Source organism: Protopterus annectens, chromosome 3.part1 (genome assembly GCF_019279795.1).
Source record: "Protopterus annectens isolate FY-2018-M chromosome 3.part1, PAN1.0, whole genome shotgun sequence".
NCBI lineage: Eukaryota > Metazoa > Chordata > Ceratodontiformes > Protopteridae > Protopterus > Protopterus annectens.
Window position 1 is genome coordinate 1,568,576,476 of NC_056732.1, and position 72,089 is coordinate 1,568,648,564.

The following is a 72,089-nucleotide window of genomic DNA, read 5'->3' on the forward strand; positions in this document are numbered from 1 at the left end:
TGGTGCCCTGCAGAGTTCTACAGCAGCAGTGAGACAAAAGAGAGACTTTGGAGTAATTAAGTATCATTTTTCTGCAGTTTCTTGCTGCCTTTAGCTAATTCCGCCTAAAACGCTGATTTTCTAGAGTTTCTGTGATTTAAAAATAAACCGAAAAGGTGGTGCAATAGTGCTCAACTACAACAAATGAACCAAAAAGGAGCACTATTGTTGTGAGTCCTCAAAATACAATTTATTCCAGGTATAAAATTAAGCACTTTTGTCAATGCCAGTTGACTTCATCAGAATAACATAGTAGTCATAAAAATTGTGTTTAAATAATATAGGCTTGACAATGATTGGCTCTTTCACCCCCCAATTACAAGGCATATTCTAAAATGTTCATTGCAAAGTATTCAAAGCTTGTGCAAGAGAAACTGTTTTTAAAAAATACATTTTCATGTTTATATTAAACATTTTTACACCGAAATATTCAATAAAATTAATGTGCTAAAAACACAACAGTAAACATTTGAATGCATGTATATATGTATGTGTGTATTCTCATTCAGACCAATGTGAGGCATTTAAACCTGTCCTGCCTTTTCTTTCAATATAGGTAATATAGTTAAATAATCATTTAACCCCGGGGGAAGTTGCAGCTAGTCTTAATTGCCATAGCAGTTCTTTCTTGTTTAAGGCATTTTGCCAGTCTACCCCCGCAACTTCAATATACACCAAATCCAGTATGGCAAATTTAAAACCACTAAAATCCATACATTGGATATTATGCTTATACAAGGCATTGGTTTCCTTTTTATTTTTTATATCGTATAGGTGTTCATATATTCTGGTTTTAAATAGCCTTTCTGTCTTCCCAATGTAAAATGATGTACAGGTATTACACTTGGTGATGTATACCAACTGACTTGAGTAACAGTTCTCTCTTCTCAGATAGACTATACTCTTATTTTTATTGTCTAAAGAAATAGAATTGTCTTGTAGAATGTATGAACAGTAAGCACATCTACCACAAGGTCTACTACCATTTAAATTAGCATGTTCACCTTAATTTTTATTTTTGTTTTCCAAGATTGTTTTTAAATTGGGGCCAATTTTAGTTGAGAATACAGGCTTCTCGCCTAAAACTTGAAAATTTTCATTATTAGTTTTAAAAATACTCCAATTTTTGCAAAGTGTTTCCTTAACCTGCTGGTATAAGGGACTGTATTGGACAATGCATGCTTGTTGGAAATAAACTTTGTTCGCAGTCTGAGTGATTGTTCCTGTGTTGTTCATCTTATTCAAACCTCTACCTAATAATGGGGTGTATTTTTTACCCCAGTCACATAATACTCCACTAAGGATGGTGTCAATAAACTCACCAGGGTAGCCCCTCTCAAGGAACATGTCCTTCAGGCAAATAAATTCCTGAATGATGTCCTGTTTCAAAGATGTCATTCTGGCAACCCTGATGGCTTGTCCCTTGATAATACTTTTCTTTTGTGACATAGGGTGATGACTATCAAAATGTAAATAACTATTACAAAAAGTTTTTTTACGATAGATTTTAGAAATAAACTTTTCATGGTCCTTAATTATCGTAGTATCCAAATAATGGATTTCTTGTTTATGAAAACTGAATGTAAATTTTAAAAAATTGGTAGTTTGGTTTAGGTATTGGATGAATACTGGAATGGATTCAGGAGTTCCCTTCAATAAAATAAAAATATCATCCAAAAACCTACAATAAAATGCAACATTAGAAAAAAACTCACTTTTGAAAACATGTTCTCTTTCCCAACCTAGCAAGACCAAGTTAGCATATGTTGGGGCACATGCAGCTCCCATCTCTACATACTTGACTTGCTGAAAGTATTCACCCTCAAAACATATATAGTTGTTTTCCAAAATGAGTCCCATGAGTTCACATACTAAACTAATCTCATCAGGGTGCAATTTCGAACAAGTAAAAAGTATTTCTTCAAAGAAATTTAACCCTTCTTGTTTGGGAAAACAGGAAAACAAATCTTGTACATCAGTGGTCAGAAAGAAAGAATCAACACACCACAGGTCACTTTTTCGTTGTCCTAAAAAATCCCAGGAATCTTTAGGGAACTGTTCAACCACATATTTAACTTTTCTATCCACATAAACAGCTAAATTGTGTGTTTTTTGAACCAGCAGCTGCCACAATGGGCCTGAAGGGTGGTGTTTCAATATTTTTGTGTACTTTCGGTATGCCAAAGATAACAGGAATTTTAGGGTGTATATTCAAGAGGAAATCATTATCTACCTTGGAAATCCTCTGATCCATAACATACTAATATAAAAAGCTTGTTTCAGCTACATATTGTACTTATTTTACTGCCTGCACTTTAACAAAGTTGTTTTTGTGTTTAAATTACCTGTTTAACTGTTGTAGGCTACACACTCAAGTGTGATAGCCATTTCTGTGCATTTAAAGTGTTTTTTTGATTGTATCTGCTTTATTTTCTGAAAAAAAAAATACTTGTTTCCCACCTTTCTAAGTTAGTTTAGTCCAGTTTTCAGGTTAGTGCTGAATTCAGGGCTGTGTTGCAAGTTTCTGTGTTTGCCCATACCTTACTTGGATAGAAGGAAGTTTCTCTGTTCACTGTGAGAGAGGGAGCTTTGAGCAGCCTATCTGTCCCTAGAGAAGTGATTTCCGCCCAGTAATTAGTAGTTTATTGGCCATTTTGGGCTAATTTTTATCTCTTTCATTCCCCTGCTATAAAACCCACATTTGTGTGGTTTTGCACGCCGGGCAGTGCCGGTTAGCTAGGGTATAACTATTCCCACCTCCACAAAGTCTACTCTTTAATTTTTCCCTTGGAACTAGACAAACTTTCAACTTAAGAACTCAAATCATTCACTTCTCATCCCTGCACTTACCCAAAACTCATAGCAAGCACTAATACACCTTAGGAATAGACCCCCCCCTATACTGTAGAGAAGAATAAGGCTCTCTATTCGACCTTACCAGCCAATCAGTAAAAAAGTTCACTGTACCTATCCAGGCATGTCCAAAGGGCAGTTTCAGGTGTACTCTCCAGTCCAACTGGTGAATCTGGGCATTTTGAGGCAATGTTACAATTGCCTCATTTACGTAGACACTCTTCTCCTCCTTCCACCAAACACTAATACATGCGAGAGATGCAATTATACAGCCAAACTGGAGGCTAAGCTCTCTCAACCCAAGACTGGACCAGGCAGTCAAGAGGAGAAGGAAATTACTTGCATAACACCACCAGTCTCACATAGACCTATGAAACCAGCACTGGCAAAAAACACACATAAATACACAAAAACATACTCAGAGGCTCTAAATAAAAATCTGCAAAAGCAACAGAGACCTCCAAAGCAGATAACTAAGCAACCTCCACCCCCAACACAAACCATGAAACACATTCTTCACAAAACCAGTGTGTCACACAATCACAGCCCTTAAGGCAAAATAACATACCCAACAAACTAGTAATAGATGACTCTATAGTCGGGCACACTGACGTCCCACTCACTAGGCTGAACAAGGAGAACGTTACTGTTAGTTGCCTGTCAGGTGCCAGGATTTGCCACAAAGCACAAGCACTCAGGTCACTCCAGAACAAGTACAAATATGACTCTGTCATTGTCCATGTTGGTGTGAATGACCTGAGCTGTATCTCCCTGGACTACATGAAAAGAGACATGGAGGAGCTCTCTGATCATGTAGCCCAGGTTGGTATGACCCTGACCCTGAGTAGCATCCTGCCCTCACCAAGAATGATACCACAGTATAGAGAAATAATTATCAATTTCAACAATTGGCTAAGCTTCTGGTGTCATTCAAAGGGGATCCAGTGTCTGTCAGCCTGGGATCATCCACATGCAACTAACAATGGGCAAAACTGCTATTCAAATTATAGCTTGTTACAGATCACCCACCATGTCCCAGGACCCCCAATCCGCATTCCAGGAAACACTGGGAAACATAAAGGTCCTACCAAACACCCTGATATTGGGTGATTTCAATTATCCAAACATTAACTGGGAGAACTACTCAAGTACGAACTCCCTGGCCCAACATTTCCTAGAATTTATAAACTGAAATGCCCTGGATCAACTGGTTAACACCCCCACCAGAGGTGACAACATATTGGACCTGGTCATCACCAACATGGGTGACTGGTGTTCCACACCAGAGGTCAACCCCTCACTGGTTAGATCTGACCATAAACTAATCACTCTGGATATCCACATTCCGCCACCACCCCCGGTCAAAGAAACCACCATGAAAAACTTTTCAAAAGCAAACTTCACGTTACTTAAGATCGAGGTGGGAAGTTTCAAAGCCCCCATGCTAAAAGATAACGCTGTCCAAGCTGCAAACTCCTTTATTAATGCACTCTACGGGCACCTACAAGAATGCATGGATTGTGCTATCCCAAACAAAACCAAGACTCACTCCTCCAAGAAAAGGAAACCAGTCTGGAGGACCCCTGCCATAAACAAGCTATATAATAGAAGAAGGAAACTAGTACAGAAAAGAGTAAAATCCCAAGAAGGGAAGACATCCCTGATCAGTATCAGCAAGAAACTACGTTCCCTCATAAAATCATCCAAGGCTAGCTTCGAAAGAAAAATTGCCATGGACTCCAAAGATAACCACAAGGCATTCTTTAGCTATGTCAAGAATCTAAGTGGCAATTCTCAGATCTGCTTGGAGTTAGTGCAGAATGGTACAAAATACACTGAACCGACTGAAATAGCCAATATCCTGGCAGACAGGTTCAGTGCAAACTTCACCCCACTATTACCCCCAAAAGGGCCCATAACTATACCAGAAGAATGTAGTGCCCCTGAAATCACAGACACTCAGGTTAAAATAGCCCTTTCCAAAGCCAAAAACACAGCATCAGTGGGACCAGACGGTGTCCCAGGCTGCATCCTACATGAGCTCAAAGATGAACTAACAACTCACCTAAACACACTGTTTAAACTCAGCCTCTCCACAGGCTACATGCCCACAGAGTGGCGCACACCAATGGTTATTCCCCTCTACAAATGTGAAGCCACAATGGACCCTGGGAACTATCGTCCTATAAGCCTGACTAGCTTAGTCTGCAAAGCTATGGAGCGCATCATCATGGATCTCATTAATAGAGACATTGGAAACCTCCAAACACTGGACCCAACCCAGTTCTGCTTTGTTAAGGGCAGATCATGTCTCCTAAACCTGGTGGACTTCTTTGAGACAGTTACCAAGGCTATAGATGAGGGAAAGGTGGTCCACACAGCCTACCTAGACCTCGTAAAGGCCTTCAACACTATTCCCCACTCAGGTATTATAGACAAGCTCACCAGCCTGAACATAAACCCCTACGTCATGAGATGGGTTGCCAACTAGCTCATGGACAGAACCCACATGGTAAGAGTTGAAGGAGCTAGGTCTGACTCTAAACCTGTTACAAGTGGTGTTCCCCAGGGCTCAGTCCTAGGACCCCTCCTGTTTGGCATATACTTCTCAGAGGTACAGGCAAGCACAGGAGGACTATGGCTCACCAAGTTCACAGACAACTGCAAACTAAGGGCTATAACTGACTCTCCGGCTGACAAGGCCAATCCTCCAAAAGGGTCTCACTGAGACAGATACCTGGTGTCAAAACCATGGTCTCAAGCTAAATGCCAAAAAGTACATAGTCATCCCCTTTGGAAAAAAACAAAGTACCCACAAACTACCACATAGGTGGTAGCTCCCTAAATACAGAAGACGTAATAAGGGATCTGGGGACAAAAGTAGATAGTAACCTCTCCTTTGATAAATCACATTGCCAAAGTGGTTAGAAAATCCTTCTATGTGGCCCACATAATCACAAAAGGGTTTGCATCCAGATCAAAAGAGGTCATTGGGCCCCCTCTATGCATCACTCATCAGACCCATCACTGAGTACAATGCCCCATTTGGGAACTGGAAAGACCACAGAAGTTCCTCACCAAGAGGATCACTGGCCTCAAGCAGATGCCCTATGCAGCTCAACTGAAGAAACTCCTGCTGTACTCGGCTGCATACCACCTACTCAGAGGTGATCTCTGCCTGACATACAAGGCCATGTCCAACCTAGAATTGATGGACATGCTCCACCTAAAGAAAACCTTATCCCCTCGAGCCACACGCTCTAGGGATCTAAACCTCACCACAACAATAAATAGGATGTGCTGGAGGGATAGATTCCTGTCCCAAAGACTTCCCATGCTCTGGAACAAGATTCCAATCTACATTAGGCAGAGCTCCTCGCTAACCCTCTTCAAGAGAAACCTTGATGAGTGGATGGGAAACAGAAAGTTTACCCCAGGGATCACTTCAATGGCTCTGCTGGACAGAGGCACAGGGAACTAATCTAAGGGGGTGGCAAAGGCCAACACATTCCGGCTAGGCTTATAAATGCTTTCGGGCAGATAGCCTAGTACCTACCTATGAACCTATATATATATATATATATATATATATATATATATATATATATATATATATATATATATATATATATGTTATAGTAAATATGCACATGTATATAGCTAGGATATGATACAGCAGTTACGAGTAACATATGTTCACAGGCCATGCATATGGTGGTGGGAGGTCCAATAAATAAACGTGTAACACGTAGCATCACCCCCCCCCAGCTAGGCCGGTGAGTCATACAGACACACAATAAAGGTAAACACACCACTGCTTCCCAGACCACTGGCAGGATACTACCAGTGGTAGAGACCTGCAAGGTCTACACTTGAAACATAGACATCGATGTCCCTTGTGGGACACCAAAAAGTAATGATCGGAGCCAGTCTCAGTAATGATTTATCAAACCAGGCTGTAGAGGTACACGGACCAGTAGGTTGTGCAAGCCTGATAACACATGGGTCGACACAATGTACGACATGTGTCCTGACACGGAGAGAGTGGACAGTGTGTAGTGGTGTGTTCATACCCCACCTGCACCCACAGTAAGGATGAGTGCTGTAGAGGAGTGGCAGGTGGGGGAACTATGGGTATGCGATTATGGGCCTAGGCGTGCAGGTGTTGGCTGGCAGAGCTATATTAGGACCGCCCCGTGGATGTAAGTAATATTCCGATGTGGGCATAGCTGATGCCCATACCTCCCAACCCCCTAAGAGCACATCCACTGGATAGTCCGTAAACCATTGGGGGAACACATATGGACCATACCATTGAACTGTCCCCGATTACCAGGGACGTCCCTGATTATGACTCAGAATCTAACTTTGTCCCACCTAAACCCTCCTAGAACTAGTGATATTAGGAGTAAAGATGGTGGATTACACATAATAATAATCAGCAGAAGATCTAGTAGTAATTGGTCGTTTTGGACCATTTCTAGCTCTTTTGAAGTTCCCTGTATAAAAATCCACCTCTGAGCATTTTTTTTCGACTATACTACTCAGCAACAGCTCCTTGTGGTCCTGCAGAGTGGTGCTAGCAGCAGAGAACTGAAAAAGCGACTATTTTCCAGATTTAAGTATATTTTTTTGCTGTTTCTACCTGTGCGACCTTCTTTTCTTGCTGTAAATGAAGTTTAAACTGCTATTTTATCTGTATTGAGCATTTTTATTGCCTGCACTTAAGTTAAAGTTTTGTTTGTTTAATTTTACTGTTGAGGCTGCCCACTAAAGTGCGCTAGCCTGTGCATTTAATATACTGCTGTTTCCCTGCATTTTTCTGTAGTTTTCTTACAAAAATAACAAAAAAAAAACCAAAACAATATCCTTGTTTTCCCACCTTTCCTTGACTAGAATAGTCCAGTATAGAGGCTTTGCTGTATTCTGGCCTTTGGGATAGTTCCTGTGTTGTCCATTGTCTTACTTGGATAGAAGGAAGTTTCTTTGCTCACCAGTGGGAGTGGGGAGCCTTGAGCAGCCTATCTGTCCCTGAAGGAGTGACCTCAGCACAAGATCTAGTAGTAATTGGTCGTTTTGGACCATTTCTAGCTCTTTTGAAGTTCCCTGTATAAAAATCGGTGTTTGCGCGGCTTTGCGCAATAGTGCGCATAGCACAGCGCTGGTTAAACAAGTTTAAACTATTTCTGGCTCCGCCAAGTCTGCTCTTCAGTTTTTCCCTTAAAACTGCTCTACCTTTGATAAAATCAGTCTATTCTCTATCTAAAAAGCCCAGCACTTGATCCTAAAGCATTTTTACATAGGTAAAGCACTCTTGAACAAAAGAAAGCACTACATCCACCTACAATCCCATTGAGTACCTATTTCCCTTTAGGTCCTTTCTGACTCAGTACTCAGCAATCCCTTACACTATTCTAGCATGTCAAGAGGTCAATTACTGGCATCCTCTCCAGTTCAGCTGGTGAATCTGGGAATCTTGAGGCAGTGTTACAACTGCCTCATGTACACAGACAACCCTCTCCTCCTCCCAACAAATACAAATATATGTGAGAGATGCAACTATATAGGCAAACTGGAGGCTGATCTCTCTCGACTCAGTACTGGCAAGACCAGTCAGGAGGAGAAGGTAACCACACACACCACAAACCCAGTCTCACATAGACCAAACACAACTGCAAACCAAACACATAAACCCACAAGACATACTCGGAGGCTCTAATTAAAAATCTACCAAAACAACAGAGGCCTCCAAAGCAGACATCCAAGAAACCACTACCTTAAAACATAGCACATGCAACACATATTTCTCAAAGTCAGTGTGCCAAACAGTCACAGCCCTTAAGGCCAAACCACATGCCTGATACACTTGTAATAGGTGACTCTATAGTCAGACACACTGACGTCCCACTCACCAGACTGAACAAGGAAAAGGTTACAGTAAGCTGCCTGTCAGGTGCTAGAATCCACCACATAACACAAGCACTCAGGTCACTCCAAAGCAAGTACAAATATGACTCAGTCATGGTCCATGCTGGTGTGAATGACCTGAGACGTTCCTCCCTGGACTACATGAAAAGAGACATAGAGGAGCTCTCTGATTATGTAGCCCAGGCTGGTATGACCCTGACCCTGAGCAGCATCTTACCCTCACCAAGAATAATGCCACAGTACAAAGACAAAATGATCAGCTTTAATAATTGACTCAATTACTGGTGTCATTCTAGGGGGATCCAATGTCTGTCTGCTTGGGATGACATGCTTGACAAGCCACGCTGCTTTGCAAGGGACGGCTTGCACCTGTCACCCCTACACTTCTGGATATTGGCAAAGGCTCTTGCCACCACCATAGTGCCTTTTTTAGGCAAGGCTCAAAAGACAAACCCACCTCCCTAGAAAACATAAGTGGAAAAATACTAAGGGTAATGCTGCTCAATGCCAGAAGTCTAAACCTCAAGATGCAGGCTCTCGAAGTCCTCCTCAGTATGGAGAGCATCGATGTCTGTGCAGTGACTGAAACCTGGTTTAAGGCTCCTGAGAGCACCCCAGCACTACCAGGTTATACCTCATATCATGCTTTTCGGCCCCAAAACTTGGACCGAACCACAAAGGGAGGGGGAGTGTCCATATTCATCAAAGACACCCACACCTCCAGGATAGTGGCAATGCACGAAGCATCGGACACCATCCATGTGCAACTAACCATAGGCAAAACTGCCCTACAGTTTGTAGCATGCTACAGACCACCCTCTCAAACTCAGGAACCCCACTCAGCCTTCCTGAAGACACTGGAGAGTATGAATGTCTCTCCAAATACCATCATATTGAGAGACTTCAACTACCCAAACATAGACTGGGAGCATTACTCAAGCCCCAACACCCTAGCCCAAAGGTTCCTAGAATTCATAAACTCAGATGCGATGGAACAACTAGTCACCACTCCCACAAGAGGAGAAAATATACTAGATCTGATCATCACAAACATGGGGACACAATGCTCCACACTGGAAGTATACCCCTCACTGGTGAGATCAGACCATAAACTAATCTCACTGGAAATCCACATCCCGCCCCCACCCCCAGCACAAAAGACCACAGTGAGGAACTTCTCAAAAGCTGACTTCACACTTCTTAAGACTGAAGTGGTATCCTTCAAGGCCCCTGGGCCAGTGGAAACCACAGCCCACACTGCTGAATCCTTTATAAACACCTTCTACGGACACCTTCAAGAATGCATGGATCATGCAATCCCAAATAAAACCAAGACCCTTTCCCCCAAAGGCAGGTGTCCTGTCTGGTGGACCCCAGCCATAAACAGACTTTACAACAGGAGGAGGAAGCTACTACAGGACAGAGCAAAATCCAAAAAGGGAAAGCATCTCTGATCAGTACTAGCAAAAAACTACGATCAGTCATAAAATCATCCAAGGCCAACTTTGAGAGAAAAATCACAAAAGACACTAAAGATAATCACTAGTTATGTTAGAAACCTGGGTGGAAACTCCCAGATATGCTCAGAGTTAGTTCAAAATGACAAAAAATACACTGAACCCACAGATATTGCCAACATACTGGCAGACAGATTCAGTGCAAATCCCCCCCCTCCCCCCCAAAAGGAGAAATATCTATCCCAACTGAATGTAGCCTCCCTGACATCTCAGATGTCCAGGTGAGAGGCTCCCTCTCCACAGCTAAAAACACAGCATTAATGGGACCAGACGGTGTCCCGTGTTGCATGCTACATGAACTCCAAGATGAACTAAACTCGCACACAAGGCTGCTGTTTAATCTTAGCCTTACTACAGGATACATACCCAAAGAATGGCGTACAGCAACAGTGGTTCCACTCCACAAAGGAGGTGCTTCTACGGACCCTGGAAATTACCGCCCCATAAGCTTGACGAGCCTGGTCTGCAAAGCTATGGAGAGGATCATTATGGAACTCATAAACAAAGACATTGGGGACCTACAGACACTTGATCCTACCCAATTCGGGTTTGTTAAGGGCAGATCCTGCCTTTTAAACCTGGTCGACTTTTTTGAAACAGTCACTAAGGCCATTGATGAGAGTAAGGCAGTTCACACAGCCTACCTTGACCTTGCAAAAACCTTCGACACAATACCCCACTCGGGCATCATAGACAAGCTCACCAGCTTAAATGTAAACCCATATGTCATAAGATGGGTTGCAAACTGGCTAAAGGACAGAACCCACAAGGTCAGAATTGCTGGAGCCATGTCAGACTCTAAGCCAGTCACAAGTGGTGTCCCACAGGGCTCGGTCCTGGGACCCCTCTCGTTCGGCATTTATTTCTCAGAAGTACAAACAAACATAGGAGGATTGTGGCTGACAAAGTTCACAGATGACTGCAAGCTGGGCGCCATAGTCGATACTCCAGCAGACACTAGCATCCTTCAGAAAGGCCTCACAGAAACAGATAACTGGTGCCAGAGCCATGGCCTTAAACTGAACGCCAAAAAATGTATAGTTATACCCTTTTGGAAAAACAAAGTACCCACAAATTACCACATAGGTGGTAATCCATTAATTACGGAAGAAGTAATCAGGGACCTAGGGATCCAAGTTGACAGTGACCTCTCATTTGACACCCACATTGCCAAGGTGGTTAGGAAGACTTTCTATATTGCCCACCTTATCATGAAAGAATTCACATCTAGATCAAGAGAGGTCATTGTGCCCATATACTCTTCCCTTATCAGGCCCATGATTGAGTACAATGCCCCATTTGGTATGTACCTCATCCAGCACCTGCAGCAGTTAGAAAGACCCCAGAAGTACCTCACCAAGAGGATCAAGGGTCTCAAACATATGTCATATGCTGACAGATTGAAGATACTCCAGCTCTATTCAGTCGCATACCGCCTACTCAGAGGAGATCTATGCCTGACATACAAGGCCATGTCCAATCTGGAATTAATGGACATGCTCCACCTAAAAAAATCCAAATCCATCAGAGCCACAAGAGCAAGAGACTTGAACCTCAACACAGAAATAAATAGGACATGCTGGAGGGACAGATTCATAACCCAGAGGCTCCCTACACTCTGGAACAGAATCCCAGTCCATGTTAGGCAGAGCCCCTCACTGACTCTCTTCAAGAGAAATCTTGACGAGTGGATGGGAGATCGTAGGTTTACACCGGGGGTCATCTCTGTGTCACTTCTAGACAGAGGCACAGTAAACTAAACCCTAAATGGGCACAGTATTATCATTTCAGGGGGTGGCGGAAGCCACACACACTCTGGCTAGGCTTATAAATGCCCTAGGGCAAATAGCCTAGTATGAACCTATGAAACCTATGAATAACGACAACAATTAAGAGTCATAAACAGCATGTACCTCAGACAATGTGTATGAATACATATGCTCTGGGTCTGTCAATGTGTCAGGTTAATAGCACCAAAATTTTAGATGTATCCCTGATGTTGTTATGCAGTGTCCATGATTCAGTCTTCATTTTTCCCCATTCGTATGAGAGGTCTAATAGGGACAGAAAGCACATATTCCGCTGACTACCTTAGAAAGATGATAGAATAATAGGTATGCGGTAGCATGACTTGGCTGATGGATGTGGGACCCAAAACCCAATTACTTGTCTGTATTGAAGAGTCTCAATTCCCATGTATCAGCCAGACGGGTGCAGATTGTAAGAGGAACACACAAATAATATGAATAAAACACTGGACAGGCCGCCAATTCTGTACAGTCAAACGGCATGCCCTCGCCTATTGGGCAGCCATTCCCAATACTGTAGGCATGTAATCTGATGTAATAGGCATCACAAGGTAATATTGTGGTCCTCACTCCCAAACAGGGGTGTGAGTGTCAGATGCAAGCACGAATGTCGGTACATTTGCAAGTGCAGGAGCCAGCGAGTGTAAGCCTGTTTGGCTACCAGTAAGGGAGTATTACACTGGTAAAGCAATGTAGAGGCTAACTGAGTGTAAGAAGCTGTAACCAGAGGTTAGCATTGCTTAACACCATGCAAACCCATGCACACCCGCTCATAACTGCTTTAATGTGCCTTAATCCCTCCGTATCCAATGGCCTTGTTCTGCCCTATAACACACACAGCTAATGTGATTTACCAATATGAAATGACAGATATACAGACATTGCACATTACCACAAAGATATCATACAGCGCAGTCAACATATAATACAGCGCAGTCATTCAACAGTATAGGAATGTATCCCATCATGTAGATGTATGTGTGAGTGTTTATGTCCAGCATATAGGTACATACATATATAGAGATATATCAGGAACATACCATGTGGCAACAAAGCATTACAAATGAATGAAAAGGGAAACACCAGCGATGCCTGTATTATGTAGTGGTGCTGTCCTATGTAATATCAAGACTCCCTCAGACAGACATGTGTCATTCATACACGCAAACAGTTGTACATTGGCCATATACATCATTCTGTGCATGTAATGTACATTAACACAACAGTACCTGTCCAAACATTATGTGAGAACAGTACTCTTGCAAGGTGCTGTGTGCAACATCATCATCATGATAAAGGTAAATGGGGTAACCATAGATGGACCTGTAGTGTTGTGTGTACAATGGGGTCATTCACATCACGTGTACCTGGACCATTTAGGAGTGATGTGCATACCAGGATCATGCACCTGAGAGACAGGGGTGAGGATAACAGGACTATGTTGTGATGCATATTACAAGGGTTACATGTGTCCAGTGGGCACATGTGTGAAATGGACAGCTATGTATAGGGCAGATGTCCTAGGAACTGGTTGGCCTTATTTTTCTGTAGGGTGAGAGTGGGATGTGGGGGAAGGAGAGTAGGTATGCCTGTGGAGGATAGGTAGGGTAGGATCACAGACAAGACAGCATACAGGGTCGGTATATGACACATTTGGGGGGATACACCTCGGACAGGGATGGATGTTTGGCATTCACAAGCCCATGGGAACAGTGGGACGGAAGTCCCCAGCCATGGACAGCTGCCACTGCACCAAAACAGCTGCAAAGGAGGCAGTGCTGGGGGCTGTCCAAGAGGGGCCACCTCACACTGTAAATGTTACACTCTGCCCTTGAGCTTGCGTATCTGGCTTCAGAACCCCTTAGTGAGCCTCCAAAGCACCATGTCTGGGACCGCATGACAGCAGACATGTTCCTGTTCGGTCCTGCTCCGAGGGGTGACATGCCCCATCCTCAGTGGTGGTACTGCCAGAAGGTGGTGCAGAGCCAGCAGAGGTTGAGGTCCAAGGCTGGGCCCCAGATGTGCTGGTGCCCAGTGCTATGGTCAGCTGAAGTGGGACAGGAGGTTCTGCCGGGACCTCCCAACCCATACAGCCTATGGTGTTGCAGTTTAAACTCAGATATGGCTTAGTAATAGACAACAGCATTCAGGATTACCTACAACAGTATGCATAGATATCACCATCAACCCAACATAACAGATGGTATACATTTGCAGAGGGAGCACAACGAATGCATATATACTGCATGGCATTTGTACAATGTGTAGCAGACGTGTGACTGCAGCTATGAACAGTTGCCCATTATTGGCTTGTCACTGGGAACCCCAGACAGTGTCTGTCATACCACTGTTTCATGTGACATATGTCCAGTCAGGGATGCGATGGCAGTAACACATCCCTATCACCATGTACTGTCTGCAATCCTCACACTATGCTCCTGATGTGCACATATGTATGTTCAGTGTGTAATACAGGAAAAAACTGGTTCCACACACTGACCAGTTCACAGATGGCCCTACAGATGGGGGTCCCTCATGAACAGAGCACTGTCATGTCTGTTTTAAAAACATGCAGAATAGCCATTACCACATGATGTTCCTAGATAATGTACTGTGTTTATCATGCGAATGGCTATGGGAACACCATCACAGCTGTTCCACATGCAATCAGCTAGAGGAGGACTGCAATAGGTGCAGAGGCCATCACCTGATCATGTCCATCACTTACAATACACATGCTGCTGCTGAGCAGGTGTACACCTCCACATCCACCAGAGAGTGTGTGGGAGGGACATACAAAGTACACCAGAGAAGGGCTTGAAAACTAAACCCTAAGCATCGTCTGCCACATGCCTACCAGTACAGGGGTCAAACCCCTGACTGACTAGTCATTACTATTACATGTGCATGAAGTTACTACATGTGCCATAAAGCCATGTTGCTGTGCTGTAAGAACATATATGTGTGTAGGTGAGAGACATCTGCAACAGAGATATAGTAGACATATATTAGGTGTAGCACACATGGCTGTCCATGTGAACGGATGCCATTGTCACCACAAGCGCACTCTCTAATGGACTCGCATTGACACTCTTTGCCAGGGCCACAAATACACACCCTAACTACTTAGTTTGCCACACTGCAATAATGCACAGGACTACATGCATGACAGGGGATATCTGGAGGTTCTATGGGCTAGGGCATGTGAAAGTTTTTGACATCTGTTGGTATGCCAGTGAGGGTTATACTGGGAGTGACTGTGGTTGGGAGCATCATAACCCACACGCAGACACAAGGTTGCCAGTACTGACATGCATGTATGCATTGCTTCATGGGTGTGTAGTGGTTGGCTGTGCAAGATGGCTGTACAAGGCTGGGTGAGGAGTAATCCTTGGCGTCGCGCCACCCAACAATGGTGTGCAGTGCGGTACAGGGGTGTAGTGTCTGCAATGTCCCACACAGATGGGTACTGCATGATCTGCTCTGACATCCTGGTTACCATTGTGTATGGCCATAGCTTTGCAATGCATGCCATGTCTATGTTTGATAGTCCTTCGCATGGACATTGCCTGGGATGTGCATGTCCCACAATACTGTACAGTGACATGTACAGGTGTACCTGGTTTAGTAGGCACATGTTGTGTACACAGACTGTTATCCCCCGATATGCCAATACTGGCCTGGTGTGGCAAAACCTGTTTATAGTCAGCAGGTTGACCCTGCACCTGCATTAATAGCATGATACAGGTATTCCCTGGTGTCAGTGGCATTGGTCCATACAGGGCACATGTGTATGGCATTGCATGGCTTCTGTGGATCACATTTGATGGCACCACATATGTTGCAGGCATCCAGTGGGAACATAGTGAAGGCACATTGTCTGCAATTATGTGCCTATTGTACCACTGTACAGGGTGCCATGTCCTCTGCAGCTCACTGCAATCACACCATGCCTACTATCTGTCATCAATGTGCATGGTACTAGCAACATAGCGGGATATCCTAGGCAAGTGTGTTTGTGTATGACACATGGGTGCAGGACATATACTGGGTACTAGTAGGGTTGCATACTTTGTTCACCAGGCCTTTTGCCAGATGTAGGGGTATGACTTGTCAACACAGTCCCGTGGCTGACTGACATCTGTACTCCTCATGAGGTGGCCAATGTGTCATAAGACGGAAACCATATAGGAAAACTACAAAATCCACTCCCCAACATGTCCAGTGGTTAGACACTCACAGCCACCTCCACACAGGCTCTGACAGCCAAACACACACACTTGCCATGTCCTGTATTCGTACCCCTACCTACCATATCACACTGCAGCAATACGCATTTAGGGCACACGCTACAGCGAATACTGGGTTACAGCACTCCTAGAGGTGTATTCCTAGGTGGGTGACAACAGCAGGATTGACAAAGGTGGTCATGTGAGTTGTGCAGAGAGTGCATACTCTACAAAGCATTGTACTTGTCTCACACAGACACACACACACACACAGTTGGCAAGTCTGGGATTAGAACACCGACCTAACTACATTATCACACTACAGCGTTACGCAGTTACAGAATGCGCTACCGAGATTATTGGGTCACAGCACTCTGAGAGGTGCATTTCTAGGTGGGTGACATCATCAGCCTTGTCAAAGTTGGGTATAGGAATTGTATGGAGTGTGAGCAGTCTAAAAGCATTATTCTGTCCTCAGGCAGACGGAGACACACACGCACACACACACACACACTCACACACACACACACACACACACACACACACACACACACACACACACACACACACACACACACACACACATGCCAATGGTGGGATTAGAACACCTGCCTATCTACAGATAACTATTACAATACTACATAGTTACGAGTCACGCCACAGAGACTACACATTTCAAGGCTGTCGTTATGACCTTCTAGGAATGCAGACATCAACAGGGATGCTGGCAGTTAAGCTGTACATACCTGTAAACCTATGTGTTTAAAGTAGGAATCCATCCTGAACTGGAGTATGCCCATCTGTGGAATGGACGACTACTATCACTATACAGGGTACAATGGCCATGCCCATACACATAGAGGCACATAACTGACACAAGGTGTCACTGGACATGCTCATACAATTAGTAGCACAGGGCTATTTGGAATGTACTATGTCTCCAACTACACAAGGTTATACTGGGCATGCTCATACACTTAATAGCACAGGGTTGTTTGGGATGCACTCTGATTCTAAACACGGAAGGCCACAGTGGCCATGCTATTACAGTTAGATGTAAAGAACACATTGTAATGGACTCCAGTGTTAGTAGTTGTCATTTTTAGCAGGAATGCTGCACTACATATATCTTGCACCGGTCATCTACACATCTGCTGCTGTCTGTCACCTTAGATGTACCATTCTATACCAAGCACAATACTACCACTCGCAGTGATGTCTTGCTAGTAGTGTAACTGCTTGACCAACACAATGAGCCAATGTCCTGCTGTAATTATGAGGTTGTCCAGTTTTTGTCATTCTGGGATGACATGACTGAAAGTAGACAGGCCTTTGTCACATATCACGTGCATCCATGATTCAAGGGAGTGGTGATAATACCTAGGTTGCATTCACCCATATAGTGCCATTCTGAGGCAAATGTCCTAAACACAGGATAACACCCTGACACCTAGAGGACAACTGCATTGTATGCTTATGCTAACCAGTGCTAGATGTGTAGCATTCGTAATCACAGCTGCTCACTGTAGATCCAACAATGGGGAATACTGACATCTGTGCAGCGAGGAACACCTGGATGAAGGCTCTGTAGTGCACAATAGCACTACCACCATATACCTCAGAACCAGACGTGGGCCATAGCACAGGTACAGACCACTCCAGGTGGTGGTGTCCCCACATACATAAAGGCCACTCACATGTACTGACCAGTACTCCCACAAAAGGCATCACAGATGAGTCAGGTGCAGGTCACAGTGTCAAAAACTGCATTCTAGGATGTGCCCTCAGACGTCATCATGCCCTTGGACCACCAACACACATCCATACATGTGGTAGGACATATAATAGTACAACACCATGTGACCTTTGACCAGTGGACTATACCTAGCTCTACATCAACTGTGCAGAGTACCCATGTACTGACACAGTTGCATCTTGTGTTATGCAATGCAATGATACCACTGTTTGTAACCAGGTCAGCTGTACAAATACCAGGGTCCCTCAGTTATTTACAGCATTAACAGATGACTGTTGCTGTACACCAGTAAACACCCTCATGTTTAGATATGACATACATGTACCTGCCCTGGATATGTACATGCCACACACAAACAATATATATGTAAATAGCATAGCTGTTGTTGTCCTTTGTGCAGACAGGTGGCTACAGCCATTACACACATGCACATGGAAGGTAGGTCCATGGCTGCTGAATGCTAACAATACATAAGGTGTGATATCAATGTTGACAGAGGTAACATTCCCTCTGTACTGGTCACCCATGACACCTATCATATCATACAACAGTCCATGTATCGTGTATGTCATTACACATGTCCACCAAATGCAATGCCTACAAACATGCCCAAATTTCAGGAATGTAGAACCTACACACAAGTACATGTAGTGGTGTGCATTCAGATACCTTGTGTGTGCAGTTGCTGATGTTTGCAGGTGACGTGTGTCTTAGTACATTATGCAATTGCAGTGCAGCCTCAACATTGCCAACTGTATATGGTGATATGCTGAAAGTACGGTAAGATGTACTTCAGGTATGGACAGATGTGTGGACATAACTAAGTGGTGGGGCATCTTTGCAGATAGATGTTTGCTGAGGACAGCTCACAGGTGTGTCACAAGCAGTCCTACAATAACCTGTGTAACCACTAAGCTATGGTTTTGTTAATTGAAGGGGAACACATACAACTTAGACAGCGGTCAGGGTGACACCGAAGGTAAATCACTTGACGTGTAACAGTTAAGACCTCCCGTGTGCATATATCAGCACAGTTGTCAAAGGAAGCATCAGTACACTTTGTAATGTGTGCAATACTGCTGTAAGTCTGTCATACATATCATGAGATAGGCACATGTTTGATTCACAGTACTGGCATGTGTGGTTGCGTGTGTGTCCATATATGTAACGTATGGTGGGGAATGCATCTCAATTGTTACTCACTCTCCTGTACACTGTTGTAGACATCTGTACAGACTGCAATGTAGAAGGCAGGACATAGGCAGGGGTGTATCTCACACATGTGAGGTATCTTATGTGTGTACAATAGGTGTATTCAATAGTGAATGCCACAGTGTGTGTGTGTGTGTGTGTGTGTGTGTGTGTGTGTGTGTGTGTGTGTGTGTGTGTGTGTGTGTGTGTGTGTGTGTGTGTGTGTGTGTGTGTGTGTGTGTGTGTGTGTGTGTGTGTATGTATGTATGTATGGCTGTCTGGTCCCTGGAGTAAGGATGTATGTTACCATAGTGAACTGATAAGACCCTTCCCCCCATCCAGGCAATGCAATCTACTATCCCTGTTGATGTCCTCGATCTTAGGCCATATTGACTACCTGTACATGTGTAATCTCTGTGGTGCATCATGTAAGTGCACAGTACTCTAATGATGATTTGCACATAGGCAGGGGTCCTCAACTCAACACCAGCAACTGTGTGTGTGTGTGTGTGTGTGTGTGTGTGTGTGTGTGTGTGTGTGTGTGTGTGTGTGTGTGTGTATGTGTGTGTTATTGTGTCGGTGAATCCGTGAGTGTGTGGGTGTGTTACTGTTCTCTGAATACATGTGTGTGAATACCTGAGTGTGTGGGTGTATTTATGTGTTCACATCCTGCCATGGGAACATGTATTACTGCTTCCCAATGAGGCATCACGCTTTCCACTGACCTCTACCCTTGTCATCAGCTAGACCACTCTCTTACCTCCCCACTCCATGTAACTATACCTGTGATGTCACCCAGTATGGATGTCATGTCTCTAGCCACAGTAGCTTAATACACAGCTATCATGCTCTTGGATCAGTAGATCAGTAGACATGTTTGGAACGTGGGACTTTATAACTGTGATATGGAAGCTACAAAGTGCATGCTGGTATTTACATACATACCTGTGAGTAGTCCACATTTACATATGGGACACTAACTGCAAACACCGACATCCACTGTCACATACAATTAGACCTGAAGGAGGAAGGAGAACATCAAGACCAACATGCAGTTACTGTTGTTACACATGACACATACTGTTAACAGTACACAATGCATTCTAAACCAATACTACATGGTATGTCTGCTGCCTGTCAACAGTACACAACAATTGTAATATACACTTATCTTCCTAATCTGTTCACCCTGTGCATCAGACCATACGAGCATGTCCCTGCACTGATGGTGTGGATGACAGGGATATGGCACAGGCATCATCATATGCACAGGGTGATAATGTTTGCCAGAGGCCTATGCTGCACCATTGGATGACATCATGTGTGTGGGTTAGGGCCTTTGATCTCATCGGGCTTGTGTGGATGCTGTGCATGTGTGTTTTACGGTGCCGTGTATGTATGCACACAGTTCTGGCATGTGTCTGGCCTATACAGGGGTATTATTGATGGATGCGGACTGTACAGGCCAGGTTTTACAGTTTATGGTGTCCGGCCACAGCCATGTGATCTGTGCCTGCCAGGGGTTGCATGGGCACTACCAGGCAGAGGTGCAGATTGGGTACTGTCTGATGACACATGTCCACTGGAATGGTGTCCCTGTTGGAACCATCCAGGACAATGTGCATGTGGCCTGCTGTGTCCTGGTGTGGACAGCACAGCACCAGCTGTACTGCTACAGCTACCGCCACTATGGGACCGGGCATGTGAGGTAGCTCGTTGACGTAGACCTGCAACAGGTGATGTAGCTGGCCTACTTCCACGTGCCCCAATGCCTCACTCCTACCAGATGTTGCAGCACAGACATCTCACACTTGCAGATTGTCATGCCACGGTCAAGGACTCCAACCATGTCACCCAATCGTCTATCCAAAACTTTAGCAAGCTGCTGTTGAGCATTTGCCATTGCCTGGATGTTGTTGTTTAAAGAACAGACAGCAGCCCTCTGAAGCCTCTGACCTTCTCTGTTGTGCCATTCAGCACGTGCCTGTGCCTCCATTACAGCCTGAAACTTGCGACTGGTGACACCAGCTGCTGCACTCTGTCTTGCAGGGGCATGTTGGCCAGAGGTCCTCCTACGAGCAGCACTGGCCACATGCCTGTGGGGGCATCCCTAGTCAGTTGGCTGACACAATGGTGTGCAGGCATACCTTCCATAGCCTCCATACTTTCCTGTTCCAAGCTACCACATGCCAACTGTCCTTCCTCTATGGCCACTGGTGATGGGGTATGTGTTGGCATGAGAACTGTGTTCAGGGATGAGGGGGATATAGGTGGAATGGCAACCAGTGGCACAGATTCAGCCCCTGACAACCCTGCCTGTGCCTCAGTCATACGTTCATCATCACTGCGAGAGTCTGTGGGGACACTAACATCAGATGGACCGCAGGAAGGGAACGCACATACATCAACACCTGTGAGGGGCAGACAAGAACTGTACATTACAATCTATACAATAGACACACACACACACACACACACACACACACACACACACACACACACACACACACAGACACACACACAGACACACACACAGACACACATACACAGACACACGCTATGGCATCCAACATGCATGTGATATGACAGAAGGCATGCAGCATGCATGTGATACATTCAGATGGCATGCAGTTCAGAAAATAATATTGGTAGTTATCATACATCCCTGGGTTGCACACAACAGCTTGCATGTGTCATAGCGGAAGGCATGCACATTACACAATCATAGTAGTAGTTAGCATACATCCCTGTGTTACACCATGTAGACCAGCACAGGTTAACAGTACACCTGCCTGATGTGTGGCATATGACCTTGACAATCACAGTAGTATGACATGTGATCTGCTGATGTGTGCAATGACATGCATACATGTTTAACACAATGGTGTCCTGTCAAATATACAGTGAAGTAATGGTGTCCCAATGCAGGGATGTGTTATATTAACATGGACCTTCCACTGACGCAGTGTTGTCTGTCCGCCCTACAGATATACTGCACATTTAGCTGATATGCATGGCCATTGCAGGGAATCTTGTGGCATCTCCATTGCTATACAGTGTGAGTTACAGACACAGTTCATAGCCATGACTGTGTTCAGATACAATACATATATACTGTGGAATGTGACCCACGTCACTGAGGTGTATACACACTAAACCATGATGTGGAATGTGTGACACAGGTCACTGAAGGGTATACGGATGACACTCCTGCACATCTGCAACTATATTGCTGCTGCCTGGCAACTATGGCCAGACATGGCAAACTCGTTGGTACACCATGTCCCACATGACATCTGTGTGCCACACACACACACACACACACACACACACACACACACACACACACACACACACACACACACACATGAGGAGCAAGAATGATGGTGATGTCTGACACCAGCAAGGGGAATGTACTGTATCTGTGGGCTGATGTGGTTGTCTGTGTATGTATGTGGATACTGTACAGGTGACTGCTGTCATGTCGTGACACACTCAAGATGTTCAACACATTTTATGTGGTGGACTGATGTCAAGCCTACACAAGATGTGCACAGGCCTGTTGGGTGTCTAGTGTTCCACATCTGCAATATAACCATTACACAAAGGCCATAGTTGGACCATGAGGAGCCAGTGTACAACAGGGTGTACACAGGAGCACATCACATCTATTGTGTGTGTTGCTTCATGTCTCTGGCCATCCTCCATGGCCATGTGTGAACATGTGTTGGCCAAATGGTTGTGACGGACATCTATTTCACATGTCTGTGTTGTCCCATATGACATACACCCATATATGTCATATACTCCACTGATGACAGGGTTACGCAGACAAAGGGTGGTATATTTGGTATGTGGGATATGTTTTTCAGGATAGTTAGGCAGCATTGCAGCCAGCCCACTAGATGCCATGGATATGTCAGATAGCACATAACATTGTGTGACATTCATAGCAGGGGTATAATCCACACCGGTGAATCCTGTGGGCTGGCCATACTCCAGCTCACTGTGTAGTACTGTTTGCATTCCCCACATGTGTAGTTCTGATCTGTAGTACATGTCCCTACAGTGAACAACACCTCCACCATTGTATGCACAGCTGTCCACACATCTGCCAATGACAGTTTGTGAGGTTTCATGTCAGTGTTTCCCACAGTTTGCAAGTATTGCACATGGGTATCCATTGTGATGCATTGCAGGTCCAACCTGTATATTGTGATAGGACCATACATTATGTGTACATGTGGTAAATGGCCACATGGCAGATAGATCTGTGCATTAACATGCCTGATAAATAATAACAGTCTCACCTGCAATGGGCTGCTGTCGCATCGGAACGCCAGAGGTACCTAAATAGGAGTGACACAGCAGTATGATCATTATCCATGCCTGTATGATAGCTACAGGGTGCAATGTGCATGTTAACACATACGCCAGTACAATAGACTATACTATGGAGTATGCACATATGTGCATATACAGAGTAGCATATTATAGTATGTGGCATGTGTGTATACATGCCTTGCATATGATGTTACATTACATATTGTACAGTGACACATGTAACTATATGGGATATAGTTGTTATATGTGCAGTAGTGACTTACCAGGCAACTCAAGGCTCGGTGGTTGAGAGACACCACTTCCACGATATCAGCTAAGGCTTGTGGATGTTGTTCTGCAGGTGTCCCCAGGTTGGCCAGTAGCTCCTCGGTACGTGTGAGTGGGGGCAGGGTTGGTGGCCCACCACCTGTTGCACCTTGTTCCCTGGTGATTGCATTTTCATGCTGTTTTGCCCATCTAATTATGTCTGTAAATTGTCTGCGCACCTACTGGTATGTGCGGTTGTGGCCACCCACATCATTAATCCTCCTGCAAAGTTCCTGCCACAGGGCATCCCGCTACTGTGCATCCTGCGGCACATGGCTGAACAGTACATGATGATTGTCAAGTAGTTATGGGATGAAGGCCTCATTCTCCAAGCAGGTATAAGGTGGCAGCCTTGCACGTGGCATACCTGGAAGACATAATGATGGAGACAGGTCACAGTAACTCACAGAGACATACAGAGCTACAGCTGAACATACATGTGTATCACATTTATTATGATTAAATAGTTGTATTTGAAAATCTACATGACGCTCACACCACTGACACGTTTGTGTCACACACATTTGACACTGAGTGGTGATTGGATATTATCACCATATATGTGTGTGTCACCTGATTACATTGCTCATACTCCATGTGGATGCTGTCTTAATGTGGGCATGTCTGTTTGCCTGTACTGGTGTTCTTACCTATCAGCACATGCCTGGATGTGTCCACATTAATACAGTCGACCTTGATGCTGTGTATATGTCACATATAAAGATTTACACTGCCTTAACGGACATGACCTGTGACCCTGCAGACTTGCTCACGGAAGGTTTTGCATGTATGTGTTTTGCCATATACATCTAGATGGCACTGTACAGCAGTTCAACATCCTGCCATGTATCACCTGTGTTGCACATGTGATGCACATGGGACACTGGCTAGCCTTATGGTATTTGCAGGGTTGGATATCAACTATAGCATGTACGGTCAAAGTCAACTAATAGGCTATATGTCCTGGGTCATGTATGAGCCTAGGATGAAAGGTTACCTAGCTGTAGCTGACAGGCGGGTGTCTGGGGCCAGGTCAAGTAATGCCACATAACTGATCCATAGGATTAAAGATATATTTACCATGCGGTCATCACACCATGTCTGAAAGAGGGGCAATGTGCAGCTTTGCTGGACAGGGATGCATAGTATGGCAGGAGTATGTAAAGTGTATGGGACAAGGATCTGTTCAGCATGTGGTGATCCTTGTACTAGGAAGGTGGATGTCTATGAAGTATATGTTTGAGATCAGGATGTGTACGTGTATCATGTCCAACTTCACTGGGTTGGACATGGCTTTATTCAGGGTAGGCATCATGCTACATAGTGGAGATGGGGTTTGGGAAGGCTGGTGTAGGCCATCTGAACATGGCCAATACCCCTTAAAGGGAATATGTGATCTGATATGGGTCACTTGAGTGTTGAGTATGGCTGAACAATCATTTCTACATTCATGGATGGCATCCTGTCATGATTAGTGTTGCCACTTACGACTACCTGACAGGTGTGGTGATGTAACTATCACAGGAAAGACAACTGCCCAGCTGCATCCCTTACACATGGTGTCCATTATGTTGACCACCTCCTAGGTGGTAGCTCATGGGTACAGGGTTATTAACATAGGGGTGGCAATGCAATATGTAGCTGTCAGATTGTGGCCATATGTCACACACCTCACCCACAAAGCCCCTTCTGTATGTTGTCTGCAACACTCATTGAGTCAGCTATTGCTCCTAGGTCATAGTCACTCGCATACTTCAATAGGCAGATGCCTTCTGTTAGTCTGTGTGATATAGACTACAATGAGGGGGAGTACAATGAATTAACCATGTCTAATTGTAGCTGGCACTGGTGTGATGTGCATGTATTATTCAGACATCTTCTTTAATGTTGGTTCTGCCAGCAGTCCAATTGCAAAACACTTCTGTGACACAGAAGTGTGCATCTAGTATACTGAGTGTAGGTGGAACACAGTATGGGTGATGATGTCCTATGACCTGGCAAGGTTATGATATGCTGTCAAAAATCAACCTTACTGTCATTTACATCTGTACTGCTGACATCAAATAAGTTGATCAAGGTTCATGGCCTTTCAGACCAGACTCAGCAGGGTAGTGGTGCAGTACTTCCCATTATCAGTGGTGTCTCCCCCTTTGTGGGTTGTGATAACTGTTGGTGTGCACCATTCAGTGTGTACACAGCCTGACATGAAGCTATGTTTTACATGATGTGTATGTGGAGAGCAAATTGTTTTGTCATATGTGTATGATACAATCTGGGGTGTGGACAGGTCCCATGCAGCCTGAGTGCAGCTTGTACCTGCATACTTGTAGATACAGGGGCTCTGTAGTGTACATGGATATATGATTGTGTACCTGTTGGGGGGGGACAGTGTGTTTATGTTATCCAAGACCCTATCTGGAGTGCTTATTCATGCACAGCAATTGTTCAGAACTTGTAAGCACCAAATAAGCTACTAATTACTATAGCACTCAATCTTCCTCATTACCTAGAGGTAAACAGTTTTTGTACATATTTTTCTCACTTGCTTAGAGAAAAACAGCTGTTGTACTCACTTTCCTCACTTATCTAGAGGAAAATAGTTTTTTATTCAGGTATGTCCAAGGGTCAGCTCCCAGTGTTCTCTCCCGTCTATCTGATGAATCTGGGCATCTTGAGGCAATGTTGAAATTGCCTCAGGTACACAGACAACCCTCTCCTCCTACCACCCAACACTACAACCTGTGAGAGATGCACTTATCTAGCCAAACTGGAGGTAAAGTTCTCTCCAACCAAGACTGAACTTGACAGTCATGTGGAGAAGGTAAACATTTGCACTACACCACACTCATCACATAGTCTCACTAAATCTACACCACCAAAATCCACATAGTAACACAAAAACATTCATGGAGGCTCTCAATAATAATCTGTCTAAGCAACAGAGACCTACAAAGCAGAAACGCAAGCAGCCTCCATCCCCCAACACAACCCAAAAGACACATAGCCCACAGACTCAGTGTGCCACTCAACCACAGCCAATAAGGCAAAACAACGTACCCAACACATTAGTCATAGGTGACTCTATATTCAGGCACACTGATGTCCTACTCACCAGGCTAAACAAGGAGAAGGTTACTGTCAGCTGCCTGTCAGGTGCCAGGATCCGCCACATAACCCACGCACTCAGGTCAGTCCACAAGTACAAATATGACTCTGTCATTGTCCATGTTGGTGTGAATGACCTGAGACGTACCTCCCTGGACTACATGAAAAGAGACATGGAAGAGCTCTCCGATCTTGTAGCCCAGGCAGGTATGATCCTAGCCCTGAGTAGCATTCTGCCATTGCCCAGAATGATACCTCAGTACAAGGACAAAATGAGTGACTTTAACAATTGGCTAAGCTTCTGGTGTCTATCTAAGGGGATCCAGTATCTGTCTGCTTGGGGTGACATGGTTGACAGACCATGATGCTTTGCCACAGATGACTGCACCTGTCACTCCTGGGATTCTGGATACTGGCTAAGGGTCTTGCTGCCCCTATAGTGCCTTTTTTAGGCAAGGTTCAAATAACAAATTCACCACCATAACAGGAACAGGCAAGCAAAAACTGAGGGTAATGCTACTCAATGCTGGAAGTCTAAATCTCAAAATGCACTCACTCGAGGCACTCCTTAAAATGGAGAACATTGATATCTGTGCAGTGACTGAGACCTGGTTCAAGGCTCCAGAGAGCAACCCTGCACTATGGGCTATAACTCATACCACACTTTTTGGCCATGTAACCTCGACTGAAACACCAAATGCGGAGGTGTGTCCATATTCATTAAGGATATCCACACCTCCAGGCTAGTTGCTCAGCACAATGCATTCGAGGTTATCCAAGTGCAACTAACTCTGGGCAAAACTGCAATCCAAATTGTAGCTTGCTACAGATCCCCCACCATGGCCCTGGATTTCCACTCCTTTTTTCTTGATGTACTGGAAAATATTAGGGTTCAACCAAACACCCTAATAATGGGTGACTTCAACAACCCCACCATTAACTGGGAAAACTACTCGTGTACCAACTCCTTCACTCAACGCTTTCTGGAATTTATAAACTCCAATGGCCTGGATCAACTTATCCACACCCCCACCAGGAGCAACAATATCCTAGAACTAGTCATTACCAACAGGAGTGACCGGTGTTCCACACCTGATGTCAACTCCTCCTTGGTCCGATCCAACCATAAGCTAATCACCCTTGATATCCACATCCCGCCCCCACCCCCATTAAGGAAACCACAGTAAAATATTTCTCCAAAGCCAACTTCATGCTTCTTAAGACAGAAACGGTGAACTTCATGACACCCATGCAGATGGATAATACAGTTACAACTGCTGAGTCCTACACAAATGCACTCTATAAACACTTACATGAGTGCATGGATCATGCTATCCCAAACAGAACTAAGATGCTATCCTCCAAAGTAAGGAAGCTAATGTGGTGGTCCCTTGCCATAAACAAACTGTACAACAGAAGGTAGAAACTGTTGCAAAAGAGAGTACAATCCCATGAGTGGAGGAGCTCCCTGGTCAGCCTCAGTAAGAAGCTGAGATCCCTTATAAGATCCTCCAAAGCTATCTACAAAAACAAAATTGCCACTAATTCGAAGGACAACCACAAAGCATTCTATAGCTATGTTAAAAATCTCGATGGCAGCACCCAGATCTGCTCTGAGTTACAGCACAAAGGCACGAAAATTACAGAACCAACTGATATTGCCAACATCCTGGCAGATAGGTTCAGTGCTAACTTTACCCCCCCCCCCTCTCACCCCCTAAAGAGCCCATATCTCTACAGGAAGAATGCAGAGTCCCTATAATCACAACTACGCAGGTAAAAGCTGCACTCTCTAAAGCCAAAAGCACAGAATCCGTGGGACCGGACATCATCCCAGGCTGCGTTTTACACTAACTTCAGAACGAACTGGCTCACCACTTAAGCACTATGTTCAATAATAGCCTCACATCAGGCTTTGTGCCCACTGAATGGTGCACAGCAACAGTTATCCCACTCCACAAAGGTGGCGCCACAATGGACCATGGGAACTATTGCCCTATAAGCCTGACTAGAATGGTCTGCAAGGCTATAGAGCACATCATCATGGATCTCATTCACAGAAACATTGGGTACCTCCAAACCTTTGATCCCACCCAGTTTGGCTTTGTTAAGGGCAGACCATGCCTCCTAAACCTGGTGGACATCTTTGTGACAGTTACCAAGGCATTATATGAGAGTAAGGAGGTCCACACAGCCTACCTTGACCTCTCAAAGGCTTTCAACACCATTCCCCATTCTGGTATTATCGACATACCCATCCACCTGAACATTAACCCCTATGTCACAAGATGGTTTGCAAAGTGGCTCACGGACAGAACCCACACAGTGAGAGTTGCAGACCCTAGGTCCGACTGTAAACCAGTTACAAGTGGCGTCCCCCAGGGCTCAGTCCTAGGACCCCTCATGTTCAGTATATACTTCTCTGAGGTACAGGCAAGCACAGGAGGACTTTGGCTGAAAAGGTTTGCAGACGATTGCAAACTAGGGTCCATAATTGATTCCTCAGCTGATACAGACACCCTCCAGAAGGGTCTCACTGAGACGGATACCTGGTGTCAATATCATGGCCTCAAGCTGAATGCCAAAAAGTGCATAGTCATCCCCTTTGGATAAAACTAATTACCCACGGACTACCACATAGGTGGTAGTCCCCTACATACAGAAAAGGTAATAAGGGATCTGGGAACTCAAGTAGATAGCAATTTCTCCTTTGATAACCATATTGCCAAGGTGGTTAGAATATCCTTCTACGTGGCCCCCTAATCTCAAATGGGTTCACATCCAGAACAAAGGAGGCCATTGTGCCTCTCTACTCATGACTTATTAGACCATTAAATAATACAACACCCCATTTGAGATGTACCTTACAAGACAACTGCAACAGCTTGAAAGACCACAAAAGTACCCACACCTCAAACAGATGACCTATGCAGCCCAACTAAAGAAACTCCAGCTGTACTTGGTTGCATACCGCATACTCACAGGTGATCTCTGCTTAACATACAAGGCCCATGTCCAACCCAGTATTGATGGATATGCTCCACCTAAACAAAAGCCCCTGAGAGCCACATGCTCTAGGGATATAAACCTACCCACAATGATAACTAGGATGTGCTGGAGGGATAGATTCCTGACCCGGAAACTTCCCATGCTTTGGAACATGATTCCAATGTACATCAGGCAGGGCCCCTCACTAGCACTCTTCAAAAGAAACCTTGATGGGTGGATGGGAGACAGACATGTACCCCTGGGATCACTGCAGTGGCTCTGCTGGACAGAGGCACAGGGAACTAATGGCTCTGCTGTTCAGAGGCACAGGGAACTAACCTAAAGGGGTGGTGGAAGCCAACACACTCTAGCTAGGCTTATAAATGCCCTTGGGCAGACAGCCTAGTACCTACCTATGAACTGATGAACCTATGAACCTAATACATGTCTTATCTGCATGGATAGTTAACTAGCTCTTCCATTTTACTTTGCTATCATGCTGATAAACTGTCGGGTGACTACAAGTCATATGTATCCTGTTATTGTGCATTGTAAATGCCAATAGACATAACTAATGTTTGCCTAACATAACAGTAATGCTATGTAAAATGTAATACATATCTGCCTACAATACTGTACATTACACAGTTATTGGCACAATATCCCACAATGCAAATCATAATTGCACAGTAGGCCCACCTTTGACATGTTATTCTCAGTAATACACCAATACATATGCCTACTGTTACAATATATCAACATATACTATCCCCTGTTATAGCACATACTTGTTGGACCAACCCTGCCACTGACAGCGGCTGGAGAGGAATTGTTGGGTTCAAAGCCCTTATATAGCATCCATTGTGGTGTATGAGGTGTTTGCCTTGTGACCTACAGCAGTACACACATAAATACTATAAGCATTACTATGCTCAACAATACATCACTACAAGATAACTATTTCCACTATATGCATTGCGTACACTTTAATTATTACAGAACAGGTAGTACATACACAGTCATACTGAGTGTTCTACATACCTTATTAGTAACCCGAGGTGTCATTGACTGTTATTTCAATCTTTTTTAGTTTGTGTTTCAATCTTCTTTGTAATGTTCTGCTGGTATATACAGATGGTTTGAATGTGTGACAAGCCATCCTTTTATAGTTAAATATCAGTAACATGTGCTATCCTGACCACCAATTGGTGTTTCAAAGTAGTTAATTACATGCACATCATCTGTGCAGCTACTCCATTAACCAATAGCATGGCAACAGTGGTGTATAACTGAGTACTCCACATGGGCATTGTCCCTTTGCCTTACTTTTGAGGAAGACAGCCTGGATGTGTTGTTTGTGATGTACTGCAACAGCTATATGGAGACACACAGAGATATATTAGCTTCATGATTCCTGTGGATTGTGTGTAATGCCTAGAAGATGTTCTACATGTTAGTACAGCTGTTATATTTCAGAACATTGCTACTTATGCAGGGTTTGTTTGTACCTGATACTTCTGCAGATGTTTCAGTCTGGCAAGGATGTTTGAGCAGCTCAAGGCTATATGGCTATGCATATAATGTTAGGTGGTTTACAGTGTGCTCACCAGACATCTTGGTTTGGTGTAAATGTGTATCATACTGTGCTGTTAATCAGTAATTGGTAACACTTTCTGGTGTACACACAACCCGCTGAAATGGGAATAGTGCAAACAAACCCTGTAACATCAGCAGCTGTTCCATTGTATAACGGCAACTATTTCACACAGGGCCATGTTAGTGGGTCTCTGCCAAGGTATGTTAAGGCTTCTGCAGATGTCGTACAGTGAGTGAATGATTTGTAATGTTATTACAGTATGTATTGTAATTAGTTTGGGTGTGGGGGGAGATGTTGGTGGGTGTACATAGTAGATGCAGGTGTGTAGGAACTGCTTTTATACATATTCGATATGTGTGTGAGGGTTCCTTCTCTATTTGAACACCTGTCCTTTAGTGGACTAATAGGTTCATAGGTTCATAGGTTCATAGGTTCATACTAGGCTATCTGCCCGAGGGCATTTATAAGCCTAGCCCATTGTTTTGTGGCTTACGCCACCCCTTTAGTATGGGGAACTATACCCATTATTTTGCTGTGCCTCTGTCGAGCAGTGACACTGAGGTAATTCCTGGGGTATATCTGCGATCTCCCATCCATTGGTCAAGATTTCTCTTGAACAAGGCCAGCGAGGTGCTCTGCCTCACATGTACCGGGATTTTGTTCCACAGCATAGGGAGTCTTTGGGTGATGAATCTATCCCTCCAGCACGTCCTATTAATAGCCGTGTCGAGGTTTAAGTCTCCCGCCCTTGTGGCTCTGATGGATCTAGATTTTTTGAGGTGAAGCATATTCATCAAATCTGGGTTTGACATGGCCTTGTATGTTAGGCAAAGGTCACCTCTGAGCAGCGGTAAGCGACTGAATAGAGCTGGAGTTCTTTCAGTCGGGCAGCATAGGACAGATTTTGAGACCCTTTATCCTTTTGGTGAGGAACTTTTGTGGCCTCTCCAGCTGCTGCAAGTGTCGGGTCAGATACATTCGAATGGGGCATTGTACTCAATCATTGGTCTGATGAGTGATGAGTAAAGGGAGACTATGACCTCCCTTGATCTAGATGAGAATCCCTTCATGATAAGGTGGGCAATGTAGAAGGACTTCCTAACTACTTTAGCTACATGGGTGTCGAATGACAGACTACTATCAACCTGGGTCCCCAGGTCCCTGATAACTTCTTCTGTGCTCAGTGGATTGCCACCTATTTGGTAGCTAGGGGTAACCTTGTTTTCCGAAGGGTATGACTATGCATTTTTGGCATTTAACTTTAGGCCGTGGCTCTGGCACCAGTTATCCGTTTCTGTGAGACCCTTCTGATGGATATCTGTGTCAGATGTGTTTTCTACTATGGCCAGTTTGCAGTCATCTGCAAACGTTGTCAGCCATAACCCTCCTGTGTTTGCTTGTACTGAAAAGTAGATGCCAAACAAGAGTGGGCCCAGGACTGAGCCCTGTGGGACACCACTTGTGACAGGCTTTGAGTCTGACATGGCGCCAGCAACTCTGACCCTGTGGGTTCTGTCACTCAGCCAGTTTGCAACCCATCTTGTGATGTATGGGTTAACATTTAAGCTGATGAGTTTTTCAATGATACCCGAGTGGGGTATTGTATCGAAGGCCTTAGCCAGATCGAGGTAGGCTGTATGGACTGCCTTTCCTCATCAATGGCTTTGGTGACTGTTTCAAAAAGTCAACCAAGTTTAAAAGGCATGATCTGCCTTTGACAAAGCCAAACTGGGTTGGATCCAAAGTCTGCAAATTCCTATGTCTTTATTTATGAGGTCCATTATGATCCTCTCCATGGCTTTGCAGATAAGGCTTGTCAAGCTAATGGGCGGTAATTTCCAGGGTCTGTGGAGGCACCGCCTTTGTGAAGTGGGACCACAGTTGCAGTGCGCCACTCCTGGGTACGTATCCAGAGGTAAGACTTTGATTAAACAGCTGTCCTAGCTGTGGGTTTAATTCCTCATTGAGTTCGTGGAGCACACAGCCGGGGACACCATCGGGTCCCATGGATGCTGTGTTTTTGCTTTGGAGAGCAGTTCTCACTTGGGCGCTGGAGATGTTTGGGGGCTGCACTCATTTGGTATAGATATCTCTCCTTTGGGGAGGGGAGAAGTTTGCACTGAACCTGTCAGCCAGTATGTTGGCAATGTCTGTAGGATCAGTAATCTTCACATCATTTTGAACTAGTTCTGAGCATATCTGGGAGTTTCCTCCTAGGTTTCTAACATAGCTAAAGAAGGCCTTATGATTGTCTTTTGAGTCTTTAGCTATTTTTCTCTCGAAATTTGCTTTGGATGATTTTATGAGAGCTCTTAGTTTTTACTTATAGTGATCAAGGGTGTCTTACCTTTTAAGGATTTTGCTCTATCTTGTAGTAGCTTCCTCCTTTTGTTGTAGAGTTTGTTTATGGCTGGGGTCCACCAGACTGGACGCTTGCCTTTGGTACAAAGAGTCTTTGTTTTGCTTGGGATTGCCTTATCCATGCAGTCCTGCAGGTGCTGGTAGAAGGCGTTTGTAAGTGATTCAGCAGCTTGAGTATTGTTTTCCGCCTCGGGGCCTGAAAGGAGACCACACTAGTCTTTAGAAGTGTGAAGTCGGCTTTGAGAAGTTCTTTACTGTGGTCTTTTTTATTTCAGGGGGGGGTGGGATGAGGACCTCCAGCGAGATTAGTTTGTGATCTGATCTCACCAGTGAGGGGTATACTTCGGTGTTGAACATTGTGCTCCCATGTTCGTGATGATGAGATCAAGTATGTTATCTCCTCTTGTGGGGATGGTGACTAGTTGTTCCATGGCATTTGAGTTTATGAATTCCAGGAACTTTTGGGCTAGGGTGTTTGGGCTTGAGTAGTGTTCCCAGTCTATATTAGGGTAATTGAAGTCACCTAGTATGATGGTGTTTGGTGATACATTTATCCCTCTAGTGTTTTCAGGAAGGCCATGTGAGTTTCCTGAGTTTGTGAGGGTGGCCTGTAACATGCTACAATTTGCAGAGCAGTCTTGCCTATGGTTAATTGCACCTGGATGGTCTCCGATGCATTGTGCGTTGCCACCAGTCTTGAGGTGTGGGTGTCCTTGATGAATATGGATACCCCCTCCTTTCTTGGTATTGTCCGGATTTTGGGGCGGAACGCATGATATGAGGTAAAACCTGATAGCGCTGGGGTGCTCTCAGGAGCCTTGAACCAGGTTTCTGTCACAGCACAGACATCGATGTTCTCCATACTGAGAAGGGCCTCGAAAAGTGCATTTTGAGATTTAGACTTCTGGCATTGAGCAGCATTACCCTTAGTTTTTTCCTTTTTGTGTTCTAGGGTGGTAGGTTTAGAATTTGAGCCTTGCCTAAAAAGGCACTATGGGGTGGCAAGAGCCTTTGCCAATATCCGGAATCCCAGGGGTGACAGGTGCAAGCCCCTTGAGAAGCAGCGTGGCTTGTCCAGCATGTCATCCCAGGCAGACAGATACTGGATCCCCTTTGAATGACACCAGTGTTTAAGCCAATTGTTAAAGCTGATCATCTTATCTCTGTATTGTGGCATCATTCTTGGTGAAGGTAGGATACTGCTCAAGGTCAGGGTCATACCTGCCTGGGCTACATAATCAGAGAGCTCCTCAATGTCTCTTTTCATGTAGTCCAAGGAGTGCGTCTCAGGTCGTTTACACCAGCGTGGACAATGACTGAGTCATATTTGTACCTGCTGTTGAGAGACCTGAGTGCTTGCGTTATGTGGCGGATTCTAGCGCCCGACAGGCAGCTTACTGTGACCTTCTCCTTACTCAGTCTGGTGAGCGGGACATCAGTGTGTCTGACTATGGAGTCACCAATGACTAGTGTGTCTGGCATTGTGTTTGGCCTTAAGGGCTGTGACTGTTTGACACTCTGACTGTGAGGTCTATGTGTTGCGGGTGTTGTGTTCTGAGGTGGTGGTTGTTTGGGTGTCTGCTTTGGTGGCCTCTGCTGTTTTGGTAGATTTTTGATCAGAGCCTCCAGTATGTCTTTGTGTGTTTATGTGTATGATTTGAGGTTGTAATGGTACTATGTGAGACTGGGTCTATAGTGTGTGTGGTAACCTTCTCCTCCTGACTGGTCTTGCCAGTCCTATGTTGAGAGAGCTCAGCCTCCAGTTTGGCCGTATAGTTGCATCTCTCGCATGTATTTGTGTTTTGTGGGAGGAGGAAAGGGTTGTCTGTTCAGGTACATGAGGCAATTGAAACATTGCCTCAATATTCCCAGGTTCACCAGCTGAGCAGGAGAGGACACTAGCAACTGATCCCTCGACATGCTAGAAGGGTAGACGAAAAACTTTAAAAAAGATTCGGGGACGTGGGTGACCGAGAAATGGGGGTTGCCTTTTGGGTTACTATCTATGACAAGAGTGCCGTATCAAGGTAATAAGTACTGTAGGAGCAAGTGCTAGGTTTAATAGATAGAGAATAGTCTACTTGGAGTCAAGTAGAGTTGATCTTTTAGTTATAGGATACGCTGATTTGATCAGTAGTATAGTTCGAGGAAGGTAGTTTTAAGGGAAAATTTGAAGAGTGGACTTTAGGTAGCCGAATAGTTTAAACCTGCTTAACCGGCACTGCCCTAGTGTGCAACAGTGGCAGCTCCGCTAAATCGTTCTAAATCGCTAGCGCGTTTAGCTGTTTTATACCAGGGGCTGGAAAAGCTAGAAACTGGCCCAAAACGACCAATAAACTACTAGTTACTGGCTGAAACCTCACAAAACTGGACAAAAGCTCAATGCTTCCCACTCCCACTGGTAAGCAAGGTAACTTCCTTCCCCAAATAAGGCAAGGAAACAGTACACAGGAACTACAACCAAAGCCCAGGAATCAGCAACTCTGAAACTGGACTAAACTAGTAAAGCAGGAAAAACAAGAGATATTTTTTCTTTTTTTCTTTTTTTTTCACAAAACAGGCAGAAACAGGTACAGCAAACACTTATAAATGCTATGAATCAGCTACTACAGCTTACACAGAAGAATTTGCTACAAATACAGTCAAATAGTAACAAACAAGGATTCCAAGTGCAATATTAAGTTAAATGCAGTAAAACAGCTTCAATGTAACAGAAAGGCAGGCGAAATACAGTTGCTAGGTATTCAGATGTGGAAAGCAACAAAAAATATACTTAGTATCAAGAAAAGTCGCTTATTCAGCTCTCTGCAGCCTGGATTACTCTGCTGGCCCACGTGGAGTCTGTGCTGAGTAGGTACAAGCTGAAAGTTTTATCCCAGGGGGCTGGAAAAAGCTAGAAACTGGCCCAAAACGACCAATAAACTACTAGTTACTGGCTGAAACCTCACAAAACTGGACAAAAGGCAGCTCAATGCAAGGAATGCAGGAATCAGCAACTCTGAAACTGGACTAAACTAGTAAAGCAGGAAAAACAATCAATTTTTATCAATACATCGGAGTGTAATAAAGTGTTGCTACATGAAAACTGTCTGTGTATTTCTGTCATAGGAGATGGTAATTGCAGGCTGATTCATTAAGGCACTGTTAAATGGTTCCTGTATAGCATGCAGGTGATGTTAGTCCTTGAATCCTTTTATCAATACATCGGAGTGTAATAAAGTGTTGCTACATGAAAACTGTCTGTGTATTTCTGTCATAGGTATTTGTAGTCATTGGAGTTGTGTTGGTGACTGACCCCCTTTGGCTAGGGTTGCCACCTTTTCAAATGGCCATAGTGGGACATTTTAGGGACACACATCATATTTTACAGGCCAACACATACCCACGGTCAGTACAAAGGATAGAACTTTACTTTTTTGCCTAAATAAAAGTTTATTCTTGTAGCAGTTTAGTTGCTTATTCTGTTTCTTGTAACATATAGGTATTTTAGATACAGAAATAACTATTTTATGCAACTATTACATAAAATATGGGACATAATTATGTCTACAATCTCAGGACATTTGCCATTTTTAATATTTTTGGTCAGGACACAACCGCCCAAAGAGGGACTGTCCCTCGCAAAGTGGGACAGGTGGTAACCCTATCTTTGGCTCATGTCCATAGCACATATTTGTAATAGTGTATAGGCATATACTCTCCATATCCTTTGTTCATATAGTTTGGTCATGGCGGAATGTGTGATTACTATAGTCCATGTTAAAGTCATATATGAACACTTCAACCACTGTATACGGGATACCTACGGAATCCCAAATGCACACAATTCCAACTCCCACAGTACCGGGCCCAGACTCTCAAACCCCACATTACCGAACACTCAAACTCGCGACAGTCAAACTCGCGAAAGTAGCACAAGCACAAAACACACACATGCACACACAGACACACTGCTACCCACCACATCCAAACAAGCCATCCTACACTACGTATGAGCAGGTGGCCAAGCCCCCCTACACCCTTCATGTGGGTGGCTGCACCCCCCACACCCCACCTACTTTAATATTCTACCTTCAAGATCGCACAAACAGACACACAAAGCAAACCCACACCCACACATTACAGTCCCCCAGAAACACACAACACACTCAGAACACACACTTACACACTCTAAAGCCCTCAGAAACACACTTACACACAGTAACCTACCTGAACCGCAACACCAGAAGCACTAACTAAAAGTCCCTTAACATCAGGATTTTAAAACTCTCACTTCTGGTGTTTCGATACTGTGGTCTTTTGGTCTTTAAGCCTCGTGATTACGCGCGTCGGTATGTCAAGCATTTGGTATTTGGTAGGTATCCCGTTTATATGTACCTCCATGGTTGTGTAGATTTTTAACCTATCTATAGGTATCTATATATGTATATCCCTATATATCGACATATATCTCTCTCTATATATATATATGTTGATTTTTATATATATATATATATATATATATATATATATATATATATATATATATATATATGTATATATATATATATATAGTTTCATAGTTTCATAGTTTCATAATTTAGTACTAGGCTATCTGCCCTGGGGCATTTGTAAGCCTAGCCATAGTGATGTGGCTTTTGCCTCCCCATGAAATGGTACAAAAATGTACAGAATAAATTTAGAATAATGTGCCTCTGTCTAGTAGTGACACAATGAAGGTCCCCTTATGTAATACAGTTAGTTTACTGTGCCCCTGTCTAGCAGTGACACAGATGTGACCCCTGGGGTAAACTTACGATCTCCCATCCACTCATCAAGATTTCTCTTGAAGAGAGTCAGTGAGGGGCTCTGCCTAATACAAACTGGGATCCTGTTCCAAAGCATGGGAAGCCTCTGGGTTATGAATCTATCCCTCCAGCATGTCCTATTCATACTTGTGCTGAGGTTTAAGTCTTTACTCTCGTGGTACTGATGGATTTGGATTTTTTGAGGTGGAGCATGTCCATCAGATCCTGATTTGACATGGCCTTGTACGTCAGGCAGAGATCACCTCTGAGTAGGCAGTATGCTACTGAATAGAGCTGAAGTTTCTTTAATCTGGCAGAATAAGACATATGTTGGAGACCCTTGATCCTCTTGGTGAGGTACTTTTGTGGTCTCTTCAGCTGTTGAGGTACATACCAAATGGGGCATTGTACTCAATCATGGGTCTGATGAGGGAGGAGTATAGGGGTACAATGACATCCTTGGATCTGGATGTGAATCCCTTCATGATGAGGTGTGCAAGGTAGAATGTTTTTCTAACCACTTTGGCAATGTGGGTGTCAAATGAGAGGTCGCTGTTGACTTGGGTCCCTAGGTCTCTGATTACTTTTTCCGTACTCAGTGGGTTGCTGTCTATGTGATAATTTGTGGGTACTTTGTTTTTTCCAAAGGGGATGACTATACATTTTTTGGCATTTAGTTTAAGGCCGTGACTCCGGCACCAGTTGTCCGTTTCTGTGAGGCCTTTATGTAGGATGTATGTGTCCGCTGGTGTATTGACTATGGCACCTAGTTTGCAGTCATCTGCGAACTTTGTCAGCCACAACCCTCCCATGTTCGCTTTAACATCTGAGAAACAAATGCCGAACAAGAGGTGTCCCAGGACAGATCCCTGTGGGACTCCACTTGTGACTGGCTTTGAGTCTGACATTGCTCCAGCGATTTTAACTTTATGGGTTCTGTCCTTTAGCCAGTTTGCAAAAAAATCTAGTGACATAAGGGTTTACGCTTAAGCTGTTGAGCTTATCTATGTTGCCTAAGTGGGGTATTGTGTCGAAGGCCTTAGCCAAGTCCAGGTAGGCTGTATGGACTGCTTTGCCCTCATCAATGGCTCTAGTGACTGTTTTGAAAAAGTCAACCAGGTTCAAAAGGCAGGATCTGCCCTTTACAAAGCCGAACTGGGTGGGGTCAAGTGTCTGTAGGGCCCCTATGTCTCTGTTTATGAGTTCCATAATGATTCTTTCCATAGCTTTGCAGACCAGGCTGGTTAAGCTTATGGGGCAGTAGTTCCCAGGGTCTGTAGAGGTACCCCCTTTGTGGAGTGGGACCACTGTTGCTGTACGCCAGTGTTCAGGTACATATCCTGAAGTAAGGCTAAGGTTAAATAGCATTTTTATGTGTGGGTTTAGCTCCTCTTGGAGTTCACGTAGCACGCAACCAGGGATACCGTCAGGTCCCAATTGATGCTGTGTTTTTAGCTTTGTTTAGGGCGGTTCTCACTTGGACATCTGAGATGACAGGGAGATTACATTCAGCTGGGATAAGTATTTCTTCTTTGGGGTGAGGGAGGGAGAAATTTGCACTGAACCTGTCAGCCAGAATGTTGGCAATATCTGTGGGTTCAGTGTATTTTTTGTTGTTGTGAACTAACTCTGAGCATATCTGAGGGTTTCCGCCCATGTATATATATATATATATATATATATATATATATATATATATATATATATATATATATATATATATATATATATATATATACACACACATATATATATAGCATACACCTTTCATTGGGTACATGGCGGTTTGTCCTATTTCCACACAATCCTCCCTTTTGTGTTTTAACCTGTCAGAATACACAACTGCTGTTGGTACATCTCAGGTAGCTTAGTGGTAGGTTATTGTAAAGATTGTGTACATGGTTGCGTGTTCAAATCCTGGCAGTGCTCATTTTACCTCTCACAGCAGGCACTGGTAGTGCAAGGATGATTAACACACATTTCAGTGTTTGTGAGTGGCTTTGCCCGTGATCTGCACGATGTTCAGCAAAGGTTAAACCTGTGTGGTGCGTAGCCATGTAGTCATGTTTAAGCACCGCTTACTGGCACTTACCGGTGAAATAACCTGCTAACATCTGCTTAAAAGTGCTTTAATCACCCTGCATCCAACATCCCTTATTTGGGACTTCAAAATGATGTAACATTCCTTGCAGGTCTTGAAACTGGGACCATGAACACCACAATCACTGGCTTTACCACTGAGGCATCTGAGATATGTACAACTTTTATGGTGTATAGTATGTACAGTGTACTACAGCCGTTCCTTACTACTGCAAACAAATGTGTAAGTCAGTTGGTGTACATATGTATGATACCTGTTAATGTTCATATGTTTGTTGAAGTTAGTGTTGCAATGTGACCTGACAGGGTGTATTATGGATGAGAATGGTTCTTGTTTTGTGTCCTTTTTACATTGCGCCCATACTCCATGTGTACCTCTCCAGTTCACGTAATGAACATCCGACACAGGCCCTCCTTGATGCATATACCATTAGCCAGCGGTCCTCCCCCACACCATTCTCCACATACACAGCAACCATTGCTTCTATGGGGAATTAGGTTAATATTAATAGTTATAATACCAGAGCTGCATGTGTTTTGCGTACACTTCTATCCATTTGGAATGCTTCTGTGTTACAAAGTGTGTTCATAGATGTTTATATATATATATATATATATATATATATATATATATATATAAATATATATAATTTATATATGTATATAGCTATAGATGTTACTGTATATATATATATATATATATATATATATATATATATATATATATACACACACATATTTCTATGTGCACACATCAGTGACATATATATATATATATATATATATATATATATATATATATGTGTATATATATATATATATATATATATATATATATATATATATATATATATATATTTTAGTATTAATTTGTAACACTTATACATATGTAGACTTGTGTATGTTGATTCACACATTACAGTACATTACAATGTACTGTACATATGTACACAAAGTGACTGTCCCATTTGTGGTCTGTACTGTGAAATGCCTATAGTATAAGGTGTAGTCTAATGACCACTTACCACGTATACAGATTAGATGGCTTAGTGGTAGATCCCATGACTATGGTGTGCATGGTCCAGGGTTCAACACCTGCGATGTATTAGATATGCTTTACTACAGAATAAGGCTAATTTAAGCAGTTGTAAGCAGGTTTAAAGGTATTTGTGCGACATTATACCAGCGGTTGTACACAGTTAAACAAACTTTACATCCTACAACCAGTGCATGCAAATATGGCCACTTCTGCTAACTACTCAGGATATATATATTTCAGTGACGTAACATCTCACTATGTGCTTATATAACATTACATTGTCTGTTAACTGTATTCTCCAGCAGACATGGGTTTATGCATGTTCCGAATGTTTATTTTTCTGTGGAATACTACCTATATATGCAAGCTGTGGTTAAGGTATACTATGTAACATGTAAAACATCTCTGACTTTATTGGGATTTGAACCACGACTGCACAGATATTATGCAAATGCTGTAGCCATTACACTATTGACATTAACATTCCTTCTGCCTATTTCCTATGTCCATGAATCCTATGTGTAAGCTTGGCTACACAACAGGTGGAGCCACTCACACCCAGTGAGCTTCTCGAAATACTGACATAACACATGAATTGAGAGACTATACATTAACATCCTAACTACATTTGGCATAGCCCCTCACTGACGCTTCAGGGGAAACCTTGATATGTGACTGGGCAACAGTATATACACCCCTGGGATCATGTGTCCCAAAAACATACAGCCAGGGTGTGGGGGAGCCACTCCAGTTTTATAGCTGCAAGACCTGTTGGGGAAATTGAATGCTGTTGGGTTGTCATGTTAACATGCCTTTTTGAGATCACTATGTGCCCCTATCACCCTACAGCACCCCAGTCTTCAACAGCTTCCAGCAACTCTGCCTGGAATCACTTCATTGGCTATGCTTGACAGAGGCTCAATTACTTCATCAATGGTGCAGATAAAGCCACCACACTGTAGCTATGCTTCTAAATGCCCTTGGGCAGATAGCTCACTACCTATCTGTGAACCTATACAGTGCAGGCCATCTCCAACATTATATGTGATTATACAGAGTTTTCTGATCACAATATACAGTGTAAAATCACCATGTAGTCAGACAACAGTTAAGTACAGCAAGAGCTTACAGAACACTGACACTTAGTCACTCCAAAAGCCTATCTTGGAAGCTAGTGGACTTGTATAGGTTTTAGGCTTTGTATTGCTTACCAGTAGGTTACTTACAGGAAAGACGGGACATAAGCACAGATGGGAAACATGCCTGCAACAATACCATACCAACTTGCATGTGTCAGCCTAAGGCTTTGGAATGCTGGGCAAGGCTACTGGCACCCCCATGGTGCTGTTTTTAGGCAGGTCTCAGAGGTGAATCTCACCTCCATGAACTGCACAATAGTGGAATCAATGAGGGTTAGGCTACTCAACACCAGGGGTAGTACTCACAACATGCATGCACTCACAGCAACCCTCAGTATGGATAACATCTACATCTGTTCTGTGACTGGGACCTGTATAAGGCTCCTGTGAGCACACCGGCACTACCAGACTACAACCCATAACACACATTTCAGCCACTGAACATGGACTGGCACAGACATGGAGGGGGTGTATCCATATTCATAGGGGATACCTACACCTCCATGTTAGTGGGGCAGCATGATACCTCTGTGATCATCCATGTGCAGCTAACATCAGCCACGACTGCAATGCAAACTGTGAGCTGCTACAGATAACCCTCCATGACCCAGGAGCACCACTACAACTACCTGGAGACAGTGGTAAACATGACAGTCCTACCAGACACCCTGTTATTGGTCAATGTTGGCTACCCTACACTTAACTGGATAACCTACCTGAGTATTCACTTCCAGGACCAGCACTTCCTGGGATTTATCACCTCATATCAGTTGATAGATGGACTAATGAGAGGTGAAAACATACTAGAAGTGGTAATCACTGACGTACAACAGGTGCACCACAGCAGAGGTAAACCGGTCACTGTTTAGATCTGACCATGAACTATTCACTGATGATTTCCACTCCCAACCATCTCCCCCACCCAAGGAACACACAGTGAATACCTTTCCTACAGCTAAATTCACAATACTAATGACAGAGGTGGGAGGGTTTACAGCCCCCACGTTCAGGGATGACACTGCTCAAGCTACAGACAGAATTACAAATGCACTCTATAAGCACCTACATAGATGAATGGGTTGTGCCATCAATGGTAAACCAGGACTCGCTACTCCTACACAAGGACAGCAGTCTGCTGAACCCCTGCAATATACAGGCTATACAACAGAAGTAGGACAGTAGTCCAGAACAACAGCAAATCCCAAGACATGCAGACATCCATGACCAGTATTAGCAAGACACTTATGTTACTCATGTAATCATCCAAGGCTGATATCCACAAGTAAATAGGCATGGATTCAAAAGATGACCACAAAGGCTTCTTTGACTATATCAAGGATCTAAGCAGTAACACACAGATTTGCATTGTGCTGGTGCAATATTGCACTGAATATACTGACCCTACTGATATCACCAACACACTTGATGATACATTCTGTGCAAGCTTCACCCCCCTACAGGGTCCACAACAATACCCAAAATGTACAGTATCCCAGACATCTGAGACATACAGGTGGTAATGGCCTTTTCAAATGGCATGACAGAGCATCAGTGGAGGCAGATGGTGTCCCAGACTGCATCCTGCAGACACTACAAGACAAAGTGACACCCCGCCTAATATACCAATTCACCATCAGCCTCTACACAGGCTACATGCACATTCAATGGCCCAAGGCAACAGCTATTCCACTCCACCAAGGTGGTGACACAACTGACCATGGTAACTACCACCCCATAAGCCTGAGTAGCCTGATCTGCACGGCTATGTAGCCCATCCTCGTGGCACTCATTAACATAGACAATGGTAACCTCCAGACACTTGACCCAACCCGGGTCAGCTTGACTGAGTGCAGATCATGCCTGACTGAACCTGTTTGACATCTTACAGTCACCACACTTTAGGTGTGGGGTGTGGTAGTTCACACATACTACCTGGACCTCACCAGGGGTTTTGACACCATTCACCACTCAGGTATTATTTATACACTCACCAGCCAGTACATACACCCATATATCACAGGTTGGTTTGCCAACAGGCTTACACACAGAACCCACATGGTAAGCATAGCAGCCTCCAGGTCCAACTCTTGACCAGTCACAACTGGTGTCCCACAGGACTCTGTCCTGGGACCCCTACTGTTTGCCATATACTTCTCAGAGGTATGGGCTAACACAGGTGGACTACAGCAGACCATGTTTGGCGATTGCTGAAAACTGGGAGCCATAACTTACAGTCCAACTGTCACAGATGTCCTTCAAGGTGCCTCACATAGACCAACACAGGGTGTCAGAGTCATGGCCTCCAGCTAAAGGCCACATACTGCATGGTCATTCCATTTTGGGAAACTACACACACACATATTAACACACGAGTGGCAGACACTATAATTCAGACGACATAATGGGTATGTGGGGACTACATTAGATAGTGATTTCTCCTTTGACAATCATATCTGTGAAGTAGTTATGACATCCATCTATGTAGGCCATCTTATTACTTAAAGGTTTGCATCTAAACAGGCTGAGGTTATTGTGCCCCTTTACTCATCACTCATCAATCCCATCATCGAGTATGATAACCCATTTTGGATGTACCTCAGAAGACACATCCAACAGTTGGAAGGGCCATGAACGTACCTCGCCAAGAGGAATAATGCCCTCAGACATGTGTCCTATGCTGCCAGACTGCATAAACTCTTGCATTACTCAGTGGCATCTCGTTTACTCAGAGATGATATTTGCTGGCCAACAAAGCCATGTCCAAGTCAGGCTTAATGGATATGTTCCACCTATGGGAATGCATGCCACAGTGAGCCACACATTGTAATGAGCTACACCTTGCCACAACCATAACTGGAAGAGGCTGGAGTGACAGATTTATGTCATGGGTACTCCCCATGCTTTGGAACTACATCCCTGATTACATTATACGGAGCCCCTCCAGGGAATCTTTGCAGAGTGGGTGGGGAACAGTGGATACACCTCAGGGATCCCACAATTGGCTCTGCTTCACAGAGGGACAGTTAGTTAATCAATGGGGTGGCAACAGCAGACACATTTTGGCTTGGCTTATGAATGGCCTTGGGCAGTTAGGCAAATACCTACCCATGTACCTATGAACCTATACATACAGTATTGACACATGCTGATAGCTTAATTTACTGTTCAGGTATTGACTTACCTTGTGCCAATGGCAGTTGTGTGTACAATAGTTGAGGGCTGCCTATGTAGGATGCACACAGTAGACCACCTATACATGACAATTTACAGGTGGTCATGTCTGTGTGCCATACATGTTTACTGTGTGTGCAGGTAGAGAAGGGTGTTAGTCCGTAGGTGCCTACACTGTCAGTGTGTGTGCTATAAGTTCCCTCTTTGCCATGGCATGGGCATACTGGGCATGCCTCCATCTGCCTACTGGGGCTGGCACAGGGTGTTCATGGTCTGTGTCCCTCTGTGCCTGTGGGGCCCTTGGCAATGGTGGTGGGCTGTGAAGGCCTTCACCATTCTGTCCCTGCTGCAGCTGTTTCCGCAGGTTCATATTGTGTAGCATGGCACATACTATGAAGATGTGGGCACACATGCCTGGAGAGTACTGCAAGGCTCCACCAGATATGTCCAAGCAATGGAACCGTGATTTCAGCATCCCAAACACACACTCTATGATGATTCTGGTTTGTGCGTGTACCTCATTATGGTGTTCTTGCATGGGTGTGTGTGCATTTCTGATGGGAGTCATCATCCATGGTTCCAGTGCATAGCCAGCATCCCCCACCAGGTGGCCATATGGGATATCCCCCCTGGCAAATACTTGATACTGCTGTGAGGCATGCCAGATGTGGGAGTTGTGATAGCTTTCAGGGCTGCCAGCACAAACATCCATGATAATGCCCTGGGAATTGCACATGACCTGGCAGTTGACAGAGGGGTATCCCTTGCGGTTTATGTAGTGCCTACCCTGCTTACCGGGTGGTGACTTGATGTGTATGTGCGTGCAGTCTATTGCACCCAGTACCTCTGGGTAGTCTGCCACATGGTGGAAGAGATGCATATTGCTGGCCAACTCCTGCTGCATTCGGGGGAAGTATATGTGCTCATTGGCATGTGGTAACATGGCATCCAGGAACTGGTGGAGTACCCTGGATGCTGATGCCTGTGAGATCCCCATGATATCCCTAGTTAGCCTTTGAAATGTACCTGTGGCTAGTGTTCTCAAGCTTACACATACCTTCATGTCCACTGGGATGGGATGGGTTCTCCTCTGTTATTCCTGGCTCTGAGGTGTGGCCAGCACAGGTCAACAAGTTGCTGTATGGTGTCCCTGTCCACCCTGTAATGCTCTATCTCCAGATCATGTAGCCCCTGGCAGGTTGCCTTGGGTCTGAACACTCTTCTCCTCCTCCGGTGCCTGAGATGGTTGTCAGCATCATCCTCCACACCACCTTCAGTCTCCAACACATGCTGGTGAATCAAATCTATGGCAGCCCCTAACATGTACATATTAAAAGTTCCTCATCTGTATACACAAATGGTGCAGAGTGTCTGGGAATGCACAAGTGTGTGTGAGGTACTTTCACACTTTATACTTTTGTGCTATGGATGCAGCTCATGTAATTGGGTGTGTATGTGCAATTCCAGCTGCAGGGTATCTTAATTATGGGTTTTACAGCAGGTACTGCTATTGTGGGACCTTTGGTGTTGACTTACACCTGGCTGCCGTGATTCATGTATTGCCCTTTACTTCACTTTTTACCCCAATTCCCCTCCCATTGTCAGGCATGCATCCAGCTGCCGGCTTTCTTGTTTTGTACTTTCCCAACCCAGGATTGTGTTGCAAAATGTGTTATGTAGCTGATCTACTGCAAGTTTGCTTTGTTCTGCTGTGACAGTTCTCTTTTCTTTGCAGTACGGCACCTCCCCTTTCCTGTTCTGCAGGTAGCTGCTAGCAGCCTTCTTAGCTGTTGCCAATGGCCCACTGTGGGTTCCTAGGTGTTAATTACTCATTTGTACTTCAATTACCATGCTGCAGCATCTCCTTATTTTCTTCCCATATCCTTCCTGTTTCAGCTCTGGTGTGAGCCGCGCACAGCTGTTTACCAGGTTTCGAGCTCGTTTACATCCACATTCACATGCACATTCGGTTACCTTGTGTGCTCTCAGCTAAGCAAAGCGTTGGCTACTTCAACACACCCCTATCCTGTGGCTTTGCCTAGCAACAGGCAAACCGGATTAGCAATGCTCCAATGTGCTTACAGCTAAGGTGTCGCACCCCTTTCTTGATGTCATCTATATCTCCAGGCCACAGCTCGGTGTTGTACCGCTACACTGTGAGGTACATTCTTATGCTGGCAGGGATTTTGTGATTCAGTATTACTCATCTCATTTGCATGGCATTGCCTACTAATTCCTAGTTACCACGCAGAACACTGTCACAGCCCTTAGCAACCCTTGTGCCATGGTGTAGTGTAGCATGCATGCCATTGACTATTATGGGGAATTCATGAAATGTGTTACGTTGCAGTTTTATTACATATAAATACATTTTCATTGTGATCCCATTTGCGCACCGATGCCCTGTGATTTTACTTCGTGTTACTGTGGGCATGACATTAAATGTTCTTTTTTATATGTTGTGCATATTTTTTTATGCCAATGGCTATATATTTAGCCATTGGCATATATTAACAGTATAATATGTGAGTTTGGTCCACTGTCATGGCTCCGATTTTATGTTTGAAAAAATGTAAACCGTTTTTTTTCGGTTTACATTTCTGCATGCTTACACTATGCCTGCACCACTTCCTGAATTGCTATATACCTTCATTTGCATGCTACGCTGCTGCACATGGGGTAATTATCATACATGCACCGGGAGCTGTGTGGGTGTGGTGTACGCAGGTAGTGCACCTGGAAACAGCTCGTACCTGAATCGCTTGGTGGACATATTTGGTGTTAGATCTCTGATGCTACACCTGTGCCTGGCGCAAGCCTCAAGAATCCCGGGGACAGTTTTCCATAGAAAATTTCATTTTTAGCTATGTTTCCATATCTTTGCCATTTTTATTTTGGTGGGCATATTAAAAAGGTTATTGAAAAAAATATATTCTTTGGAAGATAGGTGCTCTACTTAGAAAGTGAAACCAAAGGCACAGATGGGGGAAATAGATGTTAGAGGATTAGTTATCATATTTGGTTAGGCTTGATCCATTACTAGGCTTTATTCCATAGAGACAAACATTTTTCACAATAATTTTTTGCATGTTTGTAATTTGAATGCAGTAGTAAACAATGATGTGTCTTTACTTTTACTAGTTCTGTCACAACATCCTGCTAAGGAATTTTTAATTATGTGTAGTATCAAATGATGAAAGCTAAGCCTGTCTCTTTTGTGAGAAATTCTCTGTAGCATAGTGAAGTCTTAAACTCTTCAAAAGTCATAGGATATCATATTTGGAAGATAGTGTTAATTATCCATAAAATGTCCAGCTATATGGTACTTAGAATGATCAGTATATAGATTGCAATTAGTACCAAGCATAAAGCTAATTCCTGGACCTCCCTAAGTTTCTTATTTCTGTTTTCTTTTTCCTTTTTATATTTTAGTGTTTATGTTTTTTTTATTTTCCTTGCACATTTTTATGTGGTAATACAACCTGCATTGATGAGTTCATGGAATGGAAGAATAATGTAACTTGCTGTATTCACTGAACTTTCATTTACACATTAACATTTAGAGGGTTCTTTTTTGGAGGAGTGTTCCCAGGTGCTACTGCTAACCAGTAGGCATCTGATGTCTGACCACCAGCAAAGATCTTCCAATATGCGACACAGATTCCCCAAGAGCACAGAGTTGGATATTTAGCATACCTTACATAATGTAGAGCTTAGAGGGTTTTGTTAATGATGCTGTCATCTCCTATCCCATCAGCAAGACACGCATTAAAAGGAATGCAGGCTACAAAGCCAAAATGTTACTTTTTTGCATACAAGTGCTTGCCATTATATAGACCACCTAGTGTTACTGAAACTTGTCAGAGCCCCTATCAATAGGCCATATGACCTGCCTCTTGTCCACAGTTCTACAGTTTCTACGTTCATAGGCTGTTACTAGGCTGCTGACCAGTAGGGCCTTTACAAGCCTAGCCACACATGCAAGCCATTTGGGTCCCGAGTATCATGGGCATCTATATGGGGGGAGGGGGGCATGTTAGTAGGGAGTACCTAAGGATTTGTATGGGGGGGTTATTAGTTATGATAATGCTTTTCTTATTGACCACCCCTGTCCATAAATGACATGGAAGCCAGACCATGAGAAAATTTATGATTTCCCATCTAATTGTCAAGGTGTCTTTTGAACAGGGTCATGAATGAATTCTGTTTTAGATATATGGGGAGCTTATTCCATAGTGTTGGATCCTTTGGGATACACGTATTGCATGACATTGGTCCAGCCCCTTGAAAACCTTGTGCAAATAGTCCACCTCTTCATTTCCCTATCACCAACTAGCATACCAGAACCTAAGCCTGTGTTCAAACCTAGGTCCTTCATATTTCAGGCAGACACTGAATGCCTATTATCATTGGAAAATTGGGCTCTTCAAAATCTGTTCATAAATGCTTAACATTACCAATATAATAAATGCAAATGAGACATTTTTAATTGAGTCAGCATAAAACTATTTATGTTTGCTTCCACTGTGCTGCTAAACTCATATTCATGTTCTGTAGCTATATATTATTTATATTTTCATTTATTAACAAGGTAGAACAGTGATCTAGATGGACCATTTTCAGGTTCTGCCTCTGGTAATGTAAACTACAACCAACAAATATATGTTTTCATGACTGATATGTAAATGTATATATATATATATATATATATATATATATATATATATATATATATATATATATGTAGGCTTTATTCCATAGAGACAAATATTCTTCACCATCATTTTGGTATGTTTGTAATGTGAATGAGTAGTAAACAGTGATGTGTCTTTACTTTCATTAGTTCTGTCACAGCATTCTGCCAAGCTCATTAAATAAGCTACTTACAAACTTCACTGTGTGTGTGTGTGTGTGTGTGTGTGTGTGTGTGTGTGTGTGTGTGTGTGTGTGTGTATGTATATATTTGGCAATTTTCTGAGGTAAATTCAGCATTATGAGGTGGAGTAGAATTCAATATCCAATATGTGTATATTTGCAATGTGTGCACTGGTTTTAGCAGAAACTAAGGGAGGGGAAGAATGGATAAGAAAGGGATATAGAATGTTACATGATAGGAGAATGGGATGACTAGAATGATTATGTAAGTTGTCACAGGTAGGAAATAATGTTTTTTTTTTCCTGTGGAAGTTTTGCTTTCCAACTTATTGTGAGAAGGCTGGGTTCAAGTGATGCTGTTTTTAATAAATCCTTTACATGTGGCTCCATTAAATAGGAATTTTAAGCTGGTTCTGGAATTTATTGATGGGGAGATTTCAGGTTTACTGTTAATGATGAGACATAAATGCGTGGGATCATTGTTTATCTTCACAGTGAATTTGGTAAGTAGCTTGTTTAATGAGGGAACTGTTGAAGATTGTGATATTAGGTTATAAGGTCAAGTTCTTTTAGTTAGCGTACTGGCAACAATTCGACATATTTCTAATTTAATTAGTTTGTAGTTTAGTAAGACTAAAACATTTTTGTTTTATGGGTAACCATTGTTCTTTTTTGAAGATCGATGCTGTTTTCCTTGAGGGTCCTGGTAGATAAAGCTATGTATGATGTTTACTGTTGTTTGCAAGGGAGTCGGGCTTGACAATCACTAATTAGAGAAAGCCATATTTAGGCTGGTTGAATATAACCCCCTTCCCTATAGCATTATTACCACTGGTGATAGGAAGTGTGAAATCATTTTTTGCCCCAAAAAGTAGTGTTTCAGTTTTGGATTAGGTAGTTTTTACATGCTATTGGAAGTCAAGCCATTTCCCAAGATATATAATATACTGGGTAGTTTCAGTAGAGTAGGTTCATTGTTGTTCTATATTCTCTAGTGCTCTGGGACTCAAGAAAGTTTTTTTCTCTGGTTGATTATTGAAGGGTTAGTTTTACTCCAGTAAATGATCATATCATGGGTGTAAATGACAACAGAGAGTCGTGATAACTCTTCAGGAACATTATGGATGAATGGTGGTAATAGTATGAGGGGCAGAACTGATCCTTGTGTATACCATTGGAGAATGGGGAGAAGTGAAGAACTAGAACATATCTGAATCTTAAAATGTCCATCATTAGATAAACATTTTAAATAGAGGAGAGTGTTATGTGCTTATTTCAATTCTGGTTAATAGATTTAGTAACAGCTTATGATCAACTAGGTCAAAGGCACTGGTGAGATCAATAAATACAGTTCTGTTAGGAGGTCCTTATCCATGTTGATGATAAAGTCTTCTGTTAGAGTATAGAATGTAAGAATAGTGGGAGCCCCTGACCATAATCCATGCAGGCGAGGAGACTGGATTCTGAAATTTTTGGTGTAATTGGTTAATTGTGTAACGATCATTTTTGTAAAGAAATTCTCACTATTTGTAGTATTAATATAGGCCTAAAGTATTTTGTATTTTTACCTTTGGGCAATTTTAGAATTGCTTAATTAAGGCTTCTTTCTACTGCTATTGTATTGGAAGAGGTGGTGAAGTAGCAGGTAATATGTTTTTTCATAATGCAATAAACCAAGGTAAAAGACTATGTACTCCTGGGAAAGCATTTGAGGAAATTTGATTAACCATTTTAAACAACTTTTTTATTAATTTTAAAATAAAGATTGTACAAAATTATTTAAAGATAAATAGAATAAAAATATAGCTATTTACAGATGTTCACAACAAAATCAAACATAGAAAACCAAATCATTAAAATTTATTAAGTATATCACTTAATTTGACCAAAATCTGAACTGGTAAGTAATATTCAAAGTTCTCATCTTGGCAGTTTACAATTCTTTTTTACAGAATTGTTTTTGCTAAATTAATGAATTCAGTGAAAGAACAAGTAGTTTTACATTTCCAATTCTTTGTGACTATTGGACCAATGGAGAGGCACCTACACATTAGGAATGAAATCTGGAACTGGAGCATTAAATAAGATCAAGGAGTTAGAAATGATACAATTACCTGTCCACAAAGCTTGGGCAAAATTTCTAAATTCAACTAAAAAAAGCAGTTAATATTTTACAATCCAATATCATATGAAACAAGTCTGTATTAGAGACTTCATTACACTTCCATCAATTAATTTTCCCATAGTTATATATTAAAGCCACTTTATATGGAGTTAAAAAAGCTCTTTGAAGAAATCGCCATGTATATATTTTTCAATAAAAAGAAGAAGTAGATTTTCCCACAGATTTAAGAATTAAGCATTTATCTTCATCAGAAAAGGCCTTTTCATTAATCTTAGTTGACTAATTACAAAATAACGAATCTATGGAACCAAACTCTTCTCTTATTATTCTATAAATTGATATCTATGATCTATCCTTATTTGCATTATTATTGATTCCAAAAAAACTCAAGTATCTTTGGAATATGTTTTGTTTGAAAATCCATGGAGATTTTGATTTTATCACTAACATATTTTTTACAAGATTGTATAGTCAATCAATTATTACTGCAAGAAGATAATCTATATTATGTGATTTGTTTCCAATTAAGACTTGATGCCAAAAGATTAAATTTTCATCTCTAAGGTCTAGCATTTTGTTTATATTAAAAGTTCCCAAATAACCCACAGTATTTGATATAGGGAACAATAAAAACAATAAATCTTTAACTATATAATTAGAATTCTTGAATATTTTAAAATTGTTTCTGATGTAATCAATGAAGGGAGATGAATAGTATTTTCTTCTTTTCATTTAAACATGTCTTTCATGATCCAGTAAAATTTATTCATTCCAAATTTAGAGAAAGCTTCTATAACATAGCTGTTATTTAATAATCTTTCATGAATGGATTTCCAAGTAGATTGGTAAGAGAAATTTAGCCATGGAGATATTAAATTGAGAATTATGGATTTGGCATATAAGTCAACATTTGGAAAACTTAATCCACCTTCTTGCCATCTTTTAACATGTCAATCAGAGGATGCTCTTGGTTTATTGGGGAACCAGAAAAATTTAAGAAGAGTAGAATTTAATTTCTTAAATATTTTTTAGGAGGGAGAATAATTAGCGATTGTAGATAAAAAAGCATTTTGATTTAATATCATAGGTATCTCTCAAATGTTGAGAATTAATAAAATGATCTAAGTGTTTAGCTACTGAGGATAGCTTAAGAATCTTATCAGTAGCTGCGTCTTTACTAGACAGAATACAGTTAAAATCTCCTGCAATGATCAATTCACCTTCTGTATATAAGGTTATAATATCCAAATGTTTCTTAGCAACTTTGGCTCCAGTTCCAGGTATCTAGTAAGAATTCACAAAAGTATAAGTTTTTTGTCCATTTCTACTACTGCTAAACACAATATGCCATTTTTATCTGAATAGATATTTAATATTTTAGGCATTGGTAATGAATTTCTCCAAAGAATAAGAGTGCCTCCACTTTTTATTTAAAATGAGAGCTCACAAGAGTTGAACAATCTTTTAGCATCAGTCTATCTACATCTTCAGATAACAAATACGATTCTTGTAAGAAAATGAGGTGATCTTTATGCAGTTTTAAATATTTGTTTAAGTTACTCATCTTCAATGGATTATTAAGTCCATTGATGTTTAATGAGAAATAATTATATGTTGACATTAATAAAAACATGTAAATGCACTGATTTAAGATGATTTAGCTTCAAATATACTAATCAATTACTAATAACTGTTGATATTGACTGATACAAAAAAAAAAAGCAAAATGGCAAACTTATATACATTCAAACCTCCCATCATGGAATGAAAATTCCCTGACTTGATATAATCATACAAATTACACATCGACCAATCCATCCCAATGACACCAAACTAAACAGTCACCACTGCTTTTTAATTTAAAACAATGTGATTAATTATACCTATTTAGAGCATACTCAAGTGATGTTAAAAGGAACAACAATATAAAATATTAATTTGAGAAATATTAATATTTAATATTTAATATCATAGAAATATAAAGTTGGAAATGTTAATAATAATGAATTATATTATGTGTTTCTGAATATATCAAAAATATCCCAGAAATAATGCATAAACAGCATAGTATTTAAGCATTTGTATGGAGGATATAAATAAAATTGACAGCACCTATAAAGCATTTACCTATAGACATCATAACACCAATAGATATCAAGATCACGTATCATAAAACTTTTAAAACTCATTTAGTAACATGTTTGAAAAGGTGACAGTAATAGAATGTGGAAGTATAATTAAAAGGTGCTACAATTTAAAATTTAAGATTTGTGGATATTGTGTTTACTTACATATGCATAATATATTTATATGGATATACTTACATATAACTGTGTGCATGTGCTTGTATATTATGAGCAGATGCTTGCTATGTATATTAATAGTTAAAAGAGTGAATATGTTCTATGTATCTATGCATGAGAGTAAATATACAAATGAGTGAATGTTTTTAAGTGAACATTTGTATTATGAGTGTATGTATGTTACTATCAATAAATCTATTACTTGGAATATGCATTTAAAATCTAACTTCTGTACATGAAGCATTATTTTATGATTATATTTTAAGTATCATTTACTTACAAATTTGCTTATAGTACTTTTCATTGCCATATTCTGTAATGTCCTGATCAAGTTTTTGTATTCATCATTCCAATGGGATCCTGAAAAATATTCTAACGTGTCTATAAACGAAATTAACATAGCTTATAGGCGTATAGACATGGTATTAGAAGAATTATTAATAGAAGGTTTAACAGACAGTAAAACATACAGGTATTTAAAAGTTGAGAAGTCTAGAATACCCACTCATAAACAAAGACATTGGGAGCCTCCAGACACTGGACCCTACCCAATTCGGCTTTGTTAAGGGCAGATCTTGCCTCTTAAATCTAGTTGATTCCTTTGAAACAGTTACCAAAGCCATAGAAGAGGGCAAGGTGGTCCACACAGCCTACCTGGACCTCGCAAAAGCCTTCGACACAATACCCCACTCGGGCATCATAAATAAGCTTACCAGCTTAAATATCAACCCCTATATCACAAGATGGGTTGCAAATTGGCTCAGAGATAGAAACCACATGGTCAGAATCATAGGCGCCATGTCTGAATCCAAACCAGTTACAAGTGGCGTCCCACAGGGCTCAGTTCTGGGACCTCTCTTGTTCGCTATATACTTCTCTGAGGTTCAGGCTAACATGGGGATATTATGGCTGACAAAGTTCGCAGATGACTGCAAACTGGAGGCCATAATCGAATCTCCAGCTGACACAAGCATCCTCCAAAAGGGTCTCACAGAGATGGATGCTTGGTGTCAGAGCCACGGCCTCAAGCTAAATGCTAAAAAGTGCATAGTCATCCCCTTTGGGAAAAACAAGGTGCCCACAAATTACCACATAGGTGGTAATCCATTAAGTACAAAAGAAGTAATTAGAGATTTGGGGACCAACGTAGATAATAATCTCTCCTTTGATAATCACATTGCCAAAGTGGTTAGAAAGACCTTCTATATAGCCCACCTTATCACAAAAGGGTTCGCATCTAGATCAAGAGAGGTCATTGTGCTCCTCTACTTGTCACTCATCAGGCCCATAATTGAATACAATGCCCCTTTTGGGATGTACCTTACCCGACACCTGCAGCAACTGGAGAGACCCCAAAAGTACCTCACCAAGAGGATCATGGGCTGCAAACAGATGACCTATACAGCTCGACTAAAGAAACTCCAGCTCTACTCAGTTGCTTACCGCCTACTCAGAGGCGATCTATGCCTGATGTACAAAGCCATGTCAAACCCAGAATTAATGGACATGCTCCACCTCAAAAAATCCAAGTCCCTTAGAGCTACACACTCCAGGGACCTAAACCTCAGCACAAAATTAAATAGGACATGCTGGAAGGACAGATTCATTTCCCAGATTCTCCCCTCACTCTGGAATAGAATCCCAATTCATGTTAGACATAGCCCCTTGCTGACCCTCTTCAAGTGAAATCTGGATGCGTGGATGGGAAATCGCAAATTCACCCCTGGGATCTCTTCTGTGTCCCTGCTAGACAGAGGCACAGTAAACTAATCTTAAAAGGGTACCTTCTGTGACCTACTTTACAGAGGCACAGTAGACTAATCTAATAGGGAGGCGGAAGCCAAATACAATCTGGCTAGGCTTATAAATGCCCTAGGGCAGATAGCCTAGTATCTACCTATGAACCTATGTTCGGGATTCCAAAAATACATAAAGATGAAATCAACCCACCCTTGCATCCGATAGTCTCAGCAGAAGGATCCAAAACCCTACCACTTGCTAAATTTATAGATGGAAAGTTGAAAGCAATGTGGGTAAAAAGGTGTAATATATTAAAAGACTCATGGGATTTTCTAAGAGGCTTAAAACAAGATTTATGGATGGAAGATTTAAAATTTCTGACCATAGATGTAGTTGACTTGTTCTCAAGTATACCTCATGAACAAGGACTAAAATTACTGGAAGAAATAGTGTTTGAAGACAATAGTTTAAGTCACAATGAATGTACAGTAATTATGCAGTTAATTGACCTGGTTTTAAAATACAATTTTATTTATTTCAAGGGAGAATATTTTCACCAGGTAAAGGGAGTAGCAATGGGGGCAGCCTGTGCCCCTACATATGATAATCTGGTACTGGCTGAATGAGAAGAGAAGTTTGTTTTACAATAGGAATACAGGAGGTGTTGGACACAATATAAGAGATTTTTGGACAACATCTGTATTCTTTGGGTGGCACCCATGGAACAGGTTCCCTCATTCATAGATTTCATAAATGAAAGTACTGATTTTTTACAATTTACTTATACATTGAGTAAGGATACTTTACAATTTTTGGATATAGAAATTTATAAAAAAGATAATACATTCCAGTCAAAGGTTTATAGGAAAAAGACTCATTCGAATTCCTACTGACATTACAAGAGTGCTCACCCTATGCATTACAAAAGAAATATAGTTAAAGGCCAGTATATTAGGTCATGTAGAATGACTTCAAATAAAGATGATTTAATTAGAGAAATGAACGTTCTCAGGAATATGTTTAGAAATAGAAGTTATCCTGACTGGTTAATTGAAAAGACTGAGGTTGAGGTACTGGAAGGTAGGAAGGGTAAAGTCAAACCTATTCTGGGAATGGATGTCACTGAAAATGAGGTAAATACAAGAAAGTTGGAAGAGAACTTCAACAACGCCTTGGTACGTGAGTACAATGCAGGTTCAAAGATAGTGAGGGAGGTAGTGGAAAAAGAATGGAACAGATTTATTGCCTTTACTGGCCTAGATAATATTTCGAAAGGTAATTTAAAAGTAGTATATAAAAATTCCAACAATCTAAAAAAGTTATTGGAAAGTAACCTTGATACCCGATATTTTAATGGGAGAATGAAGAAAGGAACATTTAAATGTGGTCATTGTTCACAATGTACCTATGTTATAAATAAAGAAGAAGTTTTTATAGAAAGTAGAAACATAAGGTTAGATGGTAGGGATTACAATAATTGTGACTCTAAGGGCCTGGTATATCTGTCATTTTGCCAGATATGTCAGGCTTTCTATGTTGGAAAAACAGAACGGAAACTGAAAAGGAGAATTTATGAGCATATGTACGATATACAGGTAAAGAAGGAAACAAATGCACTTTATAAACATACTAAGGAATGTCCGGCAGCACAATTTGTTTTTTATGTCATTGAGAGAGTGGACATGAATGTAAGGGGTGGGCTTTGGGAAGAAAGAATAGAATATAGGGAGTTGTATTGGCAACTAACCCTGGAGGCAAATAAAGTTCCTGGTCTTAATGAAAATATTTCCATAGCCCCACTTTTGGAAAATGAGATCAGCAAAATTGTAGCAGCCTGGCTTGATAATTTTAGAAATTTGCTTACATTTTCCCTTATATGGTCTCCTTAATGTTTTTCAACAATATTTTTCTACATGTTTCTTCTATTTATTAAAAGTCCTTTCAAATGTTATTCTAAATACATAGTTTTAACAAGTGGTATTAATTAAATGGTAATGTGTGTTGATTTTAATAGCATATATTATTTAATGTTTTTTTATATATAGTTAAATATTCATTTTAAACATAAAACATTTTATAATATGCATACTACCTTAATTTTTTAAAGCACATTTTATGATGGATATGTTTTAGGTAAGTGGAGATTTTTGTTATTTCTTGCTAATTCTTTCATGGCCACTAGATAGTGCTAGATGAACTGTTTGTATTCTGTAATAGTATCACAAGTTTTCGTGAAAAGTTTCCTATTTTATTTTATTCATTAATTTTATTCTATCAAAATTGGATGGTTCTTAAATGAGAAGTGTGTTAATGGTAGGATTATGTGAATAAATAGAGTCATGTCCGCACATTTTCGTTTTTAAACATGTTAAATTATATTAAATACATTTTTAACTGTTGTTTAAAAGTACAAAAGCATTCTTGCAAGCACAAGTTGATTGCTTAGTAAATGTGATTGGTTAATTAGGATAATAACATACAGCATAAAAGGTTCTAGCTTTGAGTTAGCCCACATCTGATGAAGTAGGTAAATGAAAACGTACTGTGTATTGTGAGACGTTAATGTGAACTGTTCTTGTGCTTTGTGGATTAAACTTCGGCTTGTTGTGGCAGCTCCGGTCCATGCTTTATTGTTTCGCCTTCTTAGTCATCATTTTGTTTTATTTTGGTTTATTTGTCAGTGTGGTGACCTGGTGAACATTATATTATTTTTAGTATTTGGTTGTTTGCTACTATGGAAGCTGAAGCGAGCATGGAAGGTGAAGAAAGGATCAACAAGGAGGAGATTGGTCAAACTAGGAAACTGATTGGACAGCTGTCTCAATTGATAGACCTCCTAACCCTATTGAGCCAATGCTGACCTGGTGAACATTATATATTTTTTATAATTAAAAGGTGCTACAATTTAAAATTTAAGATTACATATTTGTGAAAAATGTATTTACTTACATATGCATAATATATTTACATGGATATACTTACATATAACTGTGTGTATGTGTTTGTATATTATGAGCAGATGCTTGCTATGTATATTAACAGTTAAAAGAGTGAATATGTTCTATGTATCTATGCATGAGAGTCAATATACAAATGAGTGAGTGTTTTTAAGTGAACCTTTGTGTTATGAGTGTATGTATATTACAATCAATAAATCTAGTACTTGGAATATGCATTTAAAATCTAACTTCTTCTGTACATGAAGCATTATTTTATGATTATATTTTAAGTATCATTTACTTACAAATTTGCTTATAGTACTTTTCATTGCCATGTTCTGTAATGTGTGGATCAAGTTTTTGTATTCATCATTTCAATAGGAAATGAAAAAATGCTTGAAATTATTTAAAAGTCAGTTTAGTATAAAATAAAATTCACTAAGAAATGCAGAACATTTTGAAGAGTTAAGTCTGCTCATTAATATTATTTTCCAATAATTAGTGAAGTAACTCTGAATAATTAAGGCAACAGATGAGCAGATTGAAGTGTTTTAAGCATCTTCTCCTCTAAACTGTTTCATATACATATATGGACGGCACAGTGGTACAGCGGTAGCATTGTCGCCTCACAGCATGAAGTTCCCTGGTTTGATTCTCAGCTGGAGTGCCTTCTGTGCGAAGTCTGCATATCCTCCCTGTGTTCGTGTAGGTTTTCTCCAGCTGCTACACCAGTTTTCTACCACATTACAAAGACATGCATCTAGAGCATTTCTCCCCAGATCTCCACTGAAAATTGGCTTCATTCCAAGTTGGACCTTCCCAGTAAACAAATGTTAAATAAATAAATATAGCACAAAAGACAACGGCTTATATCAAAATATAAGTACAGTAATGTATACAAGTGCTGTTATATGAAAATTATTATCTATAAAGAATTTAAATAAATATATTTATCTCAGAGCAAGTTTATAATCACTGTTAATAGTTTCCAGGCAGATGTCTGTAAAAATCATTTTGTATAAAAAAAAATTATAGCAACCAGTGTGCAGAGGTGCGAACCATATGCTAGCTTCCTGCATGCTTGCTTTCATTTCATTTTAGTAATGAAGTGTTCCCTGTGTTTAACCTTATAGTTTTGTTGCATTGCACATCTCTTTTAGGCATCACATCAGGTGTTAGATTTCACAATTGCATTTCAAGGAAATCATTGGGATAACTGTATACTGAACTAATAGCAAAAGGTTATGGGGGTATTTAGATTTTGTAGGCAGTTGGTTATAGTTTGTGTAAATACATCTGAAGACCCCTTGCTTATAAATAGACAAGTATGGTCTGTGTGAATATGTAGTTCAATTTGAGTGTGCTTTTGCATGTGGATATCCTTATGTATATAGAATTGCAATGTAACATCATTAAGTACAGATACTTAATCTGTACCTTACCTACTTTCAGATTAATAGCTTTCTATAACAATATTTTAATACACTGACAGGTGTTATGTATGACACGTGTCATTTTCTATTTATTTATTATGCTAGCAACTTCATTCATGATATGCATTTTAAGCATTCTGTATTCCGCCAACAATCTTGATGCTTAACTACCTTCTTGTATTATATCTCAGGTCTTCCATTATCTTTTATTAATATTTTTATGAGATTAAATCTTTGTGTGCCACTGCCTATTGCAAGAAGCAGATCAAGTATTTTATTTGTTAGATCTTATTTATTGGAAGTATCTATTTGTGTGAAGAATCTGTATTCTGAAAGAGCCCAGGTAGAAAATACCAGATAGTCCTTGAACAATGCAAAAGTTAGAAAATGTCAGAAATATAAGGCATAGCTAGCAAAGAAATTAATGATTTATACTTGCATAAATGAAATGTGGATATTAAACAATACATTAGGTCAGTGACAATAATGGATCAGTTAAGGAAAGTAATGTTTTAAAAATATCAGGACTCACAATGCCAAGTCCTGAAATGTTTAGACTGAATAATCAAAAATCCAGTCTGACACTGTGTAAATATTTGTGCATATCATATAACAGATAGCATGTTACAGAACCAGAGAAACTGTAGAGGAAATTCCATTACTGTAATAGGCAGTTCTTTGTTTATTAGAAGTATTCTGCATAGAAGTAACTGTCTAATTCATTATTATTAAAGTTATATTAGTTTTTTCAGCTTCTTTCATAACACATTAAAACTGGTAATATTGTTTGAAACCAGCATTTTCATCACTATAAATGACATATACCTCTGTACTGTGATGATCCACTGCATGAGTATATTATATTTACACTGTACTTATATAAAGACAACAACTTATATCCCATGTTACCTCTAATACAAGAGGTTTTAAGGAATCACACAGTCGAAAATCTAGCATGGCTAGATTTTTCTTGTAGTTTTTACTGAACTATAATTAGGATGTCCACAAGATGTCACTATACAGAGATTAGTACCAGGTGTCCTTGAGTCTGCAGATGTCTTCTTTTTCTTCTTCCTGCTGCCTTCTTCTTTCCTTTCCTTCTTTTCATTATTCCACTTTTTAAAAGATAATGTACATAAAAATTACATGGATATATTTTAAAATTAACTAGATTAATTTTAAATGTTCTATTTTTGTTTCTGCTGCTTGTTTTAACATTCTAAAAGTTCGGGTCTATATTATATCATCAAATGCTTAAAAAAGCAAACCATGAATAATCAAACCCATGTAAGCGAAAGCTTACAATCTCAAAAGCTCAGAACAGCAATTTTTCCAAGGGGAAAAAAAATCACTGTTCCAAAGAAAAAAAAGAAAAAAAATTGAAATAATACATAAAGTGGGAGGCTTCACCCCCACACTTCCAATGTGGGGGGCTGTACCCCCCACACCCCCCTACTTAAATATACCAACTCCGAGATCGTACTACAGTGCCAAAAACAGCAAAGTAATGGAAGCGGCCAAGCAAATTCTTTCCCTGGGAAAGAATTTGCTTAAAAGCCGCTTCGCTATTTTGCATTTTCGTTGTTTTAAGTTCGACCAAGATGCATTCAATATAATGTGTCTTCAGTCATCTAATAGGAACCCTAAAAGTTGACTTGCTGTAAATGAGGGTTAAAGTTCAAAATGCATTTCCTGCAGCACAGGCAACTTAAGCAGGGAATCTAGACAGTTATAAGTTGACAAACAGCTTGAGGTACAAGGGAAGAAAAATCTAAAGCAATTTAACTAAACTGGACAGGAAAGGGACTGGAAAGAAGTGGTTACTGTAAAAAACAGTCAACAGCATTGCTAATTCTTTGAATAAGAGCCCAAGTAATGAACAAACACCACACAAGTTAAACCTATTAAAAGAAAGTGAAGTAATATGCATAAATGATTTTCATGCAGCCAAAACCACTCAACATAACACCCACTGCAGATAGACAAAGCTTATCACATACAACCACATTCATCAGATAGAATAATCTAAAATAAAAAAACAGATTACTTGAAATTATGTATAGAAAGTATATATAAATTAAGTGGATTGGTTAAACATGTTAATATACACCCCCACATACACACTACTCTCTGTGTTAGAAAATCCCCCAGATTTACTAAACCTGATATAGCGTGTAGGAATTGTTTAAGAGCTATTTTTGGCAATATGACCGACATGCGATTCAGAAACAAGCTCCCGGGACGTGCACGTGAGCTCTTAGGCTAATCCTGCACAGACCGAGCCCCTGTATGCAAATTACCTTAATTTGCAGGTGAAAACCATGCAAATGAGGGTAATTTGTGATCCAGGAACCAGGCAGCTGTCAGTGCAGGATGAGTGCAGTCTGCAGAAATGTACTCGGTTAGTAACCGAGTACATTTCACTAACTACAAAACGAAGCTATGACAGCACCAAATAAAGGCTGCAACTCATTGATGAAGCATGCCAATGGCCAAGTAGAAGACCATTGGCATTGCAAAATGTGTAAAAATTAAAAAAAAACTTTTTTTTTGTCGCCAATCTTGCCTGCTTAAGCATAGGGCAGCAGCGCACAAACGGGATAGGGGGGAAAATAATAAAACAAACCTAAAATAAGCAGTCTAACTAAAAGCAGTAGTCAGCCATGCAAGTCAATGGCAGGCATAAGACAACCTGGCCAGTGAGTAATGGTTGCTAAGGGTGGAGGCTCAGTGTGGGACATGTAACTATGCATTAGTAGGCAATCCTATGCAAAAGGGGGGAAGGATAGTGAATCATAGATTTCTCCAGGGTGTGCGGAAGGTCCCAAGAGTGTAAGAGTAGAAATAGCTGGGTGCAAGACTAGGAGATAGGTGACATCATGGGTGTGTGTGTCAGGAATACTGTAAGTGGAGTGGAGCCCTGTGGCTTGGGACTGCTCCTAGCTTAGCACAGCTAAGCTAGAGGTGTGTCCAAGCTGGCTAGCACTCCTGACAAAGTGTAAGCAGCTGTGCACGCTGTGCACCAGGTTTCACAGGAAGAAAAAGGAAGTTAAACCAGGAAATAGCAGCTCTGTGCACATTTGAGCACTCTGCGTGGCGCACACACAGGCTCAAACAGGGAGGCAATGGGAAGGGAAAACAGCAGTAGGAAGGTAATCAAGGAGAACTAGCTGAGCTGACAGGTGAAATGTATCAGACACAGCCAATCACACAGGCAGCAGCCCAGCCCAGCCCAGTGCACCAGAATAAACTATGCAAATACCTTTCTCCCTTGTTATTCCCAATAACTCTGCACCACTGGTGTATACAAACAGGGAAATTTTAGAAAATGAAAGCAAGAGAAATAATGCTATGGGCTGCTTTTGCTATCATAAACCAGCATGTGCAAGAGGCTGAGGGTGGTAAGGATGTGAATGCTGCCAAGTAACCCACAGTGAGGAGATGGAGAAGAGTGTACAGACCCAGGGTAACCTACCAGGGCTACATGAGCTGGAGATAGTGGAGCGCTATAGGGTGGACAGGGACCTCCTACAGCAGATTGTTGAGCTGTGCCAGCCACGCCTCACACACAGAACTAACAGAGGGGAACCCATCCCAGTGGATACCAAGGTATGTGTAGGCCTACATATACTAGCTACAGGTACCTTCCAAAGGCCAACTGGGGATATGATGGGGATATCACAGGCATGAGCATCCAGGATACTCCACCAGTTCCTGGATGCCATGTCAGCATATGTTGGTGAGCATGTATACCTCCCCATCACCCGTGAGGTGTTGGCCAGCAATATACATCTTTTCCATCAAATAGCAGAATACCCTGAGGTAGTGTGTGCAATAGACTGCACGCACATATGCATCAAAGCACTGCCTGGTGAACAGGGTAGGGTCTACATCAACCACAAGGGCTTCCCCTCCATCAACTGCCAGGTCATGTGCGATGCCCAGGGCATAATAATGAATGTGTGTTCTGGCTGCCCTGGAAGTTACCACGATTCCCACATCTGGCATCTGACGCAGCTCTACCACAGATTTGCCAATGGGGACATCCTGCACGGATACCTAGTGGGGGATGCTGGATAAGCACTGAAGCTGTGGCTGATGACACCCATCAGGAATGCACACACACCCAAATAAGAACTCCATAATGAGGCAGATGCACAAACACGAATCATAATAGAGCATGTGTTTGGAATGCTGAAGTCACAGTTCCAGTGTCTGGACACATCTGATGGAGCCTTGCAGTACTCACCAACTACATGTACCCAAATTGTCCTTGTATGTGCCATGCTACACAATATGATCCTGTGGAAACAGCTGCAGCAGGAACAGCATGGGGCAGAGCCACACAGCCCCCCCACCATTGCCAAGGCCTGCACAGGTACAGAGTGACTCAGAGGATGAACAACCTGAGCCTGCCCCAGTAGGCAGAAGGAGGCATGCCCAGTATGCCCTGGCCCTGGCAAAGAGGCAACGTATAGCACATGCACTGACACAGTAGGGACCCAAGGAATGTCACCTCTCTCCAACTCGCACATACAGTAAAAGGGATGCCAAACATGACACTACCTGTGCTCAACCATGTATAGGGAGTGTACTCTATGCATCTGACATAGGCAGCCCTACAGCACCACCCTCAATACTGGGACACCCACAAGGTAAGTGACTCACACATGCCAGTTGGGGGAGGGCACATACACAACAACTGTTAAAGTCAGCAGGATAGGTGTAGACAAACACAAATAAATGCTGCACTATGGCCTCTGAATGAGCCCTATGTTTAACCCCCCCCCCCCCCAGGCCTACACAGACAGACTACAGCAGGCCAGGCAGTTGGATGGAATATGTGAAGGCTAGGAAGTCTGAATCCAATATGTAGGCAGTGAAAGCCAGGATCTGTAGTACACTGGTATGCCTCTAGCCAGTATGATAGGCAAGACTACAGACTGAAATGGAATACCCGACATACCAGTACAGATCTATCAAATGTGTAGAAGTGTCAGGTGTGCCCCCCCATCCTATGTACACTAATAGTCAGGTGTGCCCCCCACTCCTGTGTAGAAATGTAGAAACAGTTAGGTGCCCCCCCTGGCTGTGTAGAAATGTAGTAACTGTACAAGCCAAATTACTGATGTGTACTCTGCATACACAGCATGCTACAACACAAAGGTCAGCACCGCAGTACAAACAACCTGGACATGCTCCACACATGCAATACAGATGGCCATACTGGGCATGCTCACACACTTAAACACATGAAGGCCATGTCTGCAAACACCAGTGGACCAGACATATCTGGCAGTTGCAGTTCTTAGTGCAGACACATGTCAGTATGCACCCCTCCTGCCTTGCATACACAGTGGATAGGAATACAGACATATATGTAAGGACACCAAACTATAATAAGCCAAAGGTAGACAGACATAGATGTGTGGAAGAGGGTCACCATAACAAGGACCCATCCAGGACTGTCTCACCCAGCACACAGCCAAAGGCCCATAACCACATGAGGTGCAGATGCACTCACTGCAGATACTAGCCATCAGCATCTGTCAGTATGACAGACAATGTGGTGCTTGTGCCAGCTGTGCAACATGACTGTACAAGGAAGTAGTCATCTAGTAGCTGTATACATGTATCTGTGACATATGACCCCATGTGTGCCCACATGTGGCATGTCAACCCCTACATGAATGGGTTATGGCCCATGCACACACCGCCCACCCCATAGTAGTAGTATGACAAGCCTGCTGAGGTCATACAATTTGAAATACACCTTTGTGAGAGGTGTAGCTCAGGAATCACCATGGTGCATCCCATAACTGCATACTGCTGTAGTGATAAACCAGTTAGGTAGTAATCCAAACCCTACACTTGGCAACTATGTGAGTGTGTTTGTGTGTGTGTTTGTCTGTCTCTGACTGTGTGGAGAGCAATGCTTTTTAGGATACTCAAGCCCCATACAGTTCATATACTGAACTCTGGCAAGACCGCTGATGTTACTCACCTAGGAATACATCTCTGGGAAAGTCATAGCCCAGTAATCTCTGTAGCGCGTCCTGTAACTGTGTATTGCTGTAGTGTGAAAAAGTAGTTAGGTAGGTGTTCAAACCCCACAACTGGCAACTGTGTGTTTGCGTGTGTGTGTCTGACTGAATAGAGAGCAATGCCTTTTAGGTTCATAGGTAGGTACTAGGCTATCAGCCCTGGGGCCTATACAAGCCCAGCCAAAAAGGTACCCTTGCTTTTGCCACCCAAGAAAATTATTTTCCTGTGCCACTGTCGAGCAGAGCCACAGAGGTGATCCCCGGGGTGAATTTCCTATTTCCCATCCAATCATCAAGATTTTTCTTGAAGAGTGCTAATGAGGAGCTTCGTTTGATATAGATAGGTAGTTTATTCCAGAGTATGGGAAGTCTCTGGGACAGGAAATTATCCATCCGGCATGTTATGTTTATTGTGGTGACAAGGTTTAGGTCCCTAGAGCATGTAGCTCAGAGGGATTGGGAGTTCGTTAAGTGGAGCATGTCCAACAGCTCTGGGTTTGACATAGCTTTGTATGTTAGGCAGAGATCACCTCTGAGTAGGCGATATGCGATGGAGTAAAGCTGGAGTTTTTTGAGACGGTCTGTGTAGGTCGTCTGTTTGAGGCTGGTAATCCTATTTGTGAGGTATTTCTGTGGCCTTTCCAGTTGTTGTAGATGTCTTGTGAGGTACATGCCAAAAGGGGTGTTGTATTCTATAATGGGTCTAATTAGTGATGAGTAGAGGGGAACAATGACCTCTTTTTTTCTGGATGAGAAACCTTTTGTGATAAGGTGTGCCATGTAGAAGGATTTCCTGACTACTGTGGCGATGTGATTATTAAAGGAGAGACTACTGTCCACCTGTGTCCCAAGGTCTCATCACATTTTCGGTGTTAAGTATACTACCGCCTATGTTGTAGTTCATGAGTACAGAGTTTTTACCAAAGGGGATGACAATGCACTTTTTGGCATTGAGCTTGAAGCCATGGCTTTGACACCAGGCATCTATCTCAGTGAGGCCCTTTTGTAGGATGTCTACATCATTAGGAGCTTCGATTATGGCTCCTAGTGTGCAGTCATCTGTGAACTTTGTTAGCCAAAGACCTTCTGTGTTAGCCTGTACTTCAGAGAAGTAGATACCAAACAGGAGAGGACCCAGGACTGAACCCTGTGGTACTCCACTTGTCACTGGTCTGAAGTCAGATTTGGAGTCTGCTACTTTCACAGTGTGGGTTCTGTCAGTGAGCCAGTTTGCAACCCATCTTGTGACATAGAGATTTATACCTAGTTTAGTGAGTTTATCTATAATTCCAGAGTGGGACATGGTGTCGAAAGCCTTGGCAAGATCTAGATAGGCTGTGTGAACCACCTTACCCTTGTCTACGGCTTTGGTGACTGCTTCAAAGAAGTCTATCAGATTTAGGAGACATAATCTGCCTTTTCCAAACCCGAACTGGGTGGGGTCCAGAGTTTGGAGATTACCAATGTCTTTGTTTATAAGTTCCATGATGATACGTTCCATGGCCTTGCAGACCAGGCTCGTCAGCCTAATAGGTCGATAGTTCCTGGGATCAGTGGTGGCTCCCCCTTTGTGGAGTGGGATAACTGTTGCTGTGTACCATTCAGTGTGAACAAAGCCTGATGCAAGGCTATTATTGAACATGGTGCTTAAGTGGGGGGCCAGTTCATTCTGAAATTCATGTAAAACTCAGCCTGGGATGTTGTCCGGGGTACATTCCAAAAGGGGCGTTGTACTCTATAATGGGTCTAATGAGTGTCAAGTAGAGGAGAACAATGACCTCTTTTTTCCTGGATGAGAACCCTTTTATGATTAGGTGTGCCACGTAGAAGGACTTCCTGACTACTGTGGCAATGTGACTATCAAAGGAGAGACTACTGTCCACCTGAGTCCCAAGGTCTCTTATCACACATTCGGAGTTAAGTAGATTGCTGCCTATGTGGTAGCTCATGAGTACAGAGTTTTAACAAAGGGGATGACTATGCACTTTTTGGCATTGAGCTTGAGGCCATGGCTCTGACACCAGGCATCTGTCTCAGCGAGGCCCTTCTGTAGGATGTCCACATCATTTGGGGACTTGACTATGGCTCCTAGTTTGCAGTCATCTGCGAACTTCGTTAGCCAGAGGCCTTCTGTGTTAGCCTGTACTTCAGAGAAGTAGATACCAAACAGGAGAGGTCCCAGGACGGAACCCTGTGGTACTCCAATTGTCACTGCTTTGAGGTCAGATTTGGTGTCTGCAACATTTACAGTGTGGGTTCTGTCAGTGAGCCAGTTGGCAACCCATCTTCTGATTTAGGGATTTATACCTAGTTTAGTGAGTTTAGCTATAATTCCAGAATGGGGGATGGTGTTGAAAGCCTTGGCAAGGTCAAGATAGGCTGTGTGAACCACCTTACCCTCATCTACGGCTTTGGTGACTGCCTCAAAGAAGTCGATCAGGTTCAGGAGGCATGATCTGCCTTTCACAAACCCGAACTGGGTGGGATCCAGAGTTTGGAGGTTCCCAATGTCTTTGTTTTTGAGTTCCATGATGATGCGTTCCATGGCCTTGCAGACCAGGCTCCTCAGCCTAATAGGTCGATAGTTCCTGGGATCAGTGGTGGCTCCCCCTTTGTGGAGTGGGATAACTGTTGCTGTGCACCATTCAGTGGGCACAAAGCCTGATGTGAGGCTATTATTGAACATGGTGCTTAAGTGGGGAGCCAGTTCGTTCTGAAATTCATGTAAAACTCAACCTGGGATGTTGTCCGGTCCCATGGATGCTGTGTTTTTGGCTTTAGAGACTGCAGCTTTTTCCTGCGTAGTTGTGATTACAGGGACTCTGCATTCTTCCTGTATAGATATGGGCCCTTTAGGGGGTGGGAGGGTAAAGTTAGCACTGAACCTATCTGCCAGTATGTTGGCAATATCAGTTGGTTCTGTAATTTTCGTGCCTTTGTGCTGTAACTCAGAGCAGATCTGGGTGTTGCCATTGAGATTCTTGACATAGCTATAGAATGCTTTGTGGTTGTCCTTAGAATTAGTGGGATTTTGTTTTCGTAGCTAGCTTTGGAGGATCTTATAAGGGATCTCAGCTTCTTACTGAGGCTGACCAGGGAGCTCCTCCACTCATGGGATTTTACTCTCTTTTGCAACAATTTCTTCCTTCTGTTGTACAGTTTGCTTATGGCAGGGGACCACCAGATTGGCTTCCTTTTTTGGAGGATAGCGTCTTGGTTCTGTTTGGGATAGCACGATCCATGCACTCGTGTAAGTGCTTATAGAGTACATTTTGATGCTATAGGTTCAATGCATGTAATTGCTGATAGTGTGAGTTTGGGGTGCATGATATGAGAAAAATAAGATGACAGTTGAATTAGAATTTTACTGTACTATGCTTTGGAAGCTACTGTGCTAGTGAGTTAAATTTTTGTGTGAGTATCTATTTATGACACTAAAGTTCTTTTTTTATAGTTGGACAGTTAGACTACTTTTGTGTAAGGAGACTCTAAACATGGCCAAGTAATTAATATTTTAAGTGAAGTTAGAGAAAAGGGACTGGATTATTAGTGATGGGTTCTAGTGGTGCTGAATGTGATGGCACTTTGGATTGGTAAAGTACACTCTGAACTGGTGAAATTTAGCATTTGTCTGAGTGTAAGGAATATTATACAAACGCAAGGGTAACACGGCCAGTCACTCAAAGACTGACTGTGGATAAGGAAATAGTGTTAGGGACTCAGAAAGAACTCCACTGTTGTCATTAAGAGATGTGGCTAAAAGGGACTGTTTCTGCAGTGTAGGAAAATGCAGTTCAGAGACTTGCCATATACAATGAGGAAAGACCTAATTTTTGTCTAATTTACATGTCTCTGAATCACCAATTACTACTCAAGTACGAATCATCACTTTCCTGTGGTAGTCACCACTTGAGGCCATTCATCTTGCTGGCACAGTTACCCTTCCCATTCATTCTCCTGGAAACACACAGACACATGCGCACACACACACACACACACACACACACACGCACACACACGCACACACACGCACACACACACACACACACACACACACACACACACACACACACACACACACACATCAGCATACCTCTTACCTATCCTTGAGTTTACACCAAAAAGAAGTTTAGCAAAGCTAGACTTTCCACTGTGTGATTCCTTAAACTTCCTGTATTAGGGGAGACATGAGCTATGCAAATGACCCCTTAAGGATATCAGTTGTTTCAGCTATATAGAAATTCTGAACGTCCATAACTTTTTTCTTTTTTAAGTCTATTTATAGACAAATTCAGGCCAAAAAAGCCAAACCACACTAGCTGTGGACATGCATGTTTCAGCCTTGTTATAGCATCATCAGCACAGTGTAAGT